Source organism: Eschscholzia californica, unplaced genomic scaffold, assembly GCF_041429995.1.
Source record: "Eschscholzia californica isolate CP2 unplaced genomic scaffold, dmEscCali1.0.p SCAF_2, whole genome shotgun sequence".
NCBI classification, from domain to species: Eukaryota; Viridiplantae; Streptophyta; class Magnoliopsida; order Ranunculales; family Papaveraceae; genus Eschscholzia; species Eschscholzia californica.
Genome location: NW_028238309.1, coordinates 20,323,627 through 20,394,081, shown reverse-complemented (window position 1 = coordinate 20,394,081; position 70,455 = coordinate 20,323,627). Strand labels below are relative to the sequence as shown.

Sequence of the window (70,455 nt, the reverse complement as noted above, 5' to 3'; positions counted from 1 at the left end):
TGGTGCTTCTTTTTTATGTTTGTTTATAGCTAGTAATCATATGGTATAGACTTTTCATGGATGATTTTCTCATTAGAACACCTCAATCCGAATCCCACACTTGGGCTTTGGGTTATCTCAGTAAGAGCCCTCACCAAACCGTCTCTCCGATTGCTTGACTAGCTTAAGTATACTCTGCTATTTAATAATATCTTATCACTTGCTACTTGCTAGTGATAATATCATCTTTGGACTTCTTCATGAGTTACTGTTAGGTATACTTAAATTGACCTTATAACATGGCATAATATCATACTAGACATCAGCAGCAGCTGCTAGCAGGTCACATAAATAGTCATTGTGTTACGGGTGCCTCTAAAGGCGGTCGTTTTGCTTTTAACCCGTCCATCTCTTGGACTCCCCATGGGCCTTGGATTGAGCAGTCCGAGACCCACTGATTGAGGCAGTCTGAGAGCGCTCGGACTAAACCTAATTTGTGTTGTTCAAGCCCAACATATATTATGCCCAGTCCGAATGCCTTTGAACTGCCGAGTAGGATTCATACAGGGTATACAATGAGGGAAATGCTTTTTTCCCCTGTTAGTGTTACTCAAAGTTTGATGGATTAGCTGATGTGGCATCTTACTGGCTAAATATTTTGATAAAATGTTTTTTGAAAATCTTAATGATTTAAAAATAAAGGTACGACAGAGTTTGGTCAAACTTTGAGTTGGTATTGATAGTTGTTATTCAGCGAAAAGAAATATTCACAACAACCGAATTTTAATAATAAGTGAACATGAAGCTTCATTTTGTACAGAATCATAAGAATGAATGAGATTTGAACTTGAGCTAACCACACTTTTTAGTTCTTTGATTTGAAACTCAACAAATAAGCACTAAAACCATGAGGAATTTACAGAAATTTCTAAAGAGCCAAAATGTCACCAAAAATTGCTCTAGTGAAGATGATGAAAACCTAAAAAATGAATTATAAGAAAAATGCTAACTATTCTATCTCTATCTCTTTTCCTTTTCTCTATGTGTACTATAGTTATGGGTTGTAGAAAGTAGTTCCACACTTGCATTTCCAGCCTTCTGGTTCATAGTTAGCATATTGAACACCAATATGATCAGTTGTTGTGGGAACTTGTATTGCTTCACAAGGAACACATCCTCCGCATTTGTGCTCACAGTTTGGTGGTCTTGATCCTAGTGTACTCAACATTTTGTATGATTCTTCATTGCTCACTTTTCTTTGAATACTCTCAAAACCCTTCACAGAAATCATACACATAAATCAACTCAACCCATTTCTAAACAGAGAGAGAGAAAGATAGAGAGAGAATAGTACCTGTGTTAGATCCAAGGAAGTTGGTGCAAAATGAGGACTTTGGACTGTATTTGATCAAGCATTTTAGGTTAGTAGAAATTTAGAAGCTAAAAGAAGAAAAGGGTTTTGAGTTAAAAAAAAATTGAACCTTGTTGATGAACTTCAACATTTGGTGCAAAATTCCTGCTAGTTGCAGATACCCAAGTTATTGTTTGTAAAATAGCAATAACAGCAAACCAGATTTTTCTTCTGTTTTGTTCTTCAATAGTCCACATGATGATGGTGATAGTAATGATGAGAGAGAGAGAGAGAGAGAGAGAGAGAGAGAGCTATGAAAAGATGAGTTTAATGATGATAGTTTGAAAGTTTAGAGAAGACCCAAGACATTGGTGTGTTAAATAGTTCAATAGTATTTGATTGGGTCTCTTTCTTCTCACTACTCTTTCTTCTATTTTTTTGTAGTACTTGAGATTCTACAGACTTTCAGAGAGATCTTTGCTTCTTCAACAAGTGATTCCTAAATCTCTCTTCTTATTTCCTGTCAAAACTTTTCGTTTCAGAAACACCCTAAATCATCAAATCATCTCTTTTGACAAATCACTTGAAAACCTTATGATTAAGGGCTCTCCTCTCTCTCTCTCTCTCTCTCTAACACACAAACACTATCTCTCACTCTTTCTCTCTGTGGTCTCTACCTATGTAGGTGGTCAGTTAGAGCAGGAAAAACAATTCCTTTTTTGGGTCTCGAAAACCTAGCCAAAATCTAAAGCTTGTATTGAGAAAAGAGCTTTTACTGAGAATTCCATATCTATGGAAATAACCAAGTAAAAGCAGAAACCCAATTTCAGAATTATTTTTCTAAAATAACTCCCTGAACCCTGAAGTAATCTGATTATGATTAGACTACACATAATTAATATTTAATGATAAATTAGAGTCTTCTTAGTCAAACCATACATAAGTCAGGGTCATTGTTACATTCATGTCATGGTCATGATGAATCACATGTCATCCATCATAGAGAAATTTCTTCCGTCCCATTCATTTATGAGAAGCTCATAAAATTAACAACCGTGATGGGGTAACTCCCCACCTCACTCCCTTGTCTACCGTATTAGAATTAGACAAGGGAGTGTTTTTTCATTTTCAGTCCCTGCAAGTGTTTCAACTTTTAAGAACACCCCTACTTTTATGTGCCACATAGGCAAGATGGTGTACAAGGGAGTAAGGTGGGAGGGAACTTTATCATTTTTGTAAAATTAAAGAGTTAATTCCTATATGGCCCCCTACTTTGTGACCAGCTTCCTTTATGGCCCCCAAATTTCTGTAAATTCAAATATGGCCCCCTATTTTCATGGAAATGTCATAACTACCCTTCCCATTAATATATTTTCAAAATAAAATTAAACAAAAAAAATTTCACTCACCTCTCTCCCTCTCTCTCCCCAAGTTAGCACTCACATGAAGGTCGCCGGCCGGAAAATTTTCCGGCCGGCGACCTTCAAACTTTAAAAAAAAAAAAAAAAAAAATTTCACTCATCTCTCTCTCTCTCTCTAAAAATTCCGGCGAAGGGGGTTTCCCTTCGCCGGAATCTGGTCTGTTGAAGAACAGACCTATTCTGGTCTGTTCTTCAACAGATCCGGTATGTTCTGTTGAAGAACAGACCAAATCGATCTGTTCTTCAACAGACCAGATTCCGGCGAAGGGAAACCCCCTTCGCCGGAATTTTTAGAGAGAGAGAGAGAGATAGGTGAGTGAAATTTTTTATTTTTTTTTTCATGTGAGTGCTAACTTGGAGAGAGGTAAGTTGGAGAGATAGGTGACGTGGAGAGAGATGAGTGGTGGAGAGGGAAGTGAGGTGGAATTTAGGATTTTGTTTTTAATTTTATTTTGAAAATATATTAATGGGAAGGGTAGTTATGACATTTCCATGAAAATAGGGGGCCATATTTGAATTTACAAAAATTTGGGGGCCATAAAGGAAGCTGGTCACAAAGTAGAGGGCCATATAGGAATTAACTCAAAATTAAAAGGGTTTAATTGGGTTCTAATCTGTGACCAACTAGAAAACTTGATCCGCATATTTGTCATCTATTCATTGGTTTAGTCAAATTTAACGGTTAATATTTTCGTTTTCTTATAAACGGATCGGCACGCACGACACGCACCGTTCTGAGTCGTGTTGCCTTATAAACGAGTTGTGTCAGTCCGTTTTCGGGCCGACACGACCCATTGGCCACCACTACTCCTAACTAGGATCCTCCGCTTTCAACGAAACTCGTCTTCGACTCTGATATCATTTGTGACGCACCAAACCTCGATAGTTAAGATCTTGCCCCCTCTATAAACATCTAGAGACAAGTATATGGTTTTGTTTCTGGCTAGGCTCTATGAGCCCACTTATAAAACCTCGACAATTTTTAAGCTTAAGCGAACACCTATAGGGTATAACCCAGTCTGAAGACTTTCTCCCTAGTAATGTTGGACTATTATAGAAACACAAAGTAATTGAAATACTCCTCCCACTGGTACAAGTCATATGTATCTTAGTTCTTATCTGATGTAGTTAAATCTAGGGGTGGGAATCGAACACTACGACTCCATTTGGAAAAATAAAAATAATTCTTTAGTTTTTCAACTTTAAGCTTTCTCGAGCCATTCAATTCTAAAGAAATACCTTGAAAAACTTCAAACAATGACGTATGATAGTTGTAGTAAAGTTTTATGCAACAACACAAGCAAGTTAGGCTAATGAAGTTCGTTGTTGATTATTTGCAAGTTTTGCAAAAATCTGTTTGCAAGTGTGCAAAGATGTGTTTGCACATTTGCGAAGAAGTGTTTGCAAACTCTCCCTAATATTTTCATTCTTTCAATTAATCTTTTCAGGGTTCCAAATAAAAAATCGGTTTTGCAAGATTTGCATATCGAGTTTGTAATCTGCATTCTGCTAACCCAATTTGGAAAAACATAACGTTTGTCCTTAGTATTACTTTTGAATTAAATATATATTAAAAGTGAAATTTGTTAGAAAGATAAGACCATTTATTTCTAAATGTATAAGTTTTATCTGACATCAACCGAAAATAACATTTAGCTTAAAAAACTAAAGGAATCATTTAGACATAAGAACAATTTAGCCTTTATAAATATTTTCACCTGAATAATAATTATAAAATAGACCTTTCCTTTACCTATTTTATTAATTTATTTTGATTCAAATAGTTAAAACATCTATTTGTATCAAATATTAGTAATTTGTTTACTATTGTGTTTGAATTGTTTTAGTCAATTTAGTACATTACTTGTCTCAATAACGACAAAATCATGGATCCAAAACTAGATATTGTGCTACACAAAACCTAGATTCTAATAATATTTATTCTATTTTGGCTCTCTACTTTCTTCTAAAGGGGTTATAATGTTTTGGTAATTGACCCAAATTTAAAAGAAGATCAGTTTTGAATTTTGAAATCATTCTTATAAGAAGGGTAAATATGAAAACAAAAATATTACCTATAAAAGCTGACTGACGGTATTAAGACAAGGGGGCCATATTTAATTTTACGAAAAATAGGGGACCATAAAAGAAGCTGGTCACAAAGTAGGGGGCCAAATAGGAATTAACTCTATTAAAAAATATTGGTTGTACTATAACTTGCTCATGTCACCATGGGTCATAAACACTGTAAATAAACTAACAGAGATGCTTCCTTTTACCCAATAAATAGATGTAGCTCCCTATTATTATAGACTGGTCAATCACCAGGATGAGAGAGAAAGAAAGATTGCGATAGTAGATTTCTAGAGAGAGAGAGAAACAGAGGTTCTGTTATGTCTCAGTCTCTTTGATAAGCAAATTAGCATTAAATGGAATGAGACTATGGCTGGTCTTCTGTTCTGTCTCTATCTTTTCTCTGTTTCTCTTACTTATTATTAATTTCTCCTCTTCTGTTTGGTCTGAGATTCACTGTGAAGAAGCTATTAAATGAGTAAGATTTGTGGGCTTTTGAGGTTTAAAAAGATTAAACAATCATCATAAATGGGATTGAAAAATTGAAGAAGAAGAAAAAGAAATAAAGTGAGTTTGAGTTTGTTAAGGTGTTTAATCATTCCCAAAATAAATCCATCTTTTCAGTACTACTACTACTACTCTGTTAGTTGGATGTGTTTTATAGTGCTTTTTTTTTGTACCAATCTTTTTACTGATATGGGAAATCGTTAAACGAGGCAATTAGTGATTTGTGATTGAGGGATTTGATCATTCACTCTGTCTCTCACTTCACGTTTTCTCTCTCTAGACTTTCTCTCTCATCTCTTAACTTTTAGACCTTCCAGGAAAAGAGAGGCAGAAGAATATGGATGGATAAGATCCCAGTAGAAATCTTTCTTAATTCTTACCGAGCTTATGAGTTGATTAACGTGTGTTTGGGGATTGGGTTGTTACCTGACTTTAAAAAGCCTTATTAGAAGAAAAAAAAAATGTAATTTTGTTGTAAACAATTCTATGAGTCGCGAGTCAACACTTGTTCGCACTCGCACAAGTGATTGATAGTGTTGACATAAACTCTAAAATTCTGAAGGTCCAAAGTTCGATTTATAGAGGAGTTGGAATCCGTAGTTATTAAAGTTGAATTATTGAAAGTAACAATTGTATGGGCTGAAATGCGTCATTAAGAGTGCCCCTAGAATTCCGCGATTAATGGGGCCAGATGAGGTCAGCCTTAAACAAAGAGGTCAGCCTTGGATCCCTTGTTAAATAAGTCAGCCCTGGACAAAGAGGTCGATCGTTATTTCCTAAGCGGACCTCCTTCCGACATACCCGTTGAGGTTTTACTATTATTCAAGATAATGGTTGGCCAACGATATCTTCAATATGCCCGTTGGATAAGAAAACGATATCCGCATTCATGGTAATAGCTCTGTGCGTTACCACATTCAAGGCGACAACTCACCCAAAGATGACAGTTGAGCAAAGGAGACAGTTGACCACGAAGCACTATATAAGGATCATATAGTCATCGACTAAGTAATCCAATCACGAATAACAACACCCGGCATCCAATTCACCCGCAATCAACTAACCACTTATTTTCTCTCTCACATCGATCATCCAAAACCCTAGCAGGCAACCAACGACTGCTACTATCGTTGTCTCTTCTAACGACCACTTGATCAAGCAGATGACGAGTGATTTTTCTCTCTCCTGACGACCACTTGATCAAGCAGCTTACGACTGATCTTTCTCTATCCCGACGACCACTTAATCAAGCAGCTGACGACTGATCTTTCTCTATCCCGACGACCACTTAATCAAGCAGCTGACGACTGATCTTTCTCTCTCCTGACTACCACTTGATTAAGGAAGACGAGTGATCTTTCTCTCTCCTGGCGACCACCTGATTAGGGACAACGACTGATATTTCTCTCTCCACACGACCAAGGGGTGTTTCACTCGACGACTAGAGAAAGCGTACACCCGGTTGTATCACCTTTTCTCCCAACGATCATCTTGTCCAGACAACATATTTAACTCAATAGTTCAATCTCCGGTTTATTATTCATACTTTTCAAGCTTATTGACGACCGTCGGAGCTCCCTTAAGCCGACACCATCCCGGTGTCTCAGAGATCTTACGATCACGTATGTTTTTGTCTCTTTTCTCACATATTAAGCCTAAAAAACGTCGTCGGTGCCCGCAAAGATATTAAACAAGTGAAAGTCTGGCTTCCGGTCAACGGTCCGGTCCTCTTGACTTATTGACCCGCGATTTCTTACCCTCACATAAATAATGTAATAAGTTTCTCGGACTTTAAGTCTCTTTCATGTTGTTGGATTTTAGGCCTCTTTCATTATTAGTTTAACTTAGGTGGTTATCGTGCCAATCACATCTTCATGATGTATCAATGTCTTGTAAGGACTAACATAAACCGTAATCGATTTTTCAAAAAATAAAATAAATATTCGATCGGTGGCGAGACGGAATGCGGTATTCCTCTTGGTCAAGCGTTTTTCTTTAGTGAGGTATCCTAAAATCGTGAAAGCTCAGAAATGTTAAAGTCAACAATGAACAGGGTCGGTCCTGACTCAAAGCGACGAAAACGATCGGTTTGGGCCTCCAATTCCGTAAGGGCCCGAAAGTATCCTGTAGTTTTTTTTTGTTGAACGAGGATAACATTAATGAAGTAAAACGTTATTACAATACATATTAACTAAAATACAAGGGATATTATGCCACACTTTGCTTTGAATGTGCTTCCTCGACCATTTAGCTAATTTATCTGCTTGCGAATTAGTTTCTCTCTTTACGTGAAGGAATTGAATCGCTTCTAAGGCTCTACTTCTTTATCTGATTTTCCTGATGTGAAACATTGATTGCCATTGAATAGAGTGATGGCTGTTGCGGAGATGTTTGATCAGGTTGATATTGTCGCTTTCTATGATTATCGATTTGTATTGCTTGACTATTGCCCATTTCATTCCTAAGAGGATCGCCATAACTTCACCTTCTTCGTTGTTTCTAGCTCTAGTAGATTGGACCTGAGCTTCACTGAATTTTGCCTCAACATCATTTGCTATCATACTGATTCCCACCTTGGATGTTAAATTTAAAAAGGACGCATTAATATTAATCTTAATAAATTCATTTGCAGGCGGCTGCCATTTATCTTTGGTTTTATGTTTTTTCATTCCATGTTTTTTGTTTATATTCGGGTAATTTTTTATCATGTTAATAATTTTCGCAAGATCATTGATTTCATGCTGAAAGCAATGATCACAACGCAGTTTCCATAGGATCCATAGGATGGTAAAGAAGTGAATATTGTCTACGGTGTAGCAAAGTTCTGGTTGTTCTTCCCACGAGAAAATCCATTCCTGGATGGAATATATGTTTTCAGATTTGATGTTATAGTGGAACCATATGTTCTTCGCTATTGCACAGTGTAAAAGGGCATGTTCGATAGATTCAATAGCTATACAGTTCGGGCAATTCGTATTATTACCTATATATTTCCCTATTCTTTCTCTGACCGGGAGAGCTCTATTACAAATATTCCAAATGAAGATTTGGATACGAGGCACCACCGGTAGAGACCATATAAACTTCCAGTTTCTGGAATTGGAGCTATGAGTAATGTTCCTGGTACTTAAGTGTTGATACATCGACGAAACCGTAAATTTTCCTGATTTGGATAGTTTCCATTTTAGTTGGTCCTTGCCATCAGCATCCACTGGGATGGCCTTGATGAGGTTTTGGGTGTTAGTATCAAAGTTTGCATTAAGAACATCTATATCCCATTGATTGTTGCTAATGAGCTGAGAGACCTTGGTTAAAGTGGAGTTATTGTTGTTCAACAAGTTGCTTTCCATTTCAGGGATCCAATTATCTACCCATATATTTATTTCCTTACCTGAGTGAACTTCCCAAACTGAGAGATCTTCAACTAAGTTGTAGTGTTTCCTAATGTTTTTCCAGGTCTATGAGTGATGTGCTTTGCTAGGGCCTGGGGTATCCAAGTTAAGGAAGTATTTGCTTTTGAGAAGTTTAGCCCATATTGTTTCTGGATTATTCTTGAGTCTCCATGCCATCTTCGTGAGAAAAAAAAGTATAGTGGTGAATTGGACAAGAAGAACATAGTGGTGGAGTGGCCTGTTACTTTTTCAGCGTCCTAGTGATTAACTCCCCCTTCCCCTACCTTCGTATCTTTTTTGTACTCGGAAACTTTATTCTATAATATTATTCTTTTTCATATACTATAAGAATATAAGATTTTCATTTTCTTTTTGTTCCCACCATGTTAATTAGGTTTTTAATATCTCATTAACATGAGCTTTAGGTTTGTACTTTTACATCTTCATTTAGTTTTTGCACGTTGTAATTTTAAAATTGATTAGTATGAACCATAAGTCACATATATCTAAAGTTTATTATTATATTTATTCTATACAAAATGATTTCTATACTTTGTTAAAATACTTTAATATGTAAAAATTAAAGTACGAAATAAGTACAATTCGTTCAATATAAACACGAAATTCTTTCTTTGCAGAAAACTGAAGTTCAATGCGAAAAAATTTAAAAATAAGTTAAACTGTTTTTTCTTTTTAACTTCAAGATTTGGATCAAGACAAGTTTATTTTGTAAACACATTTTAACTAAATCATTTTACCCTTTCTATAAATGTAGTTCGATGCAATAGTTAAAAAGTGATATTTTTTTTTTTTAACAAGATGGGGCCTCAATTTTATCATCCGCGTTGGGCCTCTTAGTAGCTAAAGCCGGTCTTGGCAATGAGAAAGGCCAACGCTTTGGGGAAAGCAAAATAGTTTCCGGGGTGTGAAGACTTTGTCAAAAACTGGTCAACTCTAGTTGACCAGTATATTTTCTAAATGATAGGGGGAAAACAAAGTTTTTACCATTTCTTCTCCATTCCTTCTGAACTTGGTGCTATTTCTTCTCTTCGTCAAATTTCTCTCTCTTCTAATAACTTTACTAAACCAATCCCTTTCCATCTCTTTAATGCAACTTCTCTTGTTTCTATGGATCTTTCTCAAAATTTATTAACTGAGTTTATTCCAAATCAAATCAAAACCCTAACATACCTTTCTCATCTTGATCTTTCTTCAAATCTCTTGAATGGGTCTCTCCCTGATTTTTTAAGTGAACTTCCTAAACTTGCTGGAACCTTAAATCTATCTTACAAATTGTCGTACCATGATCTCGATTTAGGGTTTTCCTTTTCCCGTTGACACCATTTGGGAACAATGTTGAAGCAATTTGTAAGCAAAATCCATCGGAAGTCATCAAAATCTGGTAATAGTTCTTCAGGTGGAAGTGATTCCAGCAACAATGTTGTAGCCGGCGGCAATGGAAACCAAAGAACAAATAGCACAAATGAGGTTTGGGGTAGATCAAACGTGGTTAAGAAAATGTCAGCGGCTGTTTTTCCATCAACTGTTGTAGTTGGAATTGAACCTCTTTTATCATTCAAAGATGTTTCAAATCAGAGAAACAAAACTTATTAATCAGTAAGTTGAATCTCTGTTGTGTAATTTTCGACTTCAATGGTCCAAATAAAAACTTATTAATCATGGATCCCCGTGGTTCTTCATCTTCTAAATGGGATTGTTTCGCTAGTTATCAAGTAATGATTCAGTTCTAATCACATCTGATATTCTTATTTTAAATGAACCTGTTTCGTTTTCTAGGGATAACAATGAGATACAGTCTTCTATTTCCCCGTCGACATTGTCTTCATCTTCTATTGTTGTTACTCCAACATCTGATTTTCTTAGTGGGAAATTCACTTGGAAGGTTTATAACTTTAGTTTGTTTAAAGTCGACTACGGACTAACTAAAGTCGTTGATGGTGGTGGTTGTGGCCGGAGATGGTGGTCGGAAATGGTGGTCGGAGTTGAAAAGGATGTAGAAGAAGAAGAGGAAGAAGCAATGTTTGATTTCCCCCTAAAATTTATTTTCCCGGAAAATTTCTAAAAGATCACATATTCCCTTTAAAATTTCACACCCCGGAAATTATTTTGCTTTCCCCAAAGCGCTGGCCACGAGAAAACCCAACATAAATACTTGTTAAATTGCACTTAAAGCTTTTATTTAGGTGCTTCTTGAAAATTATTTACAATTGGGTACAAAAAGCCCACTTTTCGTAAAAAAACAAATCATAAATTTTTAACTTCTTGCTTCCTGCTTATTGCTTTTGACGGTAAAATATATATTTTAAACCAAAACATTTATACGGTTAGGAATTGGATATTTATTTTCTCTTCTTGTCTTCTCCTTCCTTCTTATCTTCTTCTACAAGTTGGGGTTTGCAAAGAAGGCAGCTTATAGGCCTGGTTTGAGTAACCATCAATCCGGTTAGTACAATCAAATTTTACAATAAATTTTTAATTTGTTTTTATTTCCAATAGTTGTTTTTGTTTTTTTTTTGTTGAAGAATAGTTGTATTGTTTTAAATTTGGGTATCTAAGTTATAACTACACCAATTGACACGTCAACCATTCTAATATGATTCGCAAGTGTAATTATAACAAATAAGAGGTAAAATTACCGTTGAGATACGTGGAGAATATTAGGCGGATTGAGAATACGAGATCCGACGATTAAGAAAAGTCCGGATGTACTTGAAGATATTCGCAGATATTGCAGAATATATGAAGATACAAAAGATATAGTTTCATATATTCAAGATATCTCTTATACATGTATTTAGAGAAATATTGTATTCTTTCCTAAGTTTAGTTAGGAAACTTAGGTAACTAGAAAACCCAAATCACTCTATAAATATGAGTTGGGTTATAGAGTTTAAATCATCGAGTTATCGAGTTATGTAATCGATCAACCCCACATACAATTGTATGTGGTGATTATTAATAATGAAGTAATTTCTCCGTGGATGTAGGTCTTGAGTATCCGACCGAACCACGTTAAATATCGTGTCTTTTATATTATGTTCATATCTCCGATCATTATATAATCGTAAATTTAACATGGTATCATGAGCGGGTTTATCAATCCTGTTTCATCGAATTTTTTTCCAGGTTAACCAACCTTGATTCAAGCTTCCGCCAAATTTCCAACACTTTTTTTGTTGTGATATAATAATCGGTCGATTATTTTGACGATTTTTCTAGTTCCCGAGTTATTCTTGTGATTATGACGAGAAAATCAAGTAAAAATAGTACTCCCTCTGTCCCAAATTAAGAGTCCCGTATTCCTCTTTGGTCCGTCCCAAATTAAGAGTCCCATTTCTTTTTATATCATACTTAATCCCTACTTTTTCCAAGTATACCCTTGTATTGGATTTTAGAGCTATTATTAGCTAATTATAATATTTCCTAGTAGAATAACCAAAATCTAGCTCATTCCCTAATAAAGTATCCCACTTTCCATAATGACTTAAAATCAACATTATTTAGGTATGAGATTAATTAGGAAAAAAAAACAAAACATAAAATACTGCCAACATTTGCTACCAATTTTAAATTTTAAGATTATCACATTGTATTGTGTTTCTAATTTAGTGCTTCATTTTATTTTCAGTAGTTGGTAACTTATGGTAAGTGAAGTGAGAGAAATAATACCCTATCATAATTCCATGAATTCCAAAAAGGATATACTAAAATAATATGGGTAAAAATGGAAAAGCAAAACTTGTGAAAAAAAGTTGTATTTTTAAAGTGGGACTCTTAATTTGGGACGGAGGGAGTAGAATTTTTTTACCAAGAATATGAGATCCGGTACTATCAATGATTTTCTGGGATTGTGAGAGTTCATCAAAGAAGCATTAATTGTTTCCTCTTCAACAAAGGTAACTTTTCTATTAATATTTGATTATTTTTCTAAATTTTTTGATTTTATTTTTATTTTTTTTAGACCTATATTAGGTCTGAATTTCAAAATACAAATTTCAGAACCAAAACCATCAGATTTGGTTCTCTTTTATCCTGTTCCAGGAAGACCATTACCCGGTTTTTTTTTTTTTTTTAAAAAAACCCACTGACCCACATTGGCTTTTGACTTTGTTGACCGAAGTCAAATGCTGTTGACCCGAGGTATTTCTTCATCTTCCCGTGACAGCAAACCTAGGATTTGATCCTTGCATTTTCTGGTTAGCTTTTGGGTCCAATCGGCTGCTTTCATCGTTTTGTATTATCAACTAATACATCGCAAACCCATTTTTCTTTCGATAAGATGGAGAATCGACTGTTTCTTCTCGGTTCTTAGGCCGATGATCAAATTTCTCTCTCTAGAAATACACCACCGTCGATGCCTTACATTGGCTCAAATCGACCGGATTTTGCTCATTATAGCAACCTAATATCGATTAGGTTTGAGATTCCAATCGATTTCTGACTTTGAGAAACTCTAATTTTTTGTTAGAAATTCCATTTTTCCTAAATTACTTATTTGTGACAGCTGCTGTTAATACTGTTTCGTGACGGTCCTTTACCACATTTTTCTACTGTTGGAAAACCTCTTTTGCGACCGTCCCTAACTGTCACTCATATCCAACTTTTTCTAGTTGTGACACAATTTTTCAGTCACTTTCTCTTCTATATGTGACACTAAATAGATTAATTTCATCTATTTCTCTTCCGGATTCATCCGTGACATTTCCAAAAACCATACACTTTCTGTATGATGACTTCTCTTTCTTACCAATTATATGTTGGACTTTTTCTACGACAAATAGAATATTTCTATTTTGATTTTTAATCACGGATTTACCCGTAATATTTTCAATATCATACTTTGTCTATGATAATCTTTATTTATTTCCAAGTTCAATTTTTTTAAATTCCTTTCACCTAATAGAGTATATCTTCAACGAATAGAGTATCTCTTTCACGAATAGAATATCTCTATTTTTTCCGGAAATATATCCGCGATCTTGCCTTTTTTGGCAATGAATTTCATGTCGACCATCATTTTGGTTGTTTCTTCTCCAATATTTTTTGGCAATTACGACAATGATTTCTTGTCGATTTCAAACAAAATTATTTTGTTACTCATTAGGTCACTTCTTGACCATTTTCACCCGATAATGATTCTCTTTTCGACATTCACATTAACAACATTTTTGTTGATATTTTCTTTCGCAATGACCAACTTTAGATACATGACAACAATACATGTAATTTTGTTGTCATTGATATTCGTTCAATCTTTGACCGCAATTACCAACTATTTAGTTGTGACTTAATCCTTCAATCAACTTCCAACGCATCCACAACTCAAAAGTTGCAAGAAGACAAAAGAAGACTCAACAAGTTTTTCTCTCCAAGTCGGACACTTCAAAAGTTACGTGCTCCAACTTGCGGGGGGGTAATGAGATACGTGGAAAATATTAGGCGGATCGAGAATACGAGATCCGACGATTAAGAAAAGTCCGGATGTACTTGAAGATATTCGCAGATATTGCAGAATATATGAAGATACAAAAGATATAGTTTCATATATTCAAGATATCTCTTATACATGTATTTAGAGAAATATTGTATTCTTTCCTAAGTTTAGTTAGGAAACTTAGGAAACTAGAAAACCCGAATCACTCTATAAATATGAGTTGGGTTATAGAGTTTAAATCATCGAGTTATCGAGTTATGTAATCGATCAACCCCTCATAAAATTGTATGTGGTGATTATTAATAATGAAGTAATTTCTCCGTGGATGTAGGTCTTGAGTATCCGACCGAACCACGTTAAATATCGTGTCTTTTATATTATGTTCATATCTCTGATCATTAAATAATCGTAAATTTAACAGTAAATGAAAGTTGATTTGTTTGATAGGGAGTCACATCATAATCCTCAGTAGAAGCTGCAAAATAATTTTTGTTTATTGGACAAGAAAGTTGTGTTTCCATTGTGTTTATAAATATGTGTAAGACAACCATTAACCTCTTTAAATCTCAAACTTAGGTACAGGGCCGGCCCTGACTTTTCGGTGGCTCGAAGCGAGGTCTGAAAATGTGGCCCTTTCTATCAAATTGTAAAAAGTATAAATGTACTACATGATAACCGTAAGTACCGCAAAATATTTTCATCATATTTATACAACAAAACAGTTTTTTTGATAATTACAATCACTGAAATTTTGTTCTTCTTAAATTTTCGATGCAAAGTCACTAATAATCGTCGAATAATTAAGATTGTCAGCCATATCCTTCTCAATAGATGATATAACTAAAATGTTTAACCTTTCTTGCGACATAGTAGATCGAATATAAGACTTAATCAACTTCAACTTAGAAAAACTTGTTTTTGCGGAGGCAATATCGTTAACATAATTCTATAAGAAACCCATGTGTTCGGGTAACAACCTTTCATATCTTTAAAAAAATCTAGCACTTTAATTAGTCTTTTGATCTCATTTGGTAAAAGGCGCTTCAACACTTTCAGTTTAGAAAATAATTCTAGTCCGTCCATGTCATATGACTCATTATACTTGAGAAAGGTTTTAAGGCGAACACATGAATCTCTCAAATCACCATCATCTTGGGAGTTTGACTTTTTTTAACTCAAACAGATAATCAAATATTTCTTTGTACTTCTGAAATTGCTCGAATCTGCTCTTAAATGAAGAAAGAGTCTGATCTAATATGTATATGAAATAATTAACTCTAAATGCTTCTTCAGGTGACATTGATGGATCTTGACACGCATTCTCGTCAAACCGTTTCTTTCTTTGAAAAATACGTTTTCCCAAAATGTTGCTTCAACTCCCATTTTAATGGCAATCTCTTTAGCTTCAACCATGCCTTCTACAAATCCCACTTCTCTATAATCTTCAAGATAACGAATAATTCATTCAATTTCACTAATGCAACATCAATATCTATATCTCCAGTTTGTAGTGTTTTGCTAACGGAGTTTACCGCAAACAATACAATATGCCAAATAACCATGCTCAAAAGGAATTTAAAATTTTCAAAGTCTTGTTTTAATATATTTTCGGCATCATGAATTGTTTTTGAATCATCACTTGTCTCCACCAGTTCTTCTAAAGCTTCTCGTAGTTGTGGAGCTTGAAACCTAATTGCCTTTACACTTTCTACTCTACTTTCCCATAAGTCAAACAAACTATTGGACCTACCAGTCATTTAAAGATCATCAAATTTGTGGCCCTTTTTTACTTAACATTTGTTAAATGAGGCCCTTGTAATTTTCTTAAAGAGTTGGCTTCTTATATATATCTTAAAGAAATTAATGTCTTGGTGGCCCCTAAAAACCGGTGGCCCGAAGCGACGCTTTGTTAGCTTTGGCCCAGGGCCACCCCTGCTTAGGTAAGACAGTTATACTTCTTCTATAAATATTTAAGTTCATAATTATTTCGTATTCATAGCTAAGGCTTCGCCACCTTTTGAGAACTCTAATCAAGAGAAAGCACCTTTGCGAGCAAAGACCTAAGCTTAGGAGTTCCTCATTGGAGATATATACTCAACAAAGTGTTAGGTTAATCCCACATTGGTATCAGAGCTAGCTTTTGGAGTGAGAGAGACCCAAGACTATCCAACACTGGTATCAGAGCCCGGGTAATAACAAGTATCGCCACAATAACTATTGAAATTAACAGCAAATGTGTGAGGGGGAGATTGTTAGGTTAATCCCACATTGGTTGTCGAAGGGGCAAGGGGTGCGTTAATAAGTGTGAGAGAAGCCTTACCTCTTGAGCTAGCTTTCGGGATGAGAGAGGCCCTAGACCACCCAACACAAAGAAGGGATACCTTTAAGCAGGGATTTTGGCATTTTGCTTGCCCCTTCTTTGTTAATGGTACAGAGTGCCTCTGTATCACTATAAGTGACTGAGAGTCACCTTTGGAAGGGTTTCGCCTGTAAAATAAGGCAAAAAATGTGTCCCGCAGGACGGTCTAATTCCCTAAATGAAGAGATAACATCTCTCAAAATCGATTTTCCGTATCTCTTCAATTCTACTTCCAAATTAATGTGTTCTTATTACCATTTTCAAACCTTTTTAGGTTAGGCCGGTTAACAACAACACTTCGATTTCATCAAAACAATGCCCAGGAGAACATCCTTTACAAAATGGAAGACACATGAGTAACAAATAGCCCCACTCAACTAAAAAACAAGTATTGTAGACTTTAAGTTCCATTGGTCGGATAATCCTAAATTTATAGAAATCATAGGACAGTATTATGGCTAATTGGTTTAAGCATAACAAGAGACAGTTTGGCCGAGTGGTCTAAGGCGCCAGATTTAGGCTCTGGTCCGAAAGGGCGTGGGTTCAAATCCCACAGCTGTCATTCTTTTTTGCTTACTAACTCCACCCACACCCTTCGAGTTCAACAAAAAAAAAAAAAAAAAATCCACACCCTTCCGAGCAACGTCTCATAGTCACAGGCCAAATATTTTACCAGACTTCTCCTTTCCCACATTTCCCACCTCAAACATGAGTAAAAGATCCTTATAATTTTTCTCCATTTACAAGTTAATACAAAAATCTACAATTTTATTATAACTACTGGAAGAGAGATGCAAATAAAATATATCTTTTTGATAAAATTGTATATTGAAAAGGAAATGATGAAGTTATAGAACAGGATGACACTGTCAACACTTGGTTGCCAAAGTGGTTGATAGTGATGAGTTGAGAACTTTCAGACAAACACAATTAGTTAACTAAGTCAAGTGGTATAACTAATCAAAACAATGATACTCGAGAAATTATTCAATTGTACTCTTATTTGTGTTTTAACCGTCTTTCGCCATTCAAACTTGATCATATTAATTTATTGAATAATTTTCTGGTTTCAAACTACATAACTTCACAAGATTTCTTTTTTACTAGTCAAAAGAAATAAGTGTTACAGAAGAAACTAGCCATGATTGAAAAAATATAATCAACAACCAAACACACAGGACATCTAGTTGAGAATCATAGCCAACCCATTGGAAACAGACGCTTTGAGTGTGGGCGAAATTGGAGTTCCCCCGAAAAAAAACATCGAAAAGGGCGAAAGTGACGTTTAAATAGGGATTTTGGCATTTTACTTGCCTCTTCTTTGTTAACGATACAGAGTGCCTATGTACTACTACTAGGCATAACCCCCCGTCCAATGGCGGAGAATGTTTTTTACACAACATGGAAAAGTAGGCGTGACATTCGATTATTTCTTTTTTCTTTTCTATATTCGATATTTTTTTTTGGTAGTTTAACTTTTCAGATCAGTATTCTCTAAAGATAAGTGCAGTGTTCTAGATGTATAAGATTTCTCGAAATTATTTAAGATTTTTGAAACTACAAAACTGTTTTTAATTTTGATGTAACTTCACTTACCCTTCTTTCTTGTTTAATGGATTATCAAACCAACCCTATATCACTACAACTGAAAGGAGAAGAAACAAAAATTGATTTTTAACAAAAATAAACTATGATATGAATTCAAAATCTATATAAACCCTAAATTTTGTAATTCATGGTACTCTATTGGTTTTTCAGCATGATGTCTTTTTTTTTTTACAATCGGTGCCCCAACTTTATTCAATATAAAACATTTGGCCCTTCATTGAATCAAACCAAAACCACTGTCTATCAACTTTAACATGGATTTACTTGCATTATAAAACCTAAATCAATAAACGCAATGCTATTGGCAAATGAACAAAAACATTTAAAAGTAGAGTTATTTCCTTTTTGACCCCCTACTTTGTGACCAGTTTCTTTCTTGGCCCATATTTTTCATAAATTCAAATTTGACCCCTTATTTTTAAGTAATGTCATAACTACCCTTCCTAATTTCAATATAAAAATATTAAAAAAAAAAGATATTTCCACCTCACCCATTTTTAAGTAAATGCCACAACTACCCGGAATTTTTTTTTCATAATTTTAATATTTTTATTTTGAAATTAGGAAGGGCAGTTACGGTATTTACTTGAAAATAGGGGGCAGATTTGAATTTATGAAAAATAAGGGGCCAAAAAGAAAACTGGTCACAAAGTAGGGGGCCAAAAAGGAAATAACTCATAACAGTATTGAAGAAAAACAAGAAAACCTAAATTCTGTTTCCCAATATAGGAAACTTATCGTAGAAACTCGAGAAACTTTTGACTTTATATATATGTAAAAATAACCACTTCTTTTTTTTGCTGAGAGAGAAAAAAGGGTGTGAATGATCGAAAAACGAATAATGTAGGGTTTGTATAAAAAAAACTCCAAAAGCAAATTAACAGATTTTTAATGGTTGTATCAATACTGTAAAAGTTAGAAAGTTAAGTTAGGTCCAAAACAAAAATAACAGAGCTATATGATATTCTCTCTTGGAATTTCTAAATTCAACTCTTTTAGATATTACAAGTCGTGAAGTCATAGGAAAACTCAAACCCCGTGTCTATGAACATCTTTCAATACAATCCAACTGCGATATAGCCGACAAATACGAATTCCACTCTCCACCCTTCTTTCATCCCCCTCTCTTAGGGCCGCCTAGTGCCCCAAAATTTAAGGAGCCTCTGATTTATATAACATTATATATATAGATAGTATTATTATATGTGTTATTTTATGCACATGTATATCAAATTTGTTTGGTAGTAGAGTTGGTGGAGTAGTTGATTAATGAACCTAAGGTCAAAGGTTCGACTTGTATTATATTTTAGATAATTTTTTCCTGCTGAAAACAACCTAATTAATAGAAAATTTAAGAGACAAAATTATAACATTTAAACTTAATCAAAAGTAAAAACAATCAATTTAAATACATATTCTTATAATTTAGTTTCTTCTCTTGTCTAATTTCTCTTCAAACTCCAATCTCACATGTCAACTTTTATGTTATTTTTGACTTAAAGTGTAGGGTCTCCCATCGATACGTTCGCCTAGGGCTCGCGGAAGTCAGGGCTGGTACTGCCCTCTCTAATATAAAATTAAGAGGAGACTGACAAATGATATAGAAATCAAAACCCTTATGGTAAATATGGAGACACATCCAAACTATGTTTTGTCGATTCAACAAAAATATCAGAACATGAAGAAGGGGCAGATTAACAAATCAAGATCACTACGAAGAAGACGATTCTGAAGAATCCTTTGCACATTGAATTCTAGTACAACAAGTATGAGAGAAGAAAGAGAATTGGATAATGAGAATAATTAAGGAGTTAATGTCAGAAGTTAATGAGAGGGAAAAGGAAAAGTTTTTGTCGTGAGAGCATCTCCAATGCAAGACTCAATCTTAAAATCTTAAGTGTCACCTATGACTTTAGAGTTTTTTATAGAAAAAAAAACCTCTCAAATGCAAAGCTTAATTGAGATCTTAAAATGACGTGAAACATTTAATTTGAGATGTCTCAAAATACAAAATCTATTTTTGAGATCTATTTTGAGAGTCTTAAGTGTTCTAGGCATCAAATTTAATTTTCGGACCAATAAAAAATCTTTCTTTCTCGACCACTTTTTCCTATTAAATGTGTGTGTGACATGTGTAACTATTAGAGTTTTTTTGAGAGTTGCATTGGAGAAGGACTTAAATTAAAGACACTCAATTGAGCCTTAAAGCAAAGACAATTTCAATTGAGACTTGACACGTAGTCAATTCAATTTTTTTTTTTAGTTTTGCATTGGAGATGCTCTGATAAAAGGAAAATAAAGTTATGAGATAAATGAATATGAGAGCAAAAAAGAACCATTCGTAACCAAATTAGATAAATGAAGGGTCAATGAAGTGTACATGCACATCACATTTAATGTTGGAAAGAAAATGGATGGTTGGATTTAAATGACAAGTAGTTGTCCTAGTCATATGTCTACATGGATGTTCCGTCATCACTTAAAAATATTAATTTTATCCTAGTCACATTGGTCGGATTTGTAATAAAGATAAGTGATTAGGAGTAGCCTTTGAAAGGATTCACCAGTAAAATAGGGCAAAAAATGTGTATCCCTCAAGGCGGTCTAATTCCCCGAACGAAGGGATAACATCTTTCAAAACCGAATTTCTGTATCTCTTTAACCCTACTGCCAAATGAATGTGTTCTTCCTATTGCCACTTTCAAGCCTTTTTTAGGTTAGGCTGGTTAACAACAGCATTTCGGAGGCTACGAACCAAAGATTTAGAACATCCTTTAGAAAATGGAAGACACACGAGTAACAAATAGCGCCACTCAACTAAAAACCGAAGTATTGTGTAGACTTTGAAGTTCCATTGGCCGGCTAATCCTAAATGACAAACCCTATTATTGACATCACAGACGTATTTAAGGCTGATTGATTTAGGCATCAAGGGACAGTTTGGCCGAGTGGTCTAAGGCGCCAGATTTAGGCTCTGGTCCGAAAGGGTTTAGTTAACTAGGTCAAGCGGTATAACTAATCAAAACAATGATACTCTGGACTAGCTTAACTATTCACTTCTACTCTTATTTGTTTTTTACCCGTCACTCTCCATTCAAATCTTATTGAATAATTTTCTGTTTAAAACATCATAACGTCACAAGATTTCTTTTTTACTAGTCAAAAGAAATAAGTGCTGCAGAAACAAGCAGTGATTGAAAAAATATAATCAACAACCAAACAAACAGGACGTTTAGTTGAGAATCATAGCTAACCCATTGGAAACCGACGCTTTGAGTGTGGGTGAAACTGGAGTATCCCCGAAAAAAACGTCGAAAAGGGCGAAAGTGACGTTTTGCGATTCAATTGTAGCATCCACAGTTGATGGAAGTCCATTAGATGAGATGCAAATCTGCAAATTGATACACATAAAAGCATTTGGATTCAAATCCTTACAAGCTGAGGATATAATGAAGAAACTGCTAAATAATCGTTTTCTCTGTAAGCTCAAACTTATATAGGGTTGTTTATGATATATGTATGCAGATCCAGTAACAGTTGCGGGCACTACGTCTAGTTAAAACGACAAATAATGGGAGGAAAAATATACCAAGCGTTATTACTATTAATGAACTTACTAGCATCTTGGATGGATTTAACCACGTCAAAAATATAAGAGTTCCTTTCTTAAGAGAGCGCCCGTCAAATATCCCACGAAATGTGGAAAGTGCAGACTCATCAACCGGAGTGGGTGATTGAATTCTTGGAGAGACAGCTTCATCCAACGCATTCCAGAAGGTCTTGCCATCAACATCTCTTACCAGAACTATCTGCAGTGATTTCTCCATTGGAGCTTTCCATAAGAAACTTAATTTGTATTAGCATCTTTCGAATTGATTTTTTGTTTTACCTAAGTAAATCAAAGTTACATATTTTACTACCTTGGTATATCAAGTCATATAAAGATGAGTCTCCTTGAATCTCATTTGATGATTTGCTTCTCGACTCTTTTAATATATCTATGACTGATTGATTAGCATAAAACCCCGCACCATATACTTTTACCCCAATAATCGCAAAAACTTTCTCTCTGAACCCTGAAATGATATCAATCAATATCATGAATCTGAAGAACAACGGAGAAAATTGAACAAAATGTCGTACTTCTTTGAATCACTGTGTTAGAATAACACATAAATATAAGGTCGAAATTCTACAATTAAATCGAAATATGTTGTCAACGTATCCGACTTAGATGTAAAGGAACCACTAGTAGGCTCACCCAAGCTACCATTCCGCCTTTGAAAAATATATCAATTCCAATGTAATTAACAATGTCTAGCTGTACTGCAGTGGATGAATGGAAGAAAGCATATAGTTTTCACTCCCCAGCTTGAAATCTCATTCGATCCATAAACATGTGCAATCCCATCTCCAACTGAGACTACTGACCACTCCCTTCCCTTCGAAAATCTTCCAAAGTGAGTATATGGTGTTCAAAAACTATCGACCAATTATCTTAAAAAAAAAGATATCGACCAATGGTGTTGATCTTCTATAGCATTAATTTTATAAATAAAGAGAGTTGTGGACATCAAACCCAAAACTAATTGGCAATGAAGTCATGATGCTTCCTTCATCCACGCGGGACTATTCTCAACAAGTTATTTTATATGATAGAGACTGAGTGGAAAAAATGACTTACCTGAGCCAAGAAAAACTAACGGATTTTGGCATCCCGGTAAAGTCAACGATTTCTGGAACTTCACGTCAGTAGCAGGTTCAACGATGTAATCCGGATTTCCAACTACATTCACCGAAGGCACGAACCAGGAGAAAGAACGAAAATATATGTTAATGGGGTTCAATAAACAAAAGAAGTTTTACTGAAAAGAGTAATTCTAAGTTATCCGAGAACTATTATCTGTTAATACATGCCAATTGATGACATCAAGAACCTCAAATGTATGAGTTTAATGACTAGAAAGTTGCATCTTTGAACTTCCACTAAAGTAAGAAGTAAAAGAGTAACATATGTAAATTGTTAGGTTTCATTTTTTTCAGAACCCAACCTTGATGACAATAGCAATTCAAGATTTTAAGCCCTAGAGAAATTCTCTCAGACTATCACAAGTACTAAGCTAAAATTTAGTTCTCTTTAATGTTTCCTATTGGTAGGTAATTCTCTTCAAAAACTGGGTTATCTAAGAATTCCTAAAATGCCAAACAAATTGCACACATAAAAACCAACAAAAGGGAAATAGATTTGTGAAATTTTGCATTGGGAAGTGATGATGCATTCTTTAGCAGAGTAATGAACTGTAAACATGAGGCTTCAATTTGAACAATGAAATATGAGAACAAGAGAGAATGCAAACTTACCTGTTGAAGAAGAAGCTTTAGGAGAAAAATGGGTTGAAAGACTCTTGACCTGAAATTTGGTTTTGAAGTGAGGACTGAAAAATATGGTTGTGGATAAGGGTGATGAGTTAATGTTATATAATTGATTTGTTGTTAGGGTTCTTAGGGTTTTGATTCTTGGATTTGATTTAGAGTTTGAGATACTCAGTGGGTTTGAAAATGGATTTAGAACTGTTCCAGCAACAGCCATTTTGAGTTATTCTGAAATTGTATAGAGACTTGGGAGAAAACTGTTGCAACTTGAAAGTGAAGTTCAATAAGGTAATAATAATAGGTGGCAAATACGTGGACAATCAAATATCTTTATGTGGACAATAATTCTCCGACCCGGTACAAGTCAACTATGCTCGACTTATATTTAATAGGAGGACAAAACTATCACACCTTTGAGATTAAACAATAGTTTTTCTGATGACCACAAACAAATATAATAGATTAAAAATAGAAAATCTAATTGTCGTTCTTCTTCTTGAATGCTTAGCCGGAGAATCAATGAAAGAGATAGCTCACTCGCGGAAATCAAATGAATCGGAGCGAGGAATTCGTGAAGGAATTCTCTCTAGGGCTAGAATTAAAAAAAACTGTGAATACAAAATCCATAAAACAGTAGCAAGCACTGTTTCTGTTTCGTGGGATTCCTACAAAATGGTAGCTATCGTTTCGTAAGATCCCCACGAAATGGTAGCTATGGTTTCGTGAGAATCCCACGAAACAGTAGCAGTGCTTGCTACTGTTTCGTGCGACTCGTGTTTCCTGAAAAAATTGCATAAGATTTTTTAGGGTTATCATCTCCATGGTTTCTAGGGGTTCATGAACATAGTTAGATCTATCGTGAATTGACTTGGTTTTTTTCAACAAACCATATTTGGTGCAAATTCAAACTAAAATCTCAAATCTAAATTTTATATTGGAATGAAAATTGTCTTTCTCTTCTGAAAGATTCTACACAGTATTCTTTGATTTTCTTGGTCTTGCCATGATCAACAATTTCTCCACAATTTCTATTTTTACAAATTTAGTTGTTGGTGACGAAGTAGAAAAATGTGTTGCCTAGGATATGGAAGAAGAAAAATGGAAGAATTTAAAGTAAACGCTATAATTTATAGAGGGCATGAGTGAAATATATTGGAGTAGTGTCCCCTTATAGATTGTTGTCCGTATAAGATTTCTAATTTTTTATTTGTCCACATAAGATATTTGATTGTCCATATATTGTCCACGTAATGGTAAAATCAATACTTTATGTTTTTTGGTTTCACTAATTTGGTTTTCCTTTATTCTATTTTTTTGAAAATTTGGAAACAGTCCAGAAAACCTCACTCTAATAAGGTCCCAATCCCCTGCACCCTCAAAGTGAGAAACATGTCCATTAGATAGCAAAAGTATGAGTTTTTTTTTTACCTTGACATGTCTCAATTTCCTTGACAGTACAAAAAAAACTGAAGGAAAGTCATCTTTGCTTTTGCTGCATGTCTCATTCAAGAAGGAAATTTTCTTTAATACATTCACTCAAGTCTTTTAATTGCAACGACAATCTGACTGTTTTGAACGTCAGAGAAATTTATGAGCTCCTTGTAGGTTTTCTCCTCAGGTTCAGAGGAGCAGGAGCATGATTAATCGCGGCGGAATCCAGCATTATGGTCTCATCATTCTGACTGATATCAGATTGACAAAATTTGGGATCAACTGAAATTAAGAGAGATAAAACATATCATTTAGTTTATTTACTTATTACTTTGCCCGTTGCAACTGTAAAGATTGAAACTCAAGATGCCCTAACTTCTAGGGCAAGGATATATTTATAAAGAATGAAGGGAAATACAATGTACAATAGTACCCTCAAGAAATGAAAACAAATACAAATAAATCAAGTATACATAATACACTAACACCCCCCTCAAGCCGAACTACGTTCTACATGTGAGAGCTTGAAATTTAAATCACTAAACCTCGAAGAGGACAATCCTTTGGTAAATATATCCGCCAATTGACTATCACCCGGAATATAGTGGACCTTTAGTTGACCTTGTTTGACCTTCTCTCGAACAAAGTGAAAATCAATGGAGGCATGTTTTGTTCGAGTATGTAGAATTGGATTAATTTCAAGATAAGTTGTGCTAATGTTGTCACAGTAAACAATTGGTATGGAGGGTGTGGGTATGCCCAACTCAGTTAACATATTTTGGACCCAAATAATTTCAGCTGTTGCATGTGGAAAACCCTATATTCGGCTTCGGTTGAAGATCGAGCAACTGTGGGCTGTGTTTTGGAGGCCCAAGCAATTAAATTGGGCCCAAAGAAGATACCATAACCTGATGTGGACCGACGGTCATCGGGTGATCCTGCCCAGTCAGCATCAGAGAACCCAATCAATGGAAGACTCGTGGCTCGTCGAAAGCAGAGGCCATTCTTTATCGTTCCCTTTAGATATCGAAGGATTCTTTATGCAGCGTTCAAATGTGTTGTCGTCGGAGAATGCATAAACTTCGAAACTTGATTCACGACATAAGAAATATCCGGTCTAGTGAGGGTTAAGTATTGTAGGGCTCCCACTAAACATCGAATATCTTGAGGATTATCGATAGGATCACCATCAAACTTTGAGAGTTTAGAACCAGTGATAACAGGGGTAGTCGATGGTTTAGAACTTGCCATACCAAATCGACTTAACAGTTCAGAAGTGTATTTGGTTTGAGTTAAAGTAAGAGAATCATCAGATCGATGGGCTTCTATGCCCAAAAAGAAATTCAAATCACCTAAATCAGTCATTTCAAACCGACTGTTGAGATTGATTATTAGATTATTTAAGAGGGAAGAGGAGGAACTTGTAACCAGAATATCATCAACATAAAGAAGTAAGATTGTTAAATCTGAAGAAGAGCGATGATAAAACATCGAAGGATCAAAAATAGATTGATGAAATCCCAAACTTAGTAGACAGGAATTACAACGATGAGGCCAGACTCGAGGGGCTTGTTTCAACCATAAAGAGCATTGTGTAATTTACAGACCAAATTAGGGTTAGATGGATCTTCAAGTCCTTTAGGTTGACGCATGTAAACCGTTTCTTGAAGATTGCCATGTCGAAAGGGTTCTTCACATCGAGTTGCTTAATAGGCCACTTACCTGAAATGGCTAAGGAGATAACTGATCTGATCGTTGTTGGACGAACCACCGGACTATAGGTTTCATCATAATCGACTCCATGTTGTTGAGAATACCCGCGGGCAACCAGACGAGCTTTGTATCGCTGGATCGAACCATCGGCCTTGTGTTTGATCTTAAATATCCATTTACAATCCACAATATTACCATGAGAAGGAGGAGATACGAAGGACCAAGTCCCAATCTTATGAAGAGCTGCTATTTCATCTGCCATGGCTTTCCACCAGTGATCGTACTTAGAAGCCTGAAGATAAGTTGTGGGCTCAAATTCCGTTGATGAAGAAGTAGTACATAGAAGTATCCTGGGTTTCCTTGTACCATCACGAGTACGAGTAATCATTGGATGTAAGGAGTTATTAGGAAGGGAATTAGGGTTTGAAGGAGTATTGAGTAGGTCTGTGGGTCGATTAGAGGTTGAAGAAGAGAAATTTGGTAAATAGAAGAGGAAGTGGTAGGGTTGATAGGTGGATGGTCAGGATTAGAAGGGCGAGGTAAATTATCAGGATTAGAATAGAGGAGTGGCTGGGCAGATGGCAGAGAAAGAGAAACACTGTTGTCGTTACGTGGAGGCACAACCTGAATTGGAGAGGTGGTGGGCCCCAGAGAAGGGACAATGTGGAGAGGAAACCCCAGGTGGAGAAAAGAGAGACGACGCGTTGGCAGGACGCGTGGTCTGAGAGGGGACAACAGTACGAGTAAAAGGACGAAGGGGAACAATCCACCGCAAGTTGACTGGAATAGAATTAGGGTTTTTCAAATTCGTATTTGGGGAAGAAGACGGAAGAGAAAATGGAAAGATCTCTTCATCGAATAGGACGTGACGAGAGATGTAAATTCGTGAAGAGGAGACGTCGAGACACCTATACCCTTTGTGCAGAGTACTATAACCCAAAAATACACAAGGTTTAGTTTTGGGATCAAGTTTTGATGATCGATATGGAGTTAAGAGAGGGAAACACCTGCAACCAAATGATCTTAACTCATTGTACGAAGGTTTGACGTGGAATAATTTCTCATAAGGAGATTGATATTGAAGAAGAGGAGTGGGCGGGCGATTGATGGTGTAAACGGTTGTCTGAAAAGTATCTGTCCAATACTCAGAAGGAACAGAGCTTTGATAAAGGAGACAAACAACCGTTTCGACCAGGAGACGAATCTTCCTCTCAGCCACTCCATTTTGTTGAGGAGTGTGAGGGCAAGATCGACGGTGTTGAATGCCATTGGCGAGAAGAAAAGAAGCAAAATCAGAATTAACAAATTCACCACCACCATCATATTGAAGAATTTTAATGGGTTTCTCGAATTGTTTTTCCACAAATAATTTAAAATTTTGGAAATGAAGTTTAGCTTCTGACTTTGTTTTAAGAAAGTATAGATACGTGAAGCAGGTAAAGTCATCAATGAACAATAGAACATATCGGTGACCGGAGTTAGAGGTTACTGGCGATGGTCCCCAAAAGTCAGAGTGAATCAACTCATTAGGGGTAGAGGAAGAATGAACAATAGAAGAAAAGGGGAGACGATGAATTTTGCCAGAAACACAATCTAAACATTTAGTTGATTCCATTACAGAGTTTTGAAACTTTAAATGATTGTTTCTAACAACATAATTAAAAACTTTTTGGTGGGGATGAGCCAATCGCCGATGCCAAACTTCAGAAGAAACTAGAGAAACAGAGGATAAAGTCGAAGCAAAGAGAAAAAGTGGTGGTGAAGCAGCTTTGTTGGGAGAAAGTTTGAAGAGTCCTTCGTCAATCGTTCCTACGAGGAGTCTCCTCCCTGTTGGAACTTCCTGAATAAAGAAACCACGACGATGGAATACAACAATACAGTTAAAATCATTTAATAAACGAGAAACAGAGATCAAATTCTTCTTAAATTGACGGGCTATGAGAACATTATGAAGACGAAAAGTAGTAGAGGGAAGAAGAACATTACCCACACCAGAAACAGGGGTAACTTGGCCTGTGCCTACCATCACATGGTCAGGATGAGGAACTTCTGATCGACTGGAAGTGGATGCAATATCAGATGCAACGTGCATAGAAGCACCAGAGTCGATATACCAGTTAGGGCCAGAGGGAGCAGAATCAACACCCATGGAAGCAAAGGCTTGAGCTAAATCATTTGGAGTAGGTAAACTGTGGCATTGACGAGTTGTGTGTCCATATTTCCCACAACATTGACAGATAATTTGAGGAGGAGGGCCAAGAACAGAGGAAGAGATTCGTTGAGAGTAACCTCTGTTTGAGGTATGACCTCTGTAACCACCTCAGTTACCTCTTCCTCTGTTACTTCTTTGAGCTGGTTGATGAGAAGAACGAGAGTTAGAGGGAGGAGTATGAGAAAACAGAGCTGTTGGTTGAATGGATTGTTGACGAAGTAAATCGAGTCGAAATTCATGAGTGAGTAGAAGGGAATGAAGTTCAGCATAGCTGGGAGCCACCAATCTAGTGGTGATGGAGGTAACAAAGTTTTCATAGTCTGAGCCTAGGCCAGAGAGAACAATGAGAACTAGTTCAGAATCAGCAATGGGATGACCAATGGCCGCAAGAGGATCAGAGATGGATTTGATTCGAAGAAGGTAGTCAGAGATAGTGAGAGACCCTTTCTTTTGGGTTTGAAGCTGAAGCTTCAAGTTCATCAAACGAGCTGAGTTGAGAGAAGATAAATTTCTTTCGAGAGCTTCCCAGACAGCACGAGAAGAGGGAAGACCAAGAACCTGAGTGAGGACACGTTCAGTGAGAGTGGCATTGAGCCAAGATAAAAGCATTTGATCAATGCGATACCAAAACACAAATTCTGGGTTGGTAACAGGGGAAGATGAAGATACAGAGGGATTGGGAAGGAACTCAGTTGGGGGAAGGTAAGGAGCCATCAACAAACTTGTACAAATCTTGAGAGTGAAGTACGGGGAGAAGTTGACTTCTCCATAAGAGATAATTAGTGTTGTCCAATCGAATGGACACAAGGTTGGCTATGTTAGACAAAGCAGGGAAGTGGGGGTTAGTTGAAGGGGTGTGAGGGAGGGAGGAAATGGAGATTGGAGAAACAGAGGAGGGGTTTGTGGTGGAGTCTGCCATGATGAAGAAGAAGAAGAAGGTAAGAAATGAAGAAGAAGAAGAAGAAGAAAGCATGAAAAGAGAAGAGAAAGGCACTGAAACCCAAGGAGATATTCTAAGTGGTGGCTCTTGATACCATGTAAAGATTGAAACTCAAGATGCCCTAAATCCTAGGGCAAGGATATATTTATAGAGAATGAAGGGAAATACAATGTACAATAGTACCCTCAAGAAATGAAAACAAATACAAATAAATCAAGTATACATAAATACACTAACAACAACTACCTCTGTTGAAAGAGCTTTTTCAGCTGTAAAGTTAGTCAAAACATGCTCAAAAAACAAGATGAGTGGTTCGTGCCTGAATGATATTGATAAGAACCTTCAAGTCCTTCTCTAGGCCAACCAAAGATAGACGTAATGGATAGAAAACTTTATTAATAACTACAAGATTACTATATCCAACTAGGACTCAATACCTATAGTTATAGATACTCCTAATATTAAACAGAAACTCTTAAGTATAAAAACTTCTAATATTAAATAACTATAGAATATCTAATTAGACCTCAACAATAACCCTAATACTTCAAAATATAAGAATTACTTATTTTAAATAACTATGAAATATCTTTTTCTATCAGATATGCAGTAGTGTTTGTTAAAAAAATAAGTTTTTAGTGAAATTGACATTGAGTCGATTACATGAACGTTTCAAAACTTGAACTCTCGTAGAGGTCAATTGCATTTGTAATCCCTGATATATTATAATAAATATAAGTATCTTATTGATTACTAAGTTTGCAAAAAAAAAAAAAAAAAAAATTGTTCGGGTACATAATTTAGTACATTCGAAATTCTCGATCCCACTGACTACGTTTTACATTTTATAATTTCAACAATATGAGTACGAATATAACATTGACTGGTAAAATGCACGGCATGTTGAACATTAAATTAAATACAAGATAAGATCAAAGAAACTGGAATGAATTCCAAAAGAAGATCAAAGTGAAAGACCAGACTAGAGACAGTTGAGAGGAGAACCAGGGTTGTGTTTTTGACTCTGTTGACACAACAAATTCTTGACCTGTCTCTCTCTTTCTTGATTCACACGCACACAAACAAACAAACAATTCTTCTCTTCCTTTTGAAATTATTTTGTACTCTAAATAGTAGTTTTTTAGATTGAAGTATTCAACCAATTCATTCAAGTATTTAAGAGCTTTGACTATTTCAAACATTGAATTCTTACCAACACGATTTTTAGTTTTCTAACCCATTCTACACTATGAAAAAGAGTCTTCAATGCTCTTCTTTTTGTCTTGTTAAATTGTGACATTACCTTCTTTAGTTTCTTACAAGGGTTTATTATATAAACCTAGGTATCCACTTCAATAATTTATTATAACCAAAAACCTCTCTTCTTTCATTTCAAGCTTCTTCTTTCTCAAGAAAACTGAGGGTGGCAGGTAAAAATCACTTTCTCTCTCCTAGAGAGATTTTTCCCATTTTTTTGAATTCTTAATTGTACTTAATTGACTGTCTTTGTTGTGGATAACTAACTATTTGGCTGCTAATTTTGATTATAATTTTTCAAGCTGACCAAACTAAAATAAATGTAGTTTTTCATTTCTGTTAAAACCCATCATCACAACCTTATAATTTGATATCAAATTTCTATGATCTTATTTCTGCAGAGAAAGCTCTGGTTGCTATCTTCTATGGGTTTATCATTTTTAAGGAACGAAGATGAATTTAGATCAATCAATTTTGGTCGAAAAGACGGTGAAATAACCTTGAGAACATGTAGTTTTAAGAAGAATGAGTCTGATGGTATTTCGGAATTAGACGAGTCTCGTAAGATGTCCATGGAACAGGAGAGCTTCAAGAATTCCGAAAGCAATAAATCGAAGCTCAATAGAACTATTTCATTAAAGGATATCATTCTTGATGTAAAAGATGATAATGTTAAGCTTAACACAACTGTTTCATCAGACAATCTTGTTCTTGATAGAACGAAAATTTCGAGCAAAACTCATAACTTAATTAATGGACCAAAACTTATAATACCAGTTCCAGAACCAATAATATTTTTTTCTCCGAGGCCTGTGAGTGAACTAGATGCAGCTGCTGTTAAGCTTCAGAAAGTCTATAAAAGTTATCGAACTCGAAGAAACCTTGCAGATTGTGCAGTTGTGGTTGAGGAGCTATGGTTAGAATCCTTCTCTTCTTATTCTCTTGATTTTTTTTAGATGTCATTATTGATTTTGGTTTCAGGTCTTTTACGATTACGGTTCTTTGGTGTAGTCGAATTTGATTTTTCTTCTTGAATGTTTAGGTGGAAGGCTTTGGATTTTGCGGCTTTGAAGAGGAGCTCGGTTTCTTTCTTCAACATTGATAAGCCAGAAACTGCTGTTTCACGATGGGCACGGGCAAGGACAAGAGCTGCCAAGGTACACTTTCTGTAATGATTATTGGTTGAAAATTACTTGATTTGATGATTTGGTCTTGCCTCTCTATGTTATACGATCAATCTTACCAACTTGTTCGGTTCTTGTAACGTTTCCAGGTTGGTAAGGGTCTATCCAAAGACGAAAATGCTCAGAAACTAGCCTTACAACACTGGCTTGAAGCTGTAAGTTCATAAAATCTTATAGGTTATCTTTAAATTCATCCAATACAAAACCAGAAGTTGATATTGATGTTTATTACCCTGATTATACAGATTGATCCACGACATCGTTATGGTCACAATCTACATTTATATTATGATATGTGGTTCGAAAGCGAAAGTAGTCAACCTTTCTTCTACTGGTATGTATTATATAGGAGTATATCACTAAAAGTCTCACTCAAGGCATTGATTTCACCAAGGGGTCTGTTGATTTTAAACCACTAAAATTTCACGTGTATATTAAAGCTTTACCTAATATTTATCTCTTCTTTACTTATGAAGGTTGGATATCGGGGATGGGAAAGAAGTAAATCATGAAAGATGCTCAAGGAACGATCTACAACGTAATTGCATCAAATATCTTGGACCAGTACGTGTCTCCTAAATTCCTTGTCGATAACTATAAGAACTTTATTTCTAGAAAGTGAAAGATTGACTCTGTAATTCTTATCTCTTTGCAGATGGAGAGAGAAGCTTATGAAGTAATAGTCGAAAACGGGAAGCTTGTTTATCGACAAAGTGGAACGACTGTCGAAACTGTTGAGGGTTCTAAATGGATATTTGTTTTAAGCACGTCAAGATCGCTGTATGTTGGGCAAAAGAAGAAAGGTTCCTTTCAACATTCTAGTTTTCTCTCTGGTGGGGCTACAACTGCAGCTGGAAGATTGGTTGCCCATAACGGCATCCTTGAGGTACTTCTATAACTATCAGCATGCATGCATGCAGTAACTAGTTGGGCTTGCAAGTTTGCTCTGGCTCGGGGTTGGCCAACGGACCCCAAGCGAGTTTGCTAAAAGTTCATACCACTCCTGAGTCGTACTATCTTCTCTAAAGTAAAGTTTTCAGCTGAGTGACTTTTGAATCATCCAATTGTCCGTGGCCTCATGCCTGGCCGAGTGAAGCCCAAGTCTCCCGGCCCGAAAACTTAACGTAGAACCAATGGATCTCTCCATCCAAGAGTCCCTGATCCATAACCTTTTTTTGACAATTTTCATCTGGTACAGGCAATATGGCCTTACAGTGGACATTATCTCCCAACTGAAGAGAACTTCAAAGAATTCATTAGCTTCCTTCATGATCACCATGTCGACCTCACCAATGTGAAGGTAATTGCTAAACTTTATATCTCTACTTCTCTCTAAATTGTATCTCCTGAAACCAAACTCATTAATTTGGAGAAATTCGCAGCAAATGTCTAATGCTTTCCTTTCTTTCTCCAGAGGTACGCAGCTGATGATGATAACCCTTCAATAAAAGCTACCGGTGTGGACCCGAAATCAAAGCCGGTTGAAGGTTCAATGAAGCCCGCACGCTCCACAAGTATGGAAGCAGCAAAGCAGAACGAGCTTTCCCATCTTCCTACTCGTCCTGACATTAACCATCACAAAGAAACTACAACAGCTGCAGCAAATTCTGAACAAACAGAACAACACTTGGGAAAGCGATTATCGTGCAAGTGGAGTTCTGGTGTCGGACCTCGTATTGGTTGTGTGAGAGATTACCCAGCAGAACTACAGTTTCAGGCACTCGAACAAGTCAACCTCTCTCCTAGGCTCACAGCAGGAGCTGTCCGAAACAACTGTCCCATTCCCTCGCCAAGACCAAGCCCAAAAATCCGACTCTCTCCAAGACTTCATTACATGGGCTTACCCAGCCCAAGGGTTTCTGTACCCAAATCTTCTAACTAAAGCTTTTTGCCATCTCATAACTCTGACAAATTGGCTAGATTATGAGGCCAGTTTACACCTAACTGTTTTCATTAGGTGAGGCTCAATTTTTGCCCCAAATAGAGGAATACACTTTCTTACCCATTTCATCTTATACACTAGAATAAGGGACTAACCCAGATTTTTTTTACCCTTCAAAATGGTTTTACATTTTTTTTACCTATGTTTTTAGGTCACTTACTGCAAGTCTTGACCTTTCCTTTTTGACCCAGATTTTACTTTTTCTGGGTTTTAATTCATTCATTCCTTCCTCTAAATAGCACTTAGAATAAAATTGTTCCTCTGATATCTAATATAAAGAAGTTCATTTGATAGTATATTTTTTCGTAAAGCAATTTCATTTTCAGCAGCAATTGAAGTTGTGAAGAGCTGTGTGAGTATAGCAGCTGAAACGATTCAATAAGAATTAAGAAACATATATAGTCAAAAATTTAAATAAATTAACAGGATTGAGCAATCTTACAATATGGATCAGTGAATAAACTTCATTCATCTATCTTCAACGAACCACAATCTCACCTACAAACACATATAACTGAATCAAAATCGATCATCGTAAACTAGAAAACTTAATTCAAAACCAAAGCAAAGAAACAAGCAAGAAGTGGATGAGGAAATTGTACTTCTATAACTAATACAATAGAAATAGATACAACCCTAAAGTAAGGCTCAACCTGCATTTTCAAACAACATAGACACAAATTATATATATAGATATCTCCACAAAAACAGCAAATAGCAAGTTCACTAACCATTACCAAAAAAGAAAAGCAAATATCAAACTGCACTACTGCAGAAGATAAAACCCACAAACAGTAGAAGTGATAAAATCCGTCAAGGGTTTGAAACTAGGATCTCCATATCTCCATGTGCTCCACTAAATTATGCATATTTTCATCCCAATCTGGCGACTTCGCTACTACCAAATCCTCTACTTCAATATCAACATCAGCTTCTTCTTCTTCATTAATCCCATCTTCATTCAGTATTTTCTCCCACATTACATCACTAAAAGAGACTAATTCTGGATCACTTGTTTCTTGAATAAGACTACTTGATTCATTATCCGTAGTACCAGATAGTAATCTCTCTATGTCTGATTCGATTACTGTTTCGTCTTCGAGTGACTGATCTTTGTAATCCTGAATCTGGGTTCCTTCCAATATCCCTTCTTGTAGCGAAATTTCGAAGCTTGAACTAGTTATCAGTCTCCTTTTCTTCCCAACTTCATTACCCAATTCCAATTCTTTCTTTTTCTTCTCATTTTGATTCATTAGTTGTTGAAAGAAATCTGGGTTCTTGAGAGCTCTAGCAAGAAAACCCATTAAATGTCTTTGTTTGTTCTCCATTCCTTGTATACGTTCTTCGAGTAAATCGATTTCTTCCTGTGAATTCTGCTGGTGTTGACGTAGCTTAAGAACTTCTGCCATTAATGCAGTTCTATCACTTCTCAATCTGTCAATATCTTCTTCTAATCCACACTTTCCTGATTCAACACAAGCTCCTCCTATTCCTTGTTGTTGATTTACATTTCTTCTCCTTCTTATGCTCTTCAATAAATGCTTCTGACCTCCTAAAAACCCTTCATTTGCAAATTCCCATCTATCAGGATCAACCTTTTTAAATCCCTGCAACCATTAAAACACAAAAAAGGATCAAGAAATCATCATCTGAACTTCACATTCAAAACCCATAACTAAATGAACAAAAATATGAATACCCAAACTTGGATTTTCAAAAATACTTACATATGTATTGAGCTGACGAATGAAACTGGAGAAATTTCCATGTTTGAAGTATTTAGGAAGAAGATTAGAAGCAAGTTTATGAGAATCCCAAACAATGAAGCTATTACGAGCTATACTCCATGAAACAACCGAATCAGTTTCTGGGTCTTCAACCATTTCGAATGTTTTTGATAAAAAGGGAGGTGGCCCCATATCATGTAATCCCTCCATTGGTTGTGGTGACATAGTTGATGAAGAAGAAGAAGATGATGAAGAACCTCCAAACCCACCCACCATTTTTTCTCTCTCTCTCTAAAACTTCTTCTTCTCTAATAAAAGAGAGCCTAATTGAAAAACAGAGACAATTTTGATTTGGGTTTTTGCTGAATTTGAAAAGAAATGGGAAAAGAGGGAAATAATCAGTTGCAGTTAGTTGATGAGAGGGAAAGTGATAGAGAGAGAAGATCCCATATTATATTAGAGAAGCTAATTGAATAATCTGAACAAAGATTGAAAACCCATAGTTTATATAAAGGAAAGGATCGAATGTTCTGGTTAATTGAAAATGAAAGAACTGATTTTTTTAATATTTGTCTTAGAACTTTCTACTCATTTTGTTATTTTCCTCCTCATACAGTAAAAAGGGTCTTATCAGAAAAATCTTCATCTTCATTTTGTTCCTTTACTGTAATTTATCTTCCAGCTCAAATATTTTCTAGAAGCTTCTATAGGCTGCCTATATCCAATTGAGATTTTACCAGATGGAACCCCACATTTGTTTGGGTTGATGAAAAAGAGAGTGGTGGAAATGTTGTTGAGGGTCCGTTTTATGAAAGGCTACGGATGGCCATACAAACCTATTGTCTCACTTGGAAACGGACTAATATATGATATTTCTCAATTGATTAAATTACAATGGAAGAACAAGAGGGTGCGATTAATATTTTGATGTAATTATCACTTGTTCCTTTGTTTTTGATATCTAAAGAGCAACCAGCAATAGGGAGTAATTTCCGGTAAAAAGTCTCCCTTCTATTAGTTTTGGTTCCGCGACTCATTTTTTGCTTTTCTTTTTCTTCTCCTCCTCTCGTGCTCTAGGATAAAAACTAAACTTAGAAAGTGAAATTGCATCGTAAAAGTTTTGAAGGAAAAACTCTGAAAATCCTATGCGAAACTTAGAGTTTCTAAGATTGAGTTCTAGCATTGGAAGATGCTCTTAATTAAGTATGAGTTTTTGGCAATTCAATTTTTCGTAACTTCCCCTTATTTCTCCAACTATATTTCACTTAAATCTCACGTGTTGTTTGTTTATTTGTTAAATCTAAATCTGAAATAAATAATGTGTAATTTACTTGTATAGTTTAAGTACTTCTATATGGTTACTTTTCTTGTCAACTCTGACCTTCAAACAATTTTTTCTCGATAAAAACTTTGTTTCAAGATCTTTAAGGTATAAACATGCTAAACAACTATATTACATATACAATTATTTCAAATTCAGATCTACATTAAAACAAACGGCACCTTGGTCTCTCTTCTGTGATCTCTCCCTATATCTCTCTCTAAAAAAACTATCTAAATCTCTTCGAGTTTGTCAATCAATTTTACATTTAGGCTTTTGTTGATTTCTTTTTCATGTAAATTCTAACGTTTCACACCGGGTATATAAATATATGTATATATATATATATATAAATATACATGTATAGGAGTAAAGACACAGATAATACAAAAATTGGTCATCTTCAATTGCAGTATTAATCAGTAAGTACAAGTCTACAACCATCACAATAAAATCACCCCAAATCAAAGAAACACAACCCCATTGGTTCCGTCACAAACAAGCATTTTACATTATGACACTTAAGTTAACGGTGAGAAAGCTTTCGCTTCATAAAATGAACAAAATTAAACAAAAAAATTAGTGTGACAAATCAGCAAACAATGCAAAACAAAACAACTCTACTCCAAGATGTATACTTGTTAGTAACTACTAACCGTGTCAAGCTGAAGGAGCTTCATTTGTGCCTGCAGATAAAGCAGCAGCAACCCAGTCTGAAGCAGCTGTTTGAATCTCCAGCTCGTTAGAAGATAAGGATAGAGGAGTTATGGCAACCTGATTAAGGCAGATAGGAAGAAAACATCAGTCACAGGAAAACTTTCGGTTTATACTGAGATATGCAAAACTGAAATAATGGTCGTTTCTTCTTACAAATCCATTTTCAAGCGCTATGAAATCCAGGTTTTCGTCAGTGTCTTCTTGCTCCTTCTCCAAAAACTGAAGTTTAACCAAAAACCCGAATTATTAATATAAAGTTTACGTCAATTAGGGCAACATAAGAAACTGCATTTTTACCTCTAGACGGAAGTACTTTTTCACTAGCTGGGAATCTGTTTTCCCAGCAACTCCAACTGATTCTACTTCTACATTCTTCCTCTGTGTATTCTGCCTTCTTGCTGCACCCTGCAAATGCAAGAGAAATGATGATTTTCAAAGACATAATGCCAAAGCCATTTAGTGATTTGGTTTTAAATGAGAAAAAGAGGAAAATCCGAAAATTGAAAATGAGATATCGGGTGTTGCTAAGAGATATTTAGTGTTTTGGTAATTAAATAGATAAGGAAATTAGTTGTTGCAATATTAGTGGGAGAGATTTTAAGGATTAAAAGTTATTTTTTAAATTGTACAACCAAGAAAATTGTAAAAGAGAATTTAGGGGAACGTATTTTGCGGAAAGTTTTAAGCGATTAATGGAAGAGGTTGGACATGAAAAGTAAGCGAAAAAAACAGAGGGCGAATGTAACTAATTTCGTTTTCAAACTAAACCATTGGATTGCGAAATTCGAGATAACAATCCAACAATAAATCAAAGGATATATCGGAGGGCCACCCTAAGAAACACCATTGCGTCATACAATATATATATATATATATATATATATATCCATTTTAGAAAGGAGATGACTTTTTTTTGGATGACCATCTGATTTATCTCAGATTTTGTCAATCATCCGATCATTATCTCAAATTTTGGGATCCAACAGTTGATCTTGAAAACAAAATCGGTTACAACCAAGGAATCAAATGTCGACAAATTTCGATCGAAACGACTGAAATTTGTCAGAAAATCACATCACTGAAACGAAATTGAACTTTACAAAAATTTCATGTCAGATTTTAGTGAATTTCCACTAAAATCTGACACAAAATTTCAAAATAGAGATTTAGAAAGATTCGAAATTGAGTTAGATTCTAATAAAATGAAACATAAAAAAAGGAATTATTTAGAAGAAATTGAGTTGGGTTTTTCTGTTCATTTGTTCTATCTTTCTTGACTAATCTTCTCACATCTTCTATTTTTCTAGAGTTTCTTCTCTTCTTCAGTCGATTTTAGGGTTTTAGTTTGGGATTTATCAAGAAATTCTAGAGAGAGGAAGACAGAACAGTCAGTTTCCGCTGAAGTTTTGGGACTATAAGGTATAACGGTTATCTTAAGGGGAGATAATTTTTACTATTAAACACGTATTTTAAGTTTTATTTCCAATTAGCCCCTAATTTCACTATTTTATTACAAATTAGGCCCCTAACTAACTGTTTTAGTGTTAAATAATTCAATTTAGCCCCCTAAACTAACTAGTTTACTGCAAATTAGGCTCCTAACTAACTGTTTTGGGTTTAAATATATCAATATGGCCTCTCAATTTAACTATTTTATTGCAAATTAGGCCCCTAACGAACTGTTTTAGGGTTAAATAATTCAATTTAGCCCCTTCAATTAATTATTTTATGCTTCATTATGGTTGAAGAGACTTGTTAAACACAGTTTTGTCATATTTCTATCATTTCTGCAAATTTGTAAAATTTCAACACAGACCAAAATTCATTCCTTCATTATAACCAAGGAATGAAATGTCGATTTTTTTTAGTTTAAAAAAAAAATGACGATTTCGATGGAAATTTCGATAGGGTCCAAAAGTGGAATCAGTCTGTGCGGAAATGATAAAACAGTCCTAAAACAATTAAGTTGGATACTAATCTGCAATAAAACAATTAGTTTAGGGGATAAATTGAATTATTTAACTCTAATACTACTAAAACAGTTAAGTTAGGTGCAATTAAACAATTAGTTTAGGGGGGTAAATTGAATTATTTATCTGATGTAAACCTAAAACAGTTAGCTTTGGGGTCCAATCTGCAATAATAGTAATAGTTAGGGACTAACCAAAAATAAAACATAACATATTTTTTTTGTAGTAAAAATTGTTTCCTCTTAAATATAACCCTTAAACCCTAAAATTCTGAAACTTCTCAGCCGAAACCCACTGTTCCCTCTTCCTCTCTCTAGATTTTCTTTCAAATTCCAAACTAAAACCCTAAAATCGAAATCTGAAGTTAAAGATCACCTAAAGAAGAGAAGAATTTCTTGAAGAATAAAGGCTTGAGAAGAAATAGTCAAGAAAGATGGAACAAATTAACCGAAAGGTAGAAGATAATGACTAAGGTATGATATCTGTTTCTGATTTTAGAATCTTTCGAAACCCTAAACCAAAAGCTCTGTTTCAAAATTTTGTGTCAGATTTCGGTGGAAATTTGACACGAAATTCTTGTAAGTACAATTTCGTTTCAGTGATGTGAATTTCCGACATATTCCGATCATTTCGACCGAAATATGTCAACATTTTATTCCTTGGTTATAACCACCCACTAGCCAAAGATGTCATCTTTCTTACAAAAATCTCGCAGAGTTATAATACCATCACCAGAAAAGCCTCCAATAAACTAACCTCCACTACTTTCCCATAATTCAGGATTATATAATTTTCAATAAATAGCTTTCACTCTCTAATATCCAGTGTTTTAAAATACTTTTACGCCTCAAGGCGGCTCTCACAAGGCAAGGTGGCGGCTCAAGGCGTATCCCATCGATGGGTAAAACGCGTAACTATTTTGTAAGGAAAATGATATCAACTACGTAAGAACATAACGTGGTTTTTCTACTTTACTACTATAGTATAGAGGCCTAAGCGTTTAATAAACAAACATACTATTTCTTTAATGTTGCCCAAAAACTCAAAATAACAAGTGCCTTCAGAAGAGCACGTTTTATCTCGAGTTCAAACACGTACGCCAAGAGGAATTAGGTGACTGCCTCGCCTGGAGGCACACCTTGAGGTGCACGCCTTGAAAGTTTTTTTTAAAAATTGCTAAATTCTCACTAATTTCTCAACAACTATTCTCTCTTAGATATTTAAATCCTAAAGTTTACTCTATATATCTCTCAGCAGCAAGCCCTTCATTTTCTCTTAATCACAATATACATCTTTAGACTACAAATAGTAAACATATATTGGTACTCACAGCTGCAGAAGCATCTCGGCCAAGCTGTGCAAGTTGGATTCCAAGGCTTTGTTGATTAGACATAAAATGTCCAGCAGTAGGGTGCCTATTTGCTGGTACAGCAGTCCAACTATGAGTAGGCCTCCACAGGCTCTGCTTGGTGACTTTAAAACCCTGTTAAACACAAGGAACAAGAACTAGCAAGGTCATTAATCCAACTATCAGCAATATCCTCTGTGTTCTTCAGTTGCTTAAGAACACAGATCCATTTATCATTAAGTTCAACAAGACAAAACTCTGCTACATTTACAGATTCATATTTGAACATCTCCTATTCCGAGCTTCCACATTGCTGTTTTGCTTTTTACTCATCCCCTTTTCATAGTTTATGTACTACTCCGACTTACACTAAGTATGATAATATTTACCAAATTACGGCCCATTATGGAGTCCATATGATGTTAGTGCATGTTTTCCTAACCAAACCAAGCATGATACGAGTAATCCAATCCAGTGAAGGGTCACTTATTAATAATGACTGTATTTTCTTTAAATTCTCGTCTTATAAGTTAAAACGATAGACTGTATCCTGAACCCAAACAGTCATGAAGATATACAATGGACTCTGAGAAACAAACCTTGTTTGTCAATGGAGAAGTTGGAATTTCGATATTCAGTGAGCAACTTGTGGGGAACAGGCCCTTCTCAATATCTCTTATGGCAGCATTTATCAAAGGTAAACAGACACTGACTGCATCATTGAAACTACTTTCATGGCTCTCATCCTTCTTCCTACCAAAATATCGGAAAATAGCATCATTTAAAAATACAGAAGCATACGAATTTATTGAATAGAAGTGCACCACTATGGCACTATGAGAGAGACACTTCCACTTACCAGTTCAATGAAAGTGAAATACATGGTACACCAGAGATCAAAGCCTCTCTTGCCGCAGCAACAGCGCCCGAGTAATATCTGGTAGATTTTAAGTGAAGTACTCAAACTTAGTGCAATTGCTATATACAATCTGAAGAAATCAGAGATCAAACCCGCTGCAGTTTTTCTCATACATTTATTAAACAGATCTAAAATATGACTTGACTCACTAGCCAGGTTTTTTGCAGGGAGATGATGAAACTTACGAGGACAACATAAAGCTAACAGGTAATCAAATGTTAAACAAGGGGAGAGATTTTACTTACGTATGATGACCACAACGAGATCCCTTGTTAATTCCACTTATTACCTAAATATGCAAACAAAACATCAATTGAACACGATGTCCGATCCATTAAATTCATTGCATGTGTAACTTAAAACTATGTATTAATTCATACCAAAGTAGGCTTTGACCAAGAAAACAATGCCCCAGATAAAGCTAAAGACACACAATCCACGGGAGTCCCTGACCAAGTATCAAAACCCGACGTCTATTAATACCTCAAACATACAAGAATAGAGAACTTCTCACATCATTAAACTGATAAGCACACAAATCTTATGGAAATGATTACAGCAATCTAATAGTATCCCAATTGAATCCTCAAAACAGAGGTCTCAAAACTTGAATATAGGAAACAATATATAGATTATGTTTTTTGGAAAAGGGAAACTATATATGAATGGTATTACCAGAAACTTCATAGGCAGCGATACCACTAACTTCCGCAGAGCTAACCAATAGTGTTTCACCAAGTGTAACAGAGTGGCCTGCAACCGATCGATCCCTACGGAAAAACCCATAAAGGATAAACGAATTGAGATATCACTCAACCAATAGATAACCAGATCAGTAAAATCTCCAAATTCTCCAATCATTCTAAGGAGTACTGTTACTATACTTGAACTTATTACATCTTCGGAATCAGTTTTTTGGGTTCTAAAATAGTTTCATTTCTAGTCAGTTCAAATACCCATATTGGATTATTAAGTTTTTGACTGGGAAACTAAACAGTATTAAAGATGGGAAGTTGAGGTAGGACTCACGATTTGGGAGCACAAACTTGAATGTTGTAAAGACCTTCATGAACTAAAGCCTGTACAAGTGAAGTAAGCCCTAGAGAGTCAAATCCGTCAGCATTTGTAACTAAAACAATAGGTTTTGAGTTATCAATTTCTGAAGTTGTAGTTTCAGCAATAGATGAAGAAGTTTCCGAAGATCCATCATTGTCATTAGATTGATCTTCATCTATTATACCCTTTCTGTTAATCAATACTTGTTGAAGATTGGAAACCAAACCAGGGGGTAAGAAGTTGTTCTTCTTCACAGGAGTCGTCATTGAAGTCCAGTATAGAGAGGAATAAGGAAGAAAACTATAAGATATATGAGAGCTTCTGGAACAGTGTTGGATAGATTGGAAAGAGATGATGATGAGAAGAAATGGGTTTGGTTTGGATTTTGAAGAAGTCCGCGAAGGAAATCAAAACCCTAGAAATCGATGGAAAGTGAGATGGGAAAAATGGTAAAAGGCTATGTTTGCAAGACCGAGTCTAACGGCGTTTATTGAGAGAGAAAGTGAAATGTAGAGAGAGAGAGAGAGAAAAAGGGATAGCTTGTTCCGATTGGTAAGGGAAAAGGATTGAAAAGGTATCGGTTTGGCCCTTTACAATAGAGACGTGGTGGGTAATTATCACATATTCCTTATCCTACCGAAATTGCAATGATAGGGTTGACTGATTATTAGTCGACGGCTGACAGTTAGGGTCAAGAGTTACATTCTAACAAGGACCAAATTATAGAAACACAATTTATCAAATTTCTCCACAAGCCTAGCTCGATGTAATTCTTTTTTTTTTCCCTTTTTTGGTTGAAAGTTCACCCAACGTTCTTGGTATGGTGCCCACAAAGCGGTCGCTTTGGGCCACCAAAACTCTAAGGACCAAAGATATCCTAGATAGTGTAACATCATGATATCGTAGGTGAGAAATTATCAACAACTAATATATGGTGGTGGAGTTCTCTGTTTCTTGTCACGTGTCCTAATTGACATATGATCGGGTCCTTACTTCTGCTTTGTTTTTAAGCTCTCATATACTTTTGGATTTTTGAGGGAGAGGACCAAAAAAAGGGGCGCTTATGTGGGTAAGATCTAGGCTTATCCGGATATAAGGTTCAGGTCCAAATATTAATGGTTTTGGTAGGACCGAGATAAAGGTACAGCAGGGAATTGTGCCTAACTAGTTTAATACCCCTAATACCCTTTTTATCTTTATCTTCTTTACATCTCTCTTTCTCCAAGAAATTTATACAGCTCTAATTTTCTCTAAAACGTCTCTCTCTCTCTCTAAAACTCTCTTTTTCTCTCTCTCTCTCTCTCTCTCTCTCTCTCGAAATTTATACATCTCTCTCTCTCTCTAAAACATTTCTACACACTTTTTTTTTCTCTCCTATCTCGATAGAAACCCTAAATCCAGCAGAGATCTGGAAGCAACAAATCTGGATTTAGGGTTTAAAATACAAAATGTTGACTCTCTTTTCTACATGGATATAGTGAAGAATGATGTTTTTGAAAAAAAAAATTAACGGTGAAGAAATCAGACCTAAGGTTATTGTTTTTGGAATAATTTGATTTTTTGGACAGGTTTGGTGAAAGTTTAATGGTGAAGAAATATTGAAAAAAAATCTGACGGTGATTTTTTTTGGAAATGTCAGATTCAGTGAATATTTAATGGGGAAGAAATCATTTTCTTGAACAGGGATTCATGGGTTTGGGAGGAATTCATATTTGGGTTCAGAAACAAAGCTTCTAGTGAATATAGTGAACAATGAAGATTTGATTAACGTTTACGTGTTGGAATGTAGTGTACATTCCGCAGTTCCCCTCACATTTTACCGTTCGCAATCCGTTCCTGCGATTCGTTGTTCTGTGGAAGTTCACTGTACATGTTTTAGTTTCGTTCGCCTTATATTTCTATCTTTTTCCTTATTTTGTGAAGGTTGCAACGTGAAATATTTTTCTTGAACAGAGATTCATGGGTTTTAGAGAAATTTCAAATTTAGGTTTAGAAACATAGCTTACAGTGAAGAATGAAGATTTGATAAACATTTAATAGTGAAGAAGTCAGATCTGGAGTTATCCTTAACTTGATCTGCTTTGACTATTTTATTTTTTTATTAGAAAATTCCTAGTACACAAGAAAATTCTCGGTCACTAACATCTTAAAGTTTTCTTCGAATATTTTACTAGTGTCTAGTAAATAACTAAATGGAAAGTACATAAAATAATTCCCGGTACACAAGGAAATTTCCAGCATAAAAGTGTCTCGTAGATAACCAAATGGCTAGTACATAGAACACATTCCCGATACACAAGAAAATTCCCAGTACAAAAATGTCTAGTACATAACCAAATATGGCTAGTACATAAAATAATTCCCGGTACACAAGAAAATTTCCAGTACAACAGTCTCTAGTACATAACCAAATACTAGTACATAAAACAATTCCCTGTACACAAGAAAATTTCCAGTACAAAAGTGTCTAGTACATAACCAAATAGCTAGTACATAAAACAATTCCTGGTACACAAGAAAATTCCCAGTACAAAAGTGTCTGGTACATAACCAAAGGGCCAGTACATAAAACAATTCCCGGTACACAAAAAAATCCCAGTACAAAAGTGTTTAGTACATAACCAAAAGGCCAGTACACAAAAAAACTCTCGATACACAAAAAAATTCCCAATACAAAAGTGTTTAGTACATAACCAAATGGCAAGTAAATAAAACAATTCCCGGTACACGAGATAATTCCCAGTACCAAAGTGCCCTAGAAATAAAAAAAAATGTACAGTACATAAAACAATTCCCAGTACAGAAGAAAATTCCCAATAAGAAAGTGTTTAGTACATAACCAAAGGCTAGTAAATAAAACAATTCCCGATGCACAAGATAAATCTCAGTACAAAAGTGTCATGTAAATAAACAATTCCGATACACAATAAATTATCATATATCGTACAGTTACAATGTTTTGTTAAGGTTAAAAAAAATACTTTGTTTACCGGCGTAAACAGTTCCGGTTTCGGTTCGGTTCCGGGTAAATGGGTACCCATTGCCGCCCCTAGGTACAGACTTGTAAAGGTACATTTCCTAATTTACTGTATATTCCAAAATGTGAGTACATTAGATTATGCACATTTCCAAATGTAGGTTGCAAATTTCTATAGGAGTACATTAAAAAATGTACTGCACATTTCAAAATGACATGAACTTACAGTTGAAGTTTCACCAAAACATAATTTTTCAACATATACATTCGTGTGCAATACACATGTCTATTAGTACATAAGCAAAAATACAGTAAATGTTACAAAATACAGTAAATTGTTTCACTAAAATAATTTATGTTTTGGAAGAAATGTATATGACATTTGATTATAAATGGAATGAAACCTGAAAAGGAAAATATAAATTTGTAGATAAATCTGAAACTTGAAAGAGAAATATAAATAGAATGAAAAATTTGACAAAAAATAATGCAACATCTATCCAAAAAAGAAAAGAACTTTAAGATTTTAAGAAAATATCATACCTAAAACAAAAGAAAAAAAATCACAAAGAGAGAAAGTATTTAAAAAGAAGAAGAGAAAAATATTTGTACAAAGAGAAAAAATTTATTTTAGATCTGAGAGAGAGAGATGGAGAGGATGACGGTGGAGAATAGATGTAGAGAGAGAAAGTGGAGAATAGAGTGTACAGAGAGAAATGTGAAAAATCAGATTTTTATAGAGGATGTCATTTCTGTAATTTCGGGTGGTAATTCATGTAAATAAGAGTAAAAGTTTCCCTAGTGTTGTAATTTCCCACAATTACCTGGTTTTGGACCTACACGTGTCACAGTTGAAGTAAAATAACTTGATTTTGTACGGGATTGTGCGAGGGGCACTTTTTGTAACTTGATGAAAAATGAAGCCTAAAATTACATACCCACCCACTTCTGACACGTTTGGGCCTGCTTCCCATTTCCTTCCTGCAGTGGAGCGGGCCCTTATTTTGAGAAAGGGATTGGGGTTTTTGCCCAACCCCTCTATACTTTTTTCATATGCTATAGTATTGTATGACTTTTTTCATATACTATAATACTTTATATGTGAATTATGTTACCCACGTAAGTTTGTCGATAAAACAGTTGTAGGAGAAGATGGATACATAAGATATCGTCGAAGTAAAGATGGTCGTGTTTTCACAGATCGAGGTCACAAAATTGATCATAGGGATGTTATTCCTTATAACTCGTACATTTCTAGATTATTCGATTGTCATATTAATGTGAAAGTTTGTGCGAGTGTACGTTGTATTAAATATATCAACAAATACATCTATAAGGGTGATGATCGTACAACGTTGGTTATAGTAGTGTCAAACAAGATATATATCAATACCTCGACTCACATTATATTGCACCCAGAGGTTGCTTGGAGATTATTTAGTTTCTTGCTCCATGAAGAATATCCAAATGTGATGAGATTCGCGGTACATCTACCAGGTATGCATAATGTCGTGTTCAATTATGATGACAATTCGGATGCCATACAGTTTAGAGCTGCACACGGAATATCCACCTAAATAGCATTTTTTTATTCGTTGTCATACGTACGCCTATCAGGAACTCCCACAACATTATGTATGGGATAAATCATGTAAGATATGGTTGAAATAGGAAATAGGGTTTGTCATAGGAAGAATGTATCTCGCTAGTCCTGACGCAGGAGAAAGATTTTATCTATATTTACTTTTGACAGTGGTCAGTTCAATTTCATTTTGATATTTGCGAACTGTAAATGACAAAACCTACGACACTTTCTAGTCATCTTATGTTACACTTGGACTTTTAGAAGATTTTTACCATCCAATTACGAAGATTTTTTTATATCATTTTAGTTTAGTGTAATCATTTAAATCCACAATTATAATGGGATAGATTCACTAAAATATTTGTGATAATTTTGCCCATCAGCTTCGTACTACACGCAACACTGAAAATCCAACACAATCTCAGATATTCGATCACAGATTACACGTCCTTAGTTAACTCCTTTTCGAGTTTGGTTAAAACTTGCAAGACGATTTTACATCAATGCCTCATTCACGTGAATACTAAAATCAAATATTTGGAAATAGGCTTATCTGGGAGCATACAAAACTTCAAAGAAATATTGATAGTTCTATTTAGCATCTAATGTTGACCGTCTAAATTTAGAAGAACGGAGCATATGATGTTGTAATGGCCAAAAATCATGTTGGGCACACTTCATCTAAATGTCGCCTAGACCCAACCTACTTCGAATAAATATCACTTGGGCCCAGCCCACTCGCCTACTAGTTGGACACTCTCCAACGTGACATCGACCCATTAAAAGCCCAAACGGCTCTAAGCCCTTGTGAACGTCCATCTAGACAAACAATAACCCATTAAAAGTAACAATACTCCAAGCAACCCTTGGTCGCCCTCAATCGAGCATGCTCGGTTACCGAGTCAACCTCAACTCCGGGGATCTCGCCACGTAGTCATTAACAAAGTCATTCGAGAACCCCACGTCGCCTTAAATACCTTTAGACGATCTCAGCCTACGAAGAGTTTAAAGTCGAGGAGGCGTAATCGTACGGTCAAATTGCTCTAGGCGAAAGATCATCGACGGCTAGAACGAGTCTCCCTTAGGGTTCGGAGTCACCCTCAATCCCATGTATTTCAGATCTGATAGACTACCTGTGTCCATCAGTCGCCTATAAGTAGAAGGAGACTCAGACTCCAAAAGGCATCGAATACCAGCTAAAAACAGTGAATATTAATCTTCTCTCTCCCACTTGTTATCTTCTAATCAGTACTCTAGACGACTATAAGCTACCTTCGAACTCCAGTAAACCTGAAGCACTTCTAGAATCGTCAATCCACTTCACCTCTCCATTAGCTAGAATCTCTTATCGAGTCTACTTAACTCATTTCCTCTCTTGCACTTATTATTTTCTAGTAAATCTTTCCAGACGACGATATTATATCTTCAAGCTTCAACACACTTGAAACTTTATGGGAATCTCTGATCGAGACGACTTCTCGACCTGTTCCAGAAGACGAACCCGACAAACAATCCCGTAGAGTCGAAGCTCCGGCCACTTTACGAGTCGAGCCACCCTCCGATGATACAACACGGTGACACCCTCAACATTCCATCATTTAATATTTACCTTATTCATAGTTTGCTGACTTGACCGTCGGAGTCCCGTTAGCTGACACCATCTCGGTGTCCCCAAGATTTCACAGTTTCTACTTGTTTTTGTCTGTCTACAGGTCCAACCAGATTCATCCGTCTCGAGGTCTAAAGCCCAAGTTGTCGGTGGTCCACCAATCGACCTTCTATTAATTGTGTGATTTTCTACCGTCCACAGATGTCATTCTTAATTCAGTTACTGTTAGTGAAAGCCTTCTATTTTTCCTTAACGGTGGGGTTAGAACAAGAATTTTTTTCTATACAACACCCCTCGCTTCAACCTATCAGAATAGTGGTCATAGTTATCATTATTGCCTCATTTGGTATTGCTTCAGCATATTTATCGGCGAAAGAATCGCTCCTTCGACCTTAGATATTCTTCTTGACGTGCATGAGAATTCTTTTTGGAACATTAAAAAGCAATCACCACTTGCAGAATTATTGTCATTTTAGATTTGTTTTTGTGCAATGATAGTAAACCACTGTTAAACCACCTAAAAGTCTTGTGTTATCACAGATGTCTTGAAGGGTACGATCCACAAACTCGATAATGTATCAGTGTTGCATTGGTACCTCATCCTATATAATCAACTGTTCAAAATAATTATGCAAGTGGTGACTGCTTTTTAATGTTGCAAAAAGTGTCTTCGTGCACATCAAGAGTAATACGAAAGGTGGAATGAGCGGTTCTCCTAGCAGATAATAACACTGAAGCAATGCCAGATGATACAATAGTGATAACTATATGACCACTTTTCCAACAGGTTGAAGCAAGGGTGTTGTGTAGAAAAGTTTTTTTTGTTCTATTTGAGGAAAAGTATGAGACCTTCATTGACAGTAACTGATTTAAGAATGACATCACATTCTCCCCGTTGTTCGGCACTTAGGCGGTCAACATTAGTAGTTAAAGAGACGGTATCAATATTTGTTTGGAGTTGTTTATGCTCCCAAATAAGCTTATCTCCAAATATTTGATTATAGTTTTCACGTGAATGAGACATTGATGTAAAATTGTCTTGAAGATTCTTACTAAACTCCAAAAGGAGTTCATCGAGGAGGTGTAATTCGTAATCAAATATCTGAGTCTGTGTTGGATTTTCAATACCGCGTGTAATACGAAGTTGATGGGCAAGATGATCACAAATATATTTAGCGAACTATCCCATAATAATTGTGGATTTAAAGGATTACACTCAACTAAAATGATACAACCAAGTCTTCGTAATTGGTAATTTGTATTTATATCAGCAACTTCTACCAAACATGGGACCTAGGGGTGAGATTCGGTCGGCCTCAGGCGTCCCTGAGGTTCTTTTTTACTGACTCAGGCGGATCGGGCACGGGAAATTGAAGCCCACTACTGACCGTCGGGCGTATCGGGTCGGACACTTAACCACTTTCTCGTGCCCGCAGCACGTCCGTGCCTCCAACCCGATCGGGCCTCGGCGACCACGAGCCTAATGGGTTCGGGTTTTACAAAAAATAAACTATTAACATAATGTTTATTAATAACCTTAATTTCATTTATAATTATACTAGGTATGTCCCGTGCCTCCGGCACGGAGGCTTCCATTATACGTTATAAGAACCTATTATTAAAAGACTTTCAGTCTGGAAAAATAGACAACTTGGTATAACAATTATTTGATATCCTTGATCTGTCGATGAGAAGTAAATTACAAAGATAGGTACAACTTCTGAGTTAATACAATACATTGTCTTAAGACCAAGACAAGTTCGGGTAGGACATTGTATTTTAACCAAGCTTGAGTTTATTGCAAGTTCCAAATTAAAAAAAAAAAAACATACGAAAATACATGCTACTCAATATGAAAGTATATGACCAACATTCTGTATGAGAAAACTTGAATCAGTATTCATGATTGTACAGTAAATACCAGTTCAGCAGTTCTTTGATCATTGGGATCAAGTGGTGAGAGTTGTTCCAACAGTTTGATGGCCACAAGATCGAAATTTGAAAACTTTTACGCGAATGAAATCTACTGCTTCTTTCTCATGCTAGTTAGGTATCTCCTTGCATTCTCATTTCAAACCCTTAGCCACATAAAAACACAATGTTGATGACATGATTACCTCTATAAGAAAACATAGCTCAAAATACCCAAGAAATAGTATTTAATGAAGTGTACCAACTAAGCCTGCCATCAAATCAACCTGGTGGACAACATTTTAACCAGAAACAACAATTTCCCTGTTAATACTTCAGCAAAGATGCAATCTATACTCCAAATGTCGATTGTTAGGGTATAAACACTTCAAACATGAGTTAAACTTTCTTAACTTTTAATTGTTCCAAATACATGAGTATATGGGCACATTATAATGAGGCAATGCAAATTTGATTGAATATTTTTTTTGTTGAAAAGTAAATGCTGATTTAGAGGCCAAAGGAAACAATACCTTCGATCTGGATCAACATCTGATTATGCTTTTTCTTTATCCTAGGTCGTATAGAGCTCTAGAGCTATGTGGATCATTAATCTTCACCACACACACACACACACACACACACACACACACACACACACACACACACACACACACACACACACACACACACACACACAGAATTACTTGTTTCTTTTTATTTTTCCCGACTGGAAAAGAAACTTTTGGTGAATGTCATTGTCCGTTTCTATTCTGTGGTTGTAATTGGGTTGTTTGCATGAAATAAGGGTTTTCCATTCCGCTTAGTTCTGGTTTTCTATGTGTTGTGTATAACCAAACAGAACAGTCCGAGTAGAAGATGGATGGAGATTGAGTGAGTGAGATAACTTACTCATGGCTTTGTTTCCTTCCCGACAATGACATCTATCTTTTCCTATCTATAAGTTAGATACAAATGATGATAGAACCTAGTTACTTTTAGTGTTATACAACCAGATCAAGAAAATATAATTTTGCAAAATAAGATTAGTGTTTTTCATTCACACATGATTTGTTTTCCCTATACCAACGATTTTGTGCCTCTTTGATTACCAACACAGGCTTCTCACTCTAAGTTGGTAGATAAGAGAAGAATATGGAACCAAAGGGTAAAATAGCTAGGCATAGCAAAATACTTCCATTCAACTTGACAAGTTTACTTCTAGCATAACGCACTGCTGCATACGCAATCGTAAACAACCCAACGTAATATTCTATACCGCTCAAATCCTAAACATCAGTCTCATATTATGAAAAACCATAAGAATGTTTTAGGAGATCCATTACCCATATTAGATACACTTGAAAGATCAAAAATGATTGAGTTTCTTTTCTTTTCTAGCGGTAGGTCACACGCTATCACACTCTTAAAAATGTACGTACTTTTAGTAATTGCTAAGTGATAATAAAAGTTGCAAAAGAATATAAACTGCTATAATCTATAATAGGTCAAACCATATTGAAGATACAAATGTGATCATTAATGTACAAATGATGATAGGTCCTAGTTACATACGTTTAGTCTTAAGCAAAAATACAGTCCTAGTGCTCTTGATTCACACATCATTTGCTTTCCCTTGTCACTTGAAGTTATCTCGTGGTTAGATTATTCCGTAGAAGATGCTTGCTACTATATTATTGCCCTAGGAATAAGGATGCTTATCTTTCGGCAGTTCTCCGTAGTTTAACTTAAAAAAGATGTATGTGGGCAATTTCTATTGTCATGGATACTCGTATAGGTGCAGTAAATGGTATTAATCCAAATATCTAATCTTTACTGCTGATAGAACCCATGTTATGGCTTAGAAATTCAAGATATTTAAGTGCTCATTACCCGCCGAGGTTTCGAGGGAGCCATCTTATTACTTGATGTATCATGGAGTGTGAAAGGTAGCACTATAAATTCATTTCTTAGATGTCTTGCTATTCGGATCTAACTATTTTGTGTTTCTGTTGTTGCTTGGGACTCTCTCTTGGTGACTTGTTGGTATCTATAGTGTAGGCTGGGAGATTTCTTACTTATTTTTATGTTCTCGGCTACCATTTTACTACAAAATAAAGAACATTACTGCGATCTTAATCTATAGTAGGTCAGTCCAGACTATATTGGTGTTCCTAACAAATAAGATAAATTTTTTTTTTTTCGAAAAGATAAATCTGAACCGCTGGTCTTTCCAGTAGAGAAAGAGACATCATACATGTTGGCACTCAACAGAAGTGAGGCTTTATTGTGTATGATGAATCATACCACAAAATTGAACAATATTTTGTTTGTTGAGTGTATGATTGTAACGCCCCAAGCCTTAGCAGTTGCCGATATTGTCCCCGCTTTAACCACCTCACACAGGTACGGGGTTTTGTCCTTGGGGAAGGCACCACAAGCCTACCCAAAAGGCCTCGGTACTTACTAAGCTTGAGCTTACACATATAGCCCAATCTCCGGACACTCTTGTGAGCAATGTGGGACTATTACAATGATGAATTATTTCTTTTAGACATTTCATCAAACACATATATGGCAGCATAAAACACATTCACAAACAAATAAACAGGTAAACCAAATTTTGACATTTCTATCAAAATCATAACCTCCTGCTGAAAGAAACATTCACAAAGATTAAATATTCATTATCTAATCCATCCAATCTTCTCAAAATAACTAAATTATAACCTAACAAAGCCATACCCTAAAATTGGAAAGAAAACACAAAAATTGAGAGAACAAACAATAACAGAAAACTAACCGACTTCAAAGAAATGATCAATGACAACATACAAACAATTGGTAGAACAAAGGATGAAGTTACCATTAAATAAACTTATGATCAATGAGAAAATACTAACCTTTCCCCTGAATACCTGAACAACCAACCCAAAATGAAGAAGGAAAATAATGAAGCAAGTTCTAAACCCTGTAAGATTTTAGCGTGGCTTTTAAGTGAGGGAGAGGAGATGCGTCGAGAAGATGCGCCCGGTGAATCGAGGAGATGCGTCCTTCAGCAAACAGAACATCAGCGTGGAGAAAGGAGAGGAGGGTGTAACCTTGGCTATAAGCGCCCGGGTGCTCAATCTAACGGCCCATACTAATGCTGATGTGGCCGGGACGGCTGGATTTATCCAGAGGGGTGTCCCAGTCAGCACCCATTCACCTATTTTATTATATAGATTTTAAACAAAATTTACTAAAAAAAACATAATCACTACACTAAACCCTATTTGGTATACAAATAAGTATACTTCAATTGTTATTATTCGCTCACCAAGTAACTTTATGTCTTTAAGCATGAAAGGATCAACTAATCTTTCATACCATCATTATCAAAGTAAAATCAATTGATGATGATCGTGTGGAATAAAGATTAGAGATTTTCCTTAAAAAGTAAGACTCAATACTCCTTACTTATTAACTGATAACGAAACAATTTTGAACATCAATAGCATAAGATCTTTACTGTTTTACAATGCAGAAAAATAGGAAAGTAAAAGATCATAACATCTAAATGAAACCCTAGAGTACAAACTGATTTATATTAGAACAGATTCAGAAAAAAAATATCATTGAACTTCTCTAAAACAGACTAATCAAACAGATCCGATGTTTTAGATCTGTTTCAGAGATCTTTAACAAGTCAGATTACAAAAGATACATTAAAGAACTAAAGTACTAAACAGAGAACTAATGAACGAAGATGAAGTTCAAAATGCTTCATCTGGTCTGTAGATCATCAGCATATCGGGTGAACACTTAACTTTTGTTTTTAACAAGATCAAATCATAGCAAAGGGACAAAGAGAATTAGAGAACTATAGAAGGTTTATGCTAAGGCTTAAGGTTATGGAGTTTCGAAGAATGGTCGAGTAGAATGTGAAGAGAAAAGAAGATGAAGAAGGAGAGGGAGGAGGCGTTAAGGGCTCAGGCTAAGGCTAAGGCTAAGGCTTAGGGTTAACAGGTTATGGTGTTTCAATAAATGGTGGAGTAGAATATGAAGAGAAGAGATGAGGAGGGAGAGAGAGGTGTTAAAGTCTGAGTTGGAATAAAGAGGGGTATTTATATGGTTGAATGGGTAGGGTCTATAAGGGGCGGGGTGGGCCTTTTACGGGTTATAGCGGGCGTACAGGTAGCATACAGGTAACGAACGGGTATAATGGGCTGAGACTCGGGTAGGACGTCTAACCCGAGTCATGACTGCTTTAACCTGAAATTACGGGTCGGGTAAGCCCGAGCCAGGCTTTTATCGGTTGTTGGGTCTTAACGGTCCAGGCGGTTACGGTCGGGTCTCTAGTTTCTGGACCGTTTTGCCAACCCTAATTAGATCCTATCATTAACATCTAAAAGTCCAAGTGAAACACAAGATGACTTGAAAGTGTCATAGTTTTTGTCGTTTAGATCTTTCAAGGATTCAAATAACACTGGACCTTTGAACACTTTCAAAAGTAAACGTAGATAAAATCTTTCTCTTGCGTCAAGATATACATTCTTCCTGTGGCAAACACTCTTTTATGTTTCAGCCATATTTTACATGATTCATCCCATACATTATGTTGTGCGAATTCTTGATAGGTGTAGTTTCGAGCAGCTTGATGTGGCGTTAAAATGCCACATTTGGATCACTTAACTTGGATGAGTTAGTTCGTTTCGGGTTTTATTTTTAATTATTTATGTGTTTTTCTTGTTAGGAAGCTTATTTGGAGTTTGACGTTTGATTTGGAATAAAACGAAGCATTTATCACTTTTTCGTCTCATGTGGAAGAGACCGAAAGGAATGAACACCAGGGGTATTTTGGTAATTTTGTGAAAATCAGAGGTTTAAATGGCAAGTGGAGTCTATTGTGAACCCGACGGCAAAGACGGAAGTCCAATCGGAGTTCGGACAGAGAAGTTGTGAAACAAAGAACCGAGGAAGTTATTTGTAGAATAATGATGAAGGCAGACCCCTGAGTTTTACATAAAGCCAAAGTCCAAGCCCAAGTTCAAGAAGCAACTCAATGAAGAGAAAACTAACCAGAGGAATTTTATGGGCGACCCCTCAAAGAAGACTATTATGAATTAAAGATTTTAGAAGCACCACCTATGTGGGCCTAATTTGAGAGGATTAAAACAAATGGAAAAGGAAAATGAGGAGTAGGGAGAGAGAGAGAACAAGGGGACTAGTGCCAGTCATAGCTTGGCCGGCACACTAAAGTCGCCCTAAAGAGGGAGCACGAGACAGTGTAAACGAAAGTCGGGAGTTGCCTTCCACATGAACAACATCTCTAACTAGCAGCTCGGGACGTCAGATCTTTCATCACCAAGGCTCGGCAGGGTAGCAACTCGGGAACCATACAGAGGTAGCAGCTCGGAGTTTCGTGTAAGATCGGCAAGGTTCGTCAGCTTTTAGGGTCGGGAACAACTCAGAACAGCAAGGAGTTGAAGCAGCTCACGTGTTTCAGCAAGAACAACAACCCTTCTTGGCCGGAAAAACCGAACCTAGTCGGAGTTATTTGTGGTGATTCCGGCCATCATTTGGGCCAGAATCTTTAGGGGTTTATTATAGATCATTTTCCCTTGATACTCTTGCTTTTTGCTTGTGATTTGGTGTGAAACTCTTAGAGAGAGAAAGCTTTGGTGAGCTTTCATGGTGGATTTTTAGTTGAGAGGAAGAAGAAGACTGACTGTTAAGAGGAAGTCAAGTTCGACTGAGAGGACACCTATTGTACACTGTTAAGAGGACTCCTGCATTCTTTTACAGGGAGATCGACAACACTTAAACACATATATTTCCCGTCGATCTTAGTCTCGCGCCTTATCAGAATAGGGAGATTTTCACCTTAACTCATGTTTTTCTTTATTTTCTTCCCGTTTATTATTTGTATCGCCATGTCTAGCTAACTTTTGTATTCGGATACTCATGAAGCATGAATTGATTTGTGATGAAAGACTCATTGTGTGTTATATGTTAGTTTGATTAACTTTGTCTAATTTTATGAATTAGAAGCCTCGTTCGTAATCGTCTATTAACATATCATTTGATAGTTCGTACTTAATTTGATAACCGACTCTTAGTGACTTTTGATCGGTTATACTTAGTTTGGCGTACTATGCTTAGGATTGTCATACTTTGATCATTGTCAACTCATTTGATATTATATTATTAGTTTGATAGTCGATGCTTAAAGACTTTTGATCGACTATGCTTGATGTGACATATTATGTTTATGATTGTCAATGTGGGTGAAGTTAACTAACTTGCATGTCAATAGATAATTAGTACTAGTCACTATCGATTTTGTGGATCGAAGTACCCTTCTCACTCGATTCTTACTCGATCTTCCTCCGATTCACTCTCACATCTCACTTTTAGATTAGTTTGTTTTATTCGTTTATTTATTATAAACCAATCCAAAACCCAATTATCATCTTTTCATTTTCAGTCTTAGTTAGTCAGTGACACCTAGACCGGTGGGCTAGACTCTTTCGGTATTCGAATTACCTCCCTATCCTTGAGGATCGATCCCGGTCTTAGCGGGTTATTACTTGACGCCCGTATACTTGCGGGTGGAGACCTTTTAGGGTAACCTTTTAGGCCCATCACAGCTTCATCCATAAGGCAATGGATAAAAATTTCCATTAAGGTGGATACTTTGTGTGCGGCTTTAAACTGTATGGAATCAGAATTGAAAATGGTATTATGTATATCTGGTAAATGTACTTCCAACCTCGCCACATTTGGGTATTCCTCATGGAGTAAAAACCCAATAATCTCCAAGCAACCTCTGGGGTGTAAGATAATGTGAGTCGAGGTATTATGGATCTCGTCTTACGCTCCTATAACCTATGTGGTACGATCATCACCCTTATAGATGTATTTGTTGATATATTCAAATAATCTACGCTTGCACAGACTTTCACATTAATATGACAATCTAATAATCTAGAAGGTACGGGTTATAAGGAACAACATCCCTATTATCAACTTTGTGACTCCTACTATGAAAACACAACCATCATTACATGGACAATATATTGGGTATCCATTTTTACCTAAAGTTGTTTTATCGATAAATTTACGTGGGTAACCTTTTGAGTAGTTTCCATTAATCATATATGGTGAGGTAAGTCGGCCATTGCCACACAAACCGTAAATCATACAATTCTTAACAATCTTAAATGGTAAAGATCTCCATGTTCTGAAGGAAATTCTACACAAATTAATTGACCTACCTGAGCAGTTGTTTGAATGTTGCCGGACTGTTGAAGAAATATAAGGGCGTACATATGAGGTAAACCACGTTTTAGAAACGCTATTGTGTAAACAGGAGGTAAGACTTTATCGAAAAGACCATCTTTGTTAATTATTTGCATTAACTTTTTTTACGTTTCAATTCAAAAATCTGTGCCACTAATTAAATCTGGTAGATCAATTGAGGTTTGATTCGCAAAAGAGCAAATGTTATCTTAGACCACTTAAGGTTTGTAGTCATAGTAAAGAAAAATATCTGGATGGTGGTGAAAATATGTAATTACCATAGAATCTTGATTTATTTCGAACAAATGTCTACTACCACCTGTAAAGGAGAATGGGTAGATAAACCTATGGCTAACTTGATCAAGACATAACCCATCATCTGAAATATCAGTGAGACCACTATAAAGTTCTAACCGCAACTCTTTCTGATGAAGTCCAATAAACATCAAACGATTCTGCTCTGTTGAACTCCATGTACAAAATAACGAAATCCAGGTTTTGACAAAATAGGAGAAGGACCCCAAATATCAGAATGAACTAACTCAAATGAAGTTGTTACTCGTTTATTGACTCTAAGATACAAACTAAGATGATGATCTTTTGCAAACTGATATCAGATTAAAGGATAAATGCGATAGATGTAAGACAAACGAAAGGGGGAGCAAAGGGGTAGGATTGATGGTGCCAGACCCACGAACACAAGATAATGACCCATCAACTAAAGTAACTGTTGAAGTGGAAGCGTGTGGTCGAAAAGTAGAAAAGAAATTAGAATTACCTGTCATATGATCTGTGGCAACAGAATCAATGACCCATTTGGAGGATGAAGAAAGAAGACACGTGTTGGGTTTACCTGAATCATCAATAGCAGTGACAGAAGGAGATGAAGACTTAAGTGACTCTTAATACTCCGTGAACCTGTCAAATTCATCACTTGAGACACAAATAGATTTGTCAGAGTTATCATTGGTGAATGCAATGTTAGCCATGTCGTTTTGCTGATTTTATACTGAAGGTTTCGACATTCAAATTTAGTATGGCCTGGTTTGTGACAATTGTTGCAAACAATGTTTTCAGATGTCATCATTCGGTTTTTAGATCCTTGTGAGCCCCTCCCTTTGGTTTCATTATAATTATTTGATCTCACAAGTGCATAGTTATTGTTTTTACTTACCAAAGCACCACCGAGCGGAGCAAGTGGAGTACTTTCCGTGCAAAAAACACGGATAAAAATATCTTGTAAAGATGCCATCTCAGAACCAGAGAGAATTTTTGACTTAGCAAACTCAAAGTCAGAAGAGAGACCAGCAAGAAAACTCATGATAGCCATCTTCTCACGTTGTCTTTGTTGAACCTTCACATCAGGGCGAAAAGGCAACAACATATTAAGTTCCTCGTATGTCTTCTTGAATCCCATAAAATAGTTTATAAGGGATTGATCTTGTTTTTCTTCACGGTAAAAGGCTTTACAAACACCATACATAAGAGATTCCCTTACAGAAATTCCAAATAGTCCGTTAGTTCTTTAACAAATTCATAATGATTGATTAGGACAATTACCTCACTATCAATGGAATTCCAAATTTTAAGGAACAAACGAGCATCCCCTCAGAACCATGTTTATCCGGAACTCCCTTTCTCCATTGAATCATCTCTTGGAGGATAATCAATCAAATGATTATCTTTGTCTATATTACGAGGATAAAGATGAACAGTTTTACTACAATCCATATAGTTACAACCATTTAGCTTGTGGCCTGTGATTTTAGAAAGCACCGACACTACGTCTGTTACCGTAGAGCACTTTTTTGTATTCATAACAGTGAAATAAAGTGAGAGGAAAACCAACAAAACAGAGAATTAAAGAGGGATGATACGAGCAAAATCTCACGAGGCAGCTAATGAAAGATTAACGATATGGCAGCAACGAAAAACAACAAGTAGCATCAATGTATACTCTAATGTTCTGAAAGAAGACCCTTACTCTGAAAATTACTTAATGAAATATTTGTAAACCCTAATGCTCTGAAACATAAACTTGATGTTCTGAAAAAAAAAACAGAAGAAAAATTTAATGCTCTAATACCATGTTAAACATATTTCTATATTTTATCCTGTTATTATTAACAACCAATATACACCTATATACATACAATTAGGATTATCTCTCTTAGGAAATATATCTAGGACTATATCTTAGGAAACTATACAATCAGGAAAGATAATCTTAGAAATCTATAAAATCAGGAAACAATAAGACAACTAATAGAAATCTATAGGAAATAATCAGACAACTAAAATAACCAGTATACATCTAACGATATGATTAATATTAATATGACAGTTGCTTAATAGTTCTTGTTGTTGTGGAGAGTTAAAAAGACATCTATGACGCTTAGTTGTATTTGTATCATAGTTAAATGTATTTGATCCCTAATAAATATAATATTATTTGTGAGAAGTATTAAAAGTAAATATGTGTTGGTCTAGTAATTAGAGAAGTAATATTGTGATAAGGTAATAAGTTTTCATAAATAACCTCACCCACAAAATAGCAGCTTGATGGAGTTTGGACAGATAAGGTGGCAGAAGAGGTGGGTATACCTGTAAGAAGATTTGATTGCGGTGTGTTGAGTGAATTGTCACCTTCAAAGGAGACTTCTCGCTGTTTTATTTGTTTAAAAGACTTAAATATACTTCAAAGCATATATTAGAAAAAAAAAACATTCTTTTGTGTGAATACAAAATTATACTTTTGAGGTTTCCCATAACTTACCGTATTCTGAGTAGACAGAGATTTTCCCGCTTGACAGACCAACCATTCATCCGCGCGCCGTGTGCATTGTGACAAACTTCGGTGCTAAATAGGTAGTAAAATACTTATCAAGGTAAGTAAGAAACTCTAGTGTTTGTCCTTGTTAACATAAACTCTAGTGGGTTTTCCAAACCTTCAAAAGTCTGGGTTTTCCAGATATGGCCAGCAAAGGGCTCCCCCGTTCGCCGCCCAGAAAATAGAGAGAGAGTGGGAAAAGAGAAGGAGAAAGAAATTTTTTTTTGTTTAGAAGTCGCCGACCGGAATATTGACCGACCGACGACTTTACCGGAGAACAAGTAGATGATGTGGCATGGGGAAGTGGCGAAGCCAGAAATTTTTATGAGTGGGGGCACCTCTTTGTTATAGGTAATGAAAGAATTCCACTGTAAACGATCAAACTAGAATCGAAAAGCAAATTCTTAACAAAATCTTATTTATAGTTTCGATATTCCGTGGTAATTTTGATGTATAACAATTAATCTCTAATTTTCTCAATATGGATCAAGGATCTTTCCTCCAACTGGATTCCAAAATATACGGAAATAAAAAACAAAGGAGGGGGATGAAGAGATAATGGTGAAGATTAAGAAGAACGATGCTAGATGAAGAGGAAGTGATCGTAATTGAAGAAAAAATGAATATTAAGTTTTCTTTCTAATAACATGTTTATCAAAACAAAAGTCTAAAAAAGACAATTTTGAAATTCAAATACAAGTCACCGAAAAATCAGACAAAATCAAAATTAAGGGGGACGTTTAGAAAACTCATCATCTCTACGAGACCATTTTATTTAGTTGGTCACTTTAAGGAAGTCAAAATTGAGTTATCTCAATTAATAAGAACCAATTTTAAGCCAAGCATGACCTTTATAATGTATTTTTAATAAGTTGTCATCTTAAACCAAACAATAATTTCAACTAACTTAAGTAGTAGATATTGTAGAAAAAAAATATAAGTAGTAGAAATTTTCTAGAATAAAAAGAATGTTGTGTGTGGGACTCGATCCCTTAACCTCAATATTGAAACATAATCGCTTCACCCACTAAGTTAGGGAAGAATTGCATTAGAAAAATGGGAATATATATATACATATATAGATATATGTATCTAATATAGCGGCAAGTGTCGCATAACATTAACGAGCCACGTTAGACGTGCTCCTATGTGGGCTCGCCCCTGGCAGGGGGTGGCATGAGGGATGAAGTGGAGGACAGAGGTGATGAAATGGATGAAAGAGAGGGAGAGATGAGGTGACTTGTATGTATTTAATTATTTTAGAAATAATTCTATTTTGGCCCACGAGGATAATTCCGTTAAAATTTGATCCTTGGGGGCCAAATCGAATTGCCGGACACGTATAGGGTAAAACAATGAGTTGGTCACAAATTGAGGGCCAAAACGAAATTAGCCCTATTTATTATAGACGGGTATCACAGATGGGTAAACGGACGAACTCGGGCGGCTCACCAGTTAAGGCCTCTTGCCCGCGTCCGTCTAGTAAACAACTACCGGTCAAGCAGATTTTGACCGGCTCGGTCACCGGCCGCGGCCCAAACCACCTCTACTTTGGTCGCAGAACCCGAAAACGTGTGCCCAGACCCCCCCCCTAAAAGCAACTCCAATGTATAGGGGGCTGGGGCTCCCAAATTCAAATTTAGGAGCCCCAGCCCCTAAGCCCCATAACTCCAACCCGGGAGCCCCGGGGCTGGGCTCCCAGTGGGGCTGGGAGCCCCTCAGCCCCTAATGTGACCGTTGGGGTGTTCCCAACGGTCACATTTGGGGTGGATCCCTAAAAAGGGAATCCACCCCACTTTGTTTTATTTTTTTTTAATTTTTTTTTTAAATTGATTTTTTTTATTTTGTTATTATTTTAAGTACTTCTTTTTTCAGATTTTTTTCTAATTTTTTATTTTTTGTGTTTATCTTTTTGTTTTTATCTCGACGGAAGAATATCACATTTTAATTCATAATCGAAATCTAATAATTTATAGTCGAAATTTAAAATCAAAATTTCGCACACGTACTTCGCACACGTATATTATTTTGATTTGGGAGCCCCGATTGGGAGCCCCGATTGGGAGCCCCGATTGGGAGCCCCGATTGGGAGCCCGACGTTGGAATCGAGAAAAAGCCCCGGGACTCCCAAAATTCAAGGGCTCCCAAAATTGGGAGCCCGAGCCCCTCATTGGAGTTGCCCTAACCTTATTATTCAAAATATTTCGATTTTCAACCGCCTTCCACAGAGACTTCTGTGTTCCATTTCAACTGCTAAGACAGCGATGGAGTTGGAAGGCGATGATGGTTCTAAGATTCACATTGACGAGGGTTCAAGGATTGATTTTGGTAGAGGATTAGGGTTTCCCTCTAACGATTTAACAGTTTCTCGTCATCATATTTCGCTGGAACTTCAAAAGTCTGCTGGCGAAAAAAATGATAACCAAGTCAACCCAGATGATGAACCTAGAGTTCATTTCGAGGTTTTGGGGAAGAATCCAATCTGGGTTTACATCCCTAGAAGAGAAGAGATTAGGGTTTTCAGGAAATCTAGTAAAGGAGAGTTGAGGGTAGGTCACGGATTTTGTGTTTCTGATAAAAACCCCATTTTGTTTACTTTGAGCAAAAGTGAGGTTAATGGAGGAGAAGTGAAGGATGAGAAGAAATTGAAGGAAATGGAGAAAAAAGAAAGTGCTTCAGAAGATACTGAATTGATAAAACATATTAGAAGCAATGATGAAGAAGATGAGGATTTAGGGTTTGGATCTCTTGACTTCTCAAATATTGATCCTGTTAGAGGTTTGAATTTTTTTTCCTTCCAAATTTGTTCCTATTACAGTCTTTGTAGTCTTACATTGAATTATATTAAGTGTCAGAAAAATGTTCTCACTTGTTCAATTGCTAGGAATTAGGAAAATTTGTTTCAGAAATTTCACTGTATTTCAGTCTTTTGTACCTAAGGTGTAGGCTAACTAAACAGAGAATTATCATGAAATCGAACCCAAAATTCGTAAAATCCAAAATATTAGTTATAAGTGTTCGATAATCGATCTGACAAGATTTTCAAAAAAAAATAATCGATCTGACAACCTAATACAATCTGGTTGGGTGGTGTCATGTATTGGTTTGAAGAAAGTGGTGTTCGATTCTAGTGGTAATGAGGCATTTAGCATTTGATTGTACGATTTCTTTACATTTGGATATAAGTAATGCTTAACCAAATGATGAACTTGATATGGAGTCTAGTCAGTTGATTCGCTGGGGGGAATCGACAATCACTTAAAGTTTGACTAAGGGTCTCACTCAATGCATTAATGGAACATTCTGCATCTTTGGTTTTAACTATTGGGATTGTCAAAAAACAGTTGATGTAAGTATGTAGTCAGGAAGATGCCACATAAGCTTCTGATCAAACTCTGAGTATGATTTGAAGGGAAAGAAATGGTTATAGGCAAGTTGCTTGTTGACTTGATTTCCACAGATGAAACAGAATTAAACTTGTGAAGTTTTGTACTTTATCATTCTCGATTCGTAGTGGTTTATCTTCAAAGATTTGTCTTAATTGTTCAGAGCTCTTTATAGCTAGATTGAAGTCTTGTTTCCCTTTCTACTTTGAGGAACGTAGAGGTGTAGAGTTATTTGTTTGATGAACTATCCTTTTACAAATTACAGACGTCTTTCGTTTTGGCAAGATTGCTTTACAGTTTATCAAGTTGTTTTGTTGTTGCTAAAAGAAAAAGAGCTCAAATTTTTGTATTGTTGTTATGAATGCAGAGTTCGGGTTTTTGAAGATGGGTCATGAATTTAACAACTATCCGAAGCAGATGATTCGTGACATCAAGGACATAAACTGGTTTCTTGAGGAAAGAAAAGGAAATAGCGACGAGTCCGGTGAAGACGGGATCACTAGGAAAGATAAGCGAAAAGGTAAGAAAGGTTTGAGAAGAAAGAAGAAAGATATTAGCAATGAAGATGAAGATTGGACAGGTGAGAGTGAAGATGATAAAGCCTTAATCTCAAGTTTGAGAAGGGATAAAAGACCAAGATATACAACAACTAGATCCAAGGACTTTAAAACAGGTAATAGTAAAAATATAACTACGGGTAGTAGTAAAAACTCGTCGCAGAAGAAAACTATCGACGATATTGAAGATGATGAAACTCTTGGAGGTTTTATTGTTAACGACGAAGAATTAGAAGAAGAAAAAGAAGAGAATGATGAAGATGAAGACGAAGACAAAGAAGAAGAGGAAGAGTTTGATGAAGATGATGAGAACGGTAGCAGCGACGATGAAGAAATTTAATAGCTTGTATATTAGAACAGAGAGCTTATGATAGTTTGTATATGTATTCAACAATTTTGTGTTAGTTTGCTTTAAACAATGCCATGTAATATCTGGTATTTCTGTGTTTGCCAATTACCAAGTTCTGTTGGATCGTCAGGGAGAAGTATCTATTGGATCTTTAACTTTAGAAATAGTCCTTCCTTCTCAATGCTCATGTATCCATCTACTCTATAGGCAAAAGCCACAACACACTCCTAGAGTGGAATACCGAACTATCTCGATGGTAAGAAAAAGAAAACATCTGACACAGACAATTCCCTAGATTTAATTCCTATTTGGCTCCCTACTTTGTGACCAACTTCTTTTATGGCCCCCTATTTTCTGTAAATTCAAATATGACACCCTACTGTTAGTACTATTAAATGTCTTAAGGAAAGTGATTCAATCTCGTCTCTTACTCTCTTTTGTCGCACTTGATTATAGCTGAAAGAAAATGATAGTTCATCTGTGTAAAGACAAAGAATGGTTAATGTGTTTATAATATGAACAACTACCTTGTTTTAAGTTTGATAACAGAGAGTGTCAAACCCGATTAGAGCTAGGGGACAACAAATTAATCTCTCCCAGTAAGTAAGTGGTCGATCAAGGATTTATATTGAGCAGAGGCTAAACCTAAGTAAAATATAAGAAACAATTTCGACAACATCTTATTCAAGCACATACCGAGAAACAACAACAAAGAAGCGGATATGCTAGCAAAATGGGGAAGGAGAAATCAGAAAAGACACATCTGGTCCTCGCTACAAGTTCTCGCTACAAGTTCTCGCTACAAGTTCTCGCTTCGGATCTTCCTTAATTCTTTGTTTTCTTGTTTTATTTGAAAAAAAAAAAAAAAAAAAAAACAAAAACAAAAACAAAAACCATAATATATGCTTTTTTTTTGGAAATTTGACTTCGATGTACGATAGTCATTACAAGGCGTTGGATACATCAAGGATGTGATAAACACGATAGCTGCCAAATCAAACAAGAACTGGCCTAAAGCCATCTACATTATTTTTGCCCAATGAAGCATATATTATGGTTGATGATAAAGTGAATAAAATGATATTAGAAGCAATGTCTAGAAACATAACTAGAGAAACTTTAACAACAATGAAACATAAACAAACTTGAATATATTTCTTGATGAGACATGAAAATGTCCCATCTGAATCTCTTAATTCAGGTTAGTTAGTCCAGTTCGAGCGGTTACTCTGATGATTTGTTTGATTTTCTTTCTCAGGTGTCTTTTACGGAGTTCGGCGAGAAAAACAGTTAAGATTGGGAGAAAGACACACACAAGGGGCATTATGGTAATTTGTTGATTCTGGTATTTTGACCAACATTGATGATCAGATAAGAAGTGGGGTCCATGACGAGTCCGTAGGCGAAAACGGAAGTGAAATCGGAGTTCGGGTTAGAGAAATAAAGGAGGTCAAAGATTGGGGTCAAAATCATTTGACCAAAACACCTAGAGCCACGTGGCGCAGATCCATCAGGAGGACACGATGCAATCTGACGGTAACAAGAGTTCGTGGTATACTGTCGGGAAGCTTTGTGGGCTCTTGGGTGTTTTCGGGATCCTGACCTAGCAGCAGTTGGGTGCGACATGGCACATGGTACTATGATGCTCCCTTACACACGTCATATTGATCGACGGCCGTAGATATTTCCCACAGATCCCGTGTATGTGGCTCCTGTCGTAGTTTCTGTTGGCTGCCGCGCGAAGCACCAAATCACCCCCTTATGCCAGCTATTGATTAAACGTGATAAGCATTGATTGGCTCCACGATTTGGGGGATTTATTTGATTGGGTCATGTCCTTCTCATCTTCTCCTTCCTTTTGAAATAAAATCTCTAAGGAGAAAATAAATAGAAAAAAACAGAGAAGTAAAGAAGGAGAAGATTTCAGAAGATAGAGTTGGATTTTGATTGAGATTTTAGAAGAGGAACTTGAACAGATTTTATAGAGAGAGAAGGTAACCAAATCAAACAGAATTCGAATGGGAGAAGATTTGAGAAGAGATATTGAAGGGGATTTTATTTTGTCTTCTCAAAATCGAAACAGAAATATGAAGGGATAGAGAGAGATTTTCAGAGTTGATTTTGGGCGAGATTTGCTGGCGATTAATTCTATAAAAACAGAAGAGCACGGCTGAAGAGGTATCACGGTTTATGGGACGATTTTAGAGAAAAGAACAGGAGAGAGAGAGACAGACCCAAGAGCTGATCGTTCAAAGTTTTGCTTAACTTTTGATTTTTGTTTTTCTTTTGTAACCTCTGTGTCTTAGTGAGTGAGAGAGAGAGATTACAGAGGAAGAGAGAGAATTAGAGCGAGAGACAGAGAGATTAAGAAGAAAGATATTGTAGAGAGAGAGAGAGACTCGGTTGTGATAAATTGTTGGCTTTGTTTTATTTTCGATCTTTTCTCTTTCTTTTTGTTTCCTGTTTCTAGTGAGAGAGAAAGAGATAACGTAGAGAGAGAGATTAAAATAGGAGATAAAGAAGGAAACAGACAGTTAGAGAGAGAAAGTAAGTTGAAGAAGATAAGAAAATAGATTTCTCACAGAGAATCCATTTCCGGGAAGAGGAGAAAATCGTTTTCCCAGAGGGTGCGTTTGGCAGAATTCTTGGAAAAACAGAAGGAAATCACTTCCTTAAGGCTCTGTTTGGCTGCAAAATCAGTAAGAAACTCAATTTTTCTACTTTTCTCCCACATTCTATATAGTTAAACTTCCATCTTTAATCATGAGAAAATAATTTTACCATTTAGGGTTTAGATGAAGTCCATTGATGAGAATTTTATTAATTTGGTTTATATGCAAGTCAATTGATTTCTAGATTAAATTTTCATATCTTTTAAAGTCCTTATTGCTTTTAATGACAACATCTTCCGGGTTCTAGAGCGTTCATGTGATAGAACCCGAGTAAAATAAAGAACTTAGTTGACTAAGGCATATATATCACATTTAGGATTGTCACGTGGACGGATTCGAAAACCCTAGATACCCCTTTTCTGAATATCAACTTAAGTGTTATTTAAAGTTTATTTGTTATCTTTTTATTTGAATCATATTACCAATCAGACCACTTTTGAAAATCACAATAGTTTTAAGATTAAATTGAGTTTGACTTAGTCTCTGAGGAACGAACCGGTCTTACCGGGAAATTACAACTTGACACCCGTGCACTTGCGGGTGTAGTCCTATTCAGGGTAACCTTTTAGGCCCATCATTTCTCATGACAAACAAGTAGTTGGTTTAAATAGCAAACTCTAGTTTAGTTGTTTCAACAACAAAAAAAAAACTCTAATTTAGTTAGAAATGCAAATTTTTTGGTAATATATTTGTCTATCTATTAGAAAATTATGATCTGAATCTTGTTGTTTCGAAATAAAAAAAAGGGTTCTTTCCCTAATGGCCCCCAACTTTGTGACCCGCTTCCTGCTTGGGCCCCTACTTTACGAGAAATACCCATATGACCCCCTTCCGTTATTACACCGTTACTCTCTCTCTTCCATTTATTTTCTCTCTCCTCCAGCATGTTTTCTCTCTCTGCCACCTCGTTAAAAGCAGCCACATCATCGTCTTCACCGGTAAAGTCGCCGGCCGGCGACTTTCAAACTTTTTTTTTTAAATTTTCTCTCTCTTCTCTCTCTTAAAATTTTTTTTTTTAAAAATATTCTCTCTCCTCTCTCTCTCTCTAAACTCCGGCGAAGGGAAACCTTCGCCGGACCTAGGTCTGTTCATCACGAACAGACCAGATGATGAACAGTTCATCACGAACAAACCACGATCTGGGTCTGTTCATCACGATCTGGGTCTGTTCATCACGATCAGACCCTGATCTGGTCTGTTCGTGATGAACAGGCCTAGCTTCGCGAAGGTTTCCCTTCGCCGGAGTTCAGAAAGAGAGAGGAGAGGAGAGAGAATTTTTTTTAAAAAAATTTTAGAGAGAGAGAGAAAAAATAAAAAGATGAAGGTCGCCGGTCGGAAATTTGGCCGGCCGGCGACCCTGCCGGTGAAGACGATGATGTGGCTGCTTTTAACGAGGTGGCAGAGAGAGAAAACATGCTGGAGGAGAGAGAAAAGAAATGGAAGAGAGAGAGTAACGGTGTTATAACGAAGGGGGCCATATGGGTATTTCTCGTAAAGTATGGGGCCAAGCGGGAAGTTGGTCACAAAGTTGGGGGCCATTAGAGAAATAACCCTAAAAAAATTTACGTGCAAACTCTATCTTAGATAGGGAAAGAAAGAATTTATTTTGAAATTAGAGACAAACTCATTGGAATTTGAGAAATAAACAAATGAAGATAATATATCTTCAAAAGTTAAACCCTGTCCTGGAAAAAGAACTAGCCAAAACCAAACAACATAATTGCAGGAGAATTCACTAGTTAAATTCGCCTCTTGGTATGTTCAATCATACAGAAAAAAATATAATATTGTCGTTGGCATTGCCGAAATTCATGAACAGTATTTTGAGCCACCAACACTATGACGATCTGAGCTGCCTTGCTAGGAATACTATGTCGGAATCTACACCTCCAGTCGGAGCATGTTTTACAATTTTGATAAGGTTTCTGTCGCCGAAACAACTCCAGGAACACACTGTTGCGTCCGTCTCGTCTAGAGCTTGAATTTCAAGCTATGGTTTGCTAAAAAACTGTTCATATGAGTAAAAAGTTTTTCTAAGTT

General features: G+C 36.0%; 7 protein-coding genes and 1 non-coding gene across 9 annotated transcripts; 3 read left to right on the top strand and 5 right to left on the bottom strand.

The window, feature by feature from the left end:
- Positions 1-827: 827 nt before the first annotated feature.
- LOC147556794 (EPIDERMAL PATTERNING FACTOR-like protein 2) lies at positions 828-1,983 on the bottom strand. The gene is made up of 3 exons (XM_086657751.1): positions 1,461-1,983; positions 1,334-1,377; positions 828-1,255 (listed from the first exon to the last, which is right to left on the bottom strand). Exons 1-3 carry the CDS (start codon positions 1,585-1,587, stop codon positions 1,034-1,036), a joined length of 393 nt encoding a protein of 130 aa, XP_086513877.1. The 5' UTR covers positions 1,588-1,983; the 3' UTR covers positions 828-1,033.
- A 5,672-nt stretch (positions 1,984-7,655) lies between these two features.
- On the bottom strand, positions 7,656-8,681 carry LOC147556793 (uncharacterized). Its single transcript, XM_086658703.1, has one exon. It carries the CDS (start codon positions 8,679-8,681, stop codon positions 7,656-7,658), a length of 1,026 nt encoding a protein of 341 aa, XP_086514829.1.
- Positions 8,682-17,019: 8,338 nt separating this feature from the next.
- TRNAL-UAG (transfer RNA leucine (anticodon UAG)) lies at positions 17,020-17,099 on the top strand. The gene has a single exon. It is a non-coding gene; the product is annotated as a tRNA-Leu (tRNA).
- A 4,114-nt stretch (positions 17,100-21,213) lies between these two features.
- Positions 21,214-23,814, bottom strand: FAP3 (Chalcone-flavanone isomerase family protein). Its single transcript, XM_086657748.1, has 5 exons — positions 23,507-23,814; positions 22,830-22,931; positions 22,066-22,221; positions 21,763-21,977; positions 21,214-21,536 (listed from the first exon to the last, which is right to left on the bottom strand). The coding sequence occupies exons 1-5, from the start codon at positions 23,733-23,735 to the stop codon at positions 21,378-21,380; spliced, it is 861 nt and encodes a 286-aa protein (XP_086513874.1). The 5' UTR covers positions 23,736-23,814; the 3' UTR covers positions 21,214-21,377.
- Positions 23,815-31,235: 7,421 nt separating this feature from the next.
- On the top strand, positions 31,236-34,511 carry LOC147556790 (IQ domain-containing protein IQM1-like). The gene is made up of 8 exons (XM_086657745.1): positions 31,236-31,987; positions 32,114-32,228; positions 32,345-32,410; positions 32,501-32,589; positions 32,732-32,819; positions 32,911-33,141; positions 33,454-33,555; positions 33,670-34,511. Exons 1-8 carry the CDS (start codon positions 31,455-31,457, stop codon positions 34,135-34,137), a joined length of 1,692 nt encoding a protein of 563 aa, XP_086513871.1. The 5' UTR covers positions 31,236-31,454; the 3' UTR covers positions 34,138-34,511.
- A 47-nt stretch (positions 34,512-34,558) lies between these two features.
- On the bottom strand, positions 34,559-36,584 carry LOC147556789 (heat shock factor protein HSF30-like). Of its 2 annotated transcripts, XR_015233592.1 has the most exons (3): positions 35,925-36,576; positions 34,935-35,804; positions 34,559-34,695 (listed from the first exon to the last, which is right to left on the bottom strand). XR_015233592.1 is itself a non-coding variant. In XM_086657747.1 (2 exons), exons 1-2 carry the CDS (start codon positions 36,198-36,200, stop codon positions 35,025-35,027), a joined length of 1,056 nt encoding a protein of 351 aa, XP_086513873.1. In that variant the 5' UTR covers positions 36,201-36,584; the 3' UTR covers positions 34,786-35,024. The 2 variants fall into 2 exon arrangements, 1 of the variants encoding a protein (XP_086513873.1); XM_086657747.1 differs by lacking the exon at positions 34,559-34,695 and having other exon boundaries at positions 34,786-35,804; positions 35,925-36,584.
- A 1,046-nt stretch (positions 36,585-37,630) lies between these two features.
- On the bottom strand, positions 37,631-43,998 carry LOC147556788 (uncharacterized). Its single transcript, XM_086657746.1, has 10 exons — positions 43,229-43,998; positions 42,875-42,969; positions 42,580-42,647; positions 42,445-42,488; positions 42,140-42,217; positions 41,880-42,033; positions 41,263-41,415; positions 38,260-38,367; positions 38,116-38,181; positions 37,631-38,019 (listed from the first exon to the last, which is right to left on the bottom strand). The coding sequence occupies exons 1-10, from the start codon at positions 43,519-43,521 to the stop codon at positions 37,906-37,908; spliced, it is 1,173 nt and encodes a 390-aa protein (XP_086513872.1). The 5' UTR covers positions 43,522-43,998; the 3' UTR covers positions 37,631-37,905.
- A 19,680-nt stretch (positions 43,999-63,678) lies between these two features.
- On the top strand, positions 63,679-65,907 carry LOC147556787 (SMAD/FHA domain-containing protein). The gene is made up of 2 exons (XM_086663306.1): positions 63,679-64,229; positions 65,205-65,907. The coding sequence occupies exons 1-2, from the start codon at positions 63,716-63,718 to the stop codon at positions 65,732-65,734; spliced, it is 1,044 nt and encodes a 347-aa protein (XP_086519432.1). The 5' UTR covers positions 63,679-63,715; the 3' UTR covers positions 65,735-65,907.
- Positions 65,908-70,455: the final 4,548 nt, after the last annotated feature.

Bases quoted from the DNA above. Each gene is read 5' to 3' on its own strand.
- LOC147556788 (XM_086657746.1), bottom strand. From the start codon at position 43,521: ATGACGACTCCTGTGAAGAAGAACAACTTCTTACCCCCTGGTTTGGTT. The intron at 42,218-42,444 runs GTAAGTAAAATC...AAAATCTACCAG, and splicing joins TCTCGTTGTGGTCATCATAC to ATATTACTCGGGCGCTGTTG. The intron at 38,020-38,115 runs GTAAGAAGAAAC...TGCCTTAATCAG, and splicing joins TAGCGCTTGAAAATGGATTT to GTTGCCATAACTCCTCTATC.
- LOC147556789 (XM_086657747.1), bottom strand. From the start codon at position 36,200: ATGGTGGGTGGGTTTGGAGGTTCTTCATCATCTTCTTCTTCTTCATCA. The intron at 35,805-35,924 runs GTAAGTATTTTT...TAATGGTTGCAG, and splicing joins TTCGTCAGCTCAATACATAT to GGATTTAAAAAGGTTGATCC.
- LOC147556794 (XM_086657751.1), bottom strand. From the start codon at position 1,587: ATGTGGACTATTGAAGAACAAAACAGAAGAAAAATCTGGTTTGCTGTT. The intron at 1,378-1,460 runs GTTCAATTTTTT...GATCAAATACAG, and splicing joins TGTTGAAGTTCATCAACAAG to TCCAAAGTCCTCATTTTGCA. The intron at 1,256-1,333 runs GTACTATTCTCT...ATTTCTGTGAAG, and splicing joins CTTCCTTGGATCTAACACAG to GGTTTTGAGAGTATTCAAAG.
- FAP3 (XM_086657748.1), bottom strand. From the start codon at position 23,735: ATGGCTGTTGCTGGAACAGTTCTAAATCCATTTTCAAACCCACTGAGT. The intron at 21,978-22,065 runs GTAGTAAAATAT...TCTTATGGAAAG, and splicing joins ATATGACTTGATATACCAAG to CTCCAATGGAGAAATCACTG. The intron at 21,537-21,762 runs GTAAGTTCATTA...ATCAATTTGCAG, and splicing joins TAAATCCATCCAAGATGCTA to ATTTGCATCTCATCTAATGG.
- LOC147556787 (XM_086663306.1), top strand. From the start codon at position 63,716: ATGGAGTTGGAAGGCGATGATGGTTCTAAGATTCACATTGACGAGGGT. The intron at 64,230-65,204 runs GTTTGAATTTTT...TTATGAATGCAG, and splicing joins AAATATTGATCCTGTTAGAG to AGTTCGGGTTTTTGAAGATG.
- LOC147556793 (XM_086658703.1), bottom strand. From the start codon at position 8,681: ATGGAAAGCAACTTGTTGAACAACAATAACTCCACTTTAACCAAGGTC.
- LOC147556790 (XM_086657745.1), top strand. From the start codon at position 31,455: ATGATCTTATTTCTGCAGAGAAAGCTCTGGTTGCTATCTTCTATGGGT. The intron at 32,229-32,344 runs GTACACTTTCTG...TAACGTTTCCAG, and splicing joins CAAGGACAAGAGCTGCCAAG to GTTGGTAAGGGTCTATCCAA. The intron at 33,556-33,669 runs GTAATTGCTAAA...TTCTTTCTCCAG, and splicing joins TCGACCTCACCAATGTGAAG to AGGTACGCAGCTGATGATGA.